Source organism: Eucalyptus grandis, unplaced genomic scaffold (genome assembly GCF_016545825.1).
Source record: "Eucalyptus grandis isolate ANBG69807.140 unplaced genomic scaffold, ASM1654582v1 tig00008252, whole genome shotgun sequence".
Taxonomy (NCBI): Eukaryota; Viridiplantae; Streptophyta; class Magnoliopsida; order Myrtales; family Myrtaceae; genus Eucalyptus; species Eucalyptus grandis.
Genome location: NW_024096445.1, coordinates 7,800 through 79,888, shown reverse-complemented (window position 1 = coordinate 79,888; position 72,089 = coordinate 7,800). Strand labels below are relative to the sequence as shown.

Sequence of the window (72,089 nt, the reverse complement as noted above, 5' to 3'; positions counted from 1 at the left end):
CAGCTCAGAACATTTTGAGAAAGAATGTCCTATGGTTTGGAAACCTGTTAAGAAGGTTTGGGCAAAGACCGTATATTACACTAACTCCATTGGACCCAAGAAAGTATGGGTACCAAAGAAAGCTTGAGTTTCTTTTTTAAATGTAGGTCACTATTAGGAAAAAGGTCAAATGGTACTTGGATAGTTGATGCTCAAGACATATAACAGGAGACTCAAGTTGTTTCATAAAGTTTATGCAAGTTAATAGTGGAAAAGCTTCTTTTGGTGGAAATAGCAAAGGCAGAATTGTCAGATGCGGAACAGTTAGATTGGAAGTCTCACAATCAACAACGTTTCCTTAGTGGAAGGACTCAATTACAACTTGTTGAATATCAGCCAACTGTGCGACACAGGTTTCAAAATCAACTTTCAAGAAGGAATATGTTCAGGAACTAGTAAAGACTCCTCTCAGACTTTCACGGGGCGAAGACATGGGAATATCTATCTCTTGGATATCAAACCAGAAAAATTTCAATGTATAATTTCAATTTAAGAGGAAGCTAATCTCTAGCATAGAAAACTTGGCCACATCAACATGAAGCAAATAGCCAAGATCTTTGCAAAGAAGCTTGTTCGTGGACTACCCAACCTGACATACCAAAAATCTGTATTATGCACACCATGTGTGTTGGGAAAACATGTTAGAAGTTCATTTAAACCAATAAATCAAGTTTTCACTAATCGTGTACTGCAGCTCCTACATATGGATCTTTTTGGACCAACTAGGACTCAGAGCATTGGTGGAAGGAAATATTGTCTAGTAATAGTGGATGATTATTCACGATTTACCTGGGTATATTTTCTGGCAAGTAAGTCTGAAACTTTTTCTTATTTCATAAAGTTTGCTAAGAAAGTACAGAATGAGAAAGGATATGTTATTTCAAGCATACGAACAGACCATGGAGGTGAGTTTGAAAATCAAGACTTTGCTAAATTTTGTGATGAATCTGGTTTTCAGCATGTATTCTCCTCTCCATACACTCCTGAACATAATGGAGTTGTGAAAAGGAAGAATAGATCATTGCAAGAAATGGCTAGAACTCATTTAATTGAAAGCAACATTTCTTCTCGTTTTTGGGGCTGAAGCAGTTTCTACAGCATGTTATATTGTTAATAGAGTCTTCTTAAGGCCTATTCTGGAGAAAACTCCTTATGAGTTGTTCAAAGTAAAGAAGTCAATTGTTTCCTATTTTCATGTGTTTGGTTGCAAATGTTTTATATTGAAAAATGCAAATGATCGAATTGGTAAGTTTGAAGAAAAATCAGACGAAGGCATCTTCCTTGGATATTCAACCACCAGCAAAGCTTATAGAGTTTACAACAAAAAGACTCAATCGGTGGAGGAATCGATGAATGTCAAATTTCAAGACCTCATACAAAATAAATTGATCCGACTCAACTCCGAAGAATCTGAACTCGCTCCGCACTCTACAAAGTCTAAATCCCCGAAGCAGCTCAGAATTCAGAAGATCAACAACGAACGAACGTTGAAGAATCAAATGAAGAAAAAGATCAGTCTATCAGACCAACCAGCAACTGAAAGCACAAGTCAAGTCATCCCAAAGAACTCATTATTGGTGACATTGGTGAAGGGATTCGTACAAGATCCAAAAAGCATGAAGAGTCTACCGTTGTGGCTCTTATTTCTGAAATAGAACCCAAAAGCATAGAGGAAGCTTTATCTGATGAAAGCTGGATTGAAGCTATGCAAGAATAAATCAGGCAGTTCAGTATTAACGATGTTTGGGAATTGACTCCTAAATCAAAAGGTAAATCTATTATTGGAGCTAAATGGGTTTTGAGGAACAGGATGGATGAAAAAGGAAAAATTATAAGGAACAAAACAAGACTCGTGGCCAAAGGATATACGCAAGAAGAAGGGATAGACTATGATGAGACTTACGCACCAATAGCAAGGTTAGAAGTAATTAAATTACTACTTGCTTTTGCTTGTTATAAAAATTTCAGGTTATTCCAAATGGACGTCAAAAGTGCATTCTTAAATGGATTTATTCAAGAGGAAGTCTATGTGGAACAACCTCCCGGTTTTGAAGATCCAAGGAAACCAGACTCTATATTCAGACTAAAAAAGGCGCTATATGGTTTAAAGCAAGCACCTCGAGCTTGGTACGACAGGTTAAGTAAGTTTTTAATCCAAAATGGCTTTGTTAAAGGTAAAGTAGACACTACTTTGTTTATCAAAAGAGAAAGTAAATACTTCTTACTTGTTCAAATCTATGTTGATGACATTATTTTTGGATCACCTAATGAAAATCTGTGCAAGAAATTCTCTAAGTCTATGCAGGATGAATTTGAGAAGAGCATGATGGGTGAACTATCCTTCTTTCTCGGACTACAAGCAAAACAATTGAAGGAAGTGACATTCATTCACCAAGAAAAATATGCTAAATAACTTGTTAAAAAGTTCGGTTTAGAGAATTGCAAAAAGACTGATATACCAATGTCGAGTTCCTCGAAGCTAGACAAAGATGAAGGAGGAAAGAAAGTTGACCAGAAGTTGTACAGGAGTATCATTGGTTCACTTCTTTATCTTACTGCTTCTAGACCTGACATTTTGTTTAGTGTTTGCATTTGTGCCAGATTTTAATCAGATCCCAAGGAATCTCATTTAAGCGTTGCAAAACGCATCATCAAATACGTTGCAACAACCTCTAATTTGGGTCTCTGGTATCCTAAAGAATGAGACTTTACTCTCCTTGGATACTCAGATGGAGATCTAGCAGGATGCAAAGTTGATAGAAAGAGCACCTCGGGCACTTGTCAATTGCTTGGTAACAAGACAGTATCTTGGTTTTCAAGGAAGCAAAGTACCGTAACTCTTTCAACAACAGAAGTAGAGTATGTAACTCTTGGAAGCTGTTGTTATCAAATCTTATGGATAAAACAACAGTTAAGAGACTTTGGAATCGAAGATTCATGCACTGAGATCAAATGTGACAATACCAGCGCGATTAATCTCACCAAGAATCCAATTTTTCATTCAAGAGCAAAGCATATAGAGATTCGACATCACTTATTAGAGACCATGTTCAAAATGGAGAAGTCTTGATTCAATTCATTGACTCAAAGAATCAGCTGGCGGACATATTTACAAAACCTTTGGAGAAAAGTCAATTTGAGTCTATTCGTTCCAGACTTAATATCTTAAAGTCCGAAGAAGTTCATACTCAGGGATAAAAATCTAAAGATACTCAGACTCAGAAGATCAAGAATGACGACTGTAAGTTATTTCGATTATAGAATCTTATCATTTGGATAAAATCTCGAAAAGGTACGAATGCCTATTAATTTGTAATTGATTGATGTTATCTTTCCAAATTTTGTAATTATAGCAATCATTCCTTTTCAAAAAAGAAGTTATCTTTTTTACAGTTATCTATTTTCAAAAAGGCAGTTATTTTTGAAAATGCATTTTTCTATTTTTCCTTTTACGGTGATCCGTATACCCCGTTTCGATTGCTTTATATACTGTTTGTCTTCTTCTGTTTTACTCACAAACCCTAGAAGCACAGAACATCACATTCTTACTTTTACTCCCTAGTTTAATCCTGAAAGTTTTCATCTTTCTCGCAAATCGAGTTTGGAATCTCTCAAAGACTGTGAGAATGTCTTTCCAAAGAAAGTCTTCAAGGATTGCAAGCAAGGGACCACAGCATATGCGTGAGGGTCCTACGCACTTTGACCTTATGGAGGAAGAAGAATCTCCAAGACAGTAACAGAATCCACAACATTCTCAACCGCGTCATTCTCCTCGGGCTAGACCACAGGATGTTCATCAACAAGCGGAGGAAGAAATTATTGAAGATGCAGAACTTGTAAGAACTTAAAAGCCTGCCTTTACCTTTAAACTCTACTTTGCCTTGAAGGAGGGAGGCACTCCCTTGAACTTTATTGATGAATTTTTGAAAAAGAAAGGGTATCGAAATGAAACCCACTTTTTGCGAACGATGGAACGTTTGGGAGTTGCTCCTGTGGGCTCGGCAGAAAGAGTCTTTGCGAATATCCCAAGCGATCCACGTGTTGGAGGACTTAGTCAACCTGATGGAAATGATGATGAGAAGATGTTCACTCATTTTAAGCCTAGAATGGGTGTTGCGGCGAATATTCGAAGCAAAAGGACAGATTTGTTTCGTTCTAGGAACACAAGCGACTTTACTCTAAGTTGCTGAAGCGAGGGGTGATGAACCCAAGAAGTGTGAACTTTGATTTTCTTGATTCTCTGAATGTGAAGTTGCGAGAGAAATTCACATTGCTTCAACTTGAACAATTTTATTCTGAGACAACAGTGGCTCATCCAAAACTTACTGCGTATTTCTATTCTAATGTAAGCTTTTTGAATGCGAATAGATTTTCTTTTAGTGTTAGAGACTAGGACTATGTAGTTGATATGGACACTCTGGCTGATGTGATTGGAGTAGAGAGAGGGGTGTTCCAATCAATTAGTGTGTTTATTGGTCGTGCGACTGTAGAGCTTGTCCGGGATGGAATGGCTGAAGGACGAATTTCGTACTTGAGGATGAATGCCTCAAATGTCTTGCTTCACAAGATTGTGATCAACTGTCTTAGACCCAAATCGAGTTTAAAGACTGACGTCTCAAATTCAGAAGCAAAGCTAATGTATGCTATCAATGCTGGCAAAAAGTTCTCTCTGCCACACACTATCATGTTTCACATGTATAGATCGATGGTGAAGGACAAGGGCCAATTTCCTTATTCAGCTCTTGTTACTTAGTTATTCAGACATTTTCATATTCAGCCTCCCAAAATCTTCTGTGTCTGAATGTATGATCAAATGGTGGTGGGACTGAAGATGGTTTCCAAAATGCGTTTGAAGGAGCTGAACAAGGCTTTGGAGCAATTTAAAGAGAAAACCCCTGTCAAGACTAGACAAGACTCTGTGACAATAAAACTGAAAGGTAAGGAGCCGATGACAGCTCCATCCAAGAAAAGGAGAGCACTCATCTTGGAGGATGAAGAAGATGAGGATGATGTTACCATTTCCGCTCTTGCCTTAAGAAACCTTCAGCATTTTGTTCCAGAGTCAGAGGTGAGAGAAGATCAAGCCAAAGAAGATACAGAGCAGAGAAGTGAAGAAAGGGAAGCGATAATGAAAGCAACAGAGGAAGAAAGAACTGCAAAAGAAGAGGAAAGAGGAGAACATGAGCCTAATGTCACTGAAGACGAAACAGAGCATAAAGAGTACTTCTCTCCACCCGAAGGCACTAAAATAGGGGGAGCTGCTGAGAAAAGAGGTACTTCTTCAATTGCCTTTACTAGTGATGACGTTAGTCGTTCTCCTGCTGATCCGGAAGAAGTATATGCCTCTCAATTTCCTAAAGAAGGTCATGAGGTTTCATCTCCAAATTTGGGTGCTCATACTGAAATGCTATCATTTGCTAATACTCCATAAACTGACCATGCTGAAGCAAGCACTCAAACTTACAACTCAGCAGACTTTCGAAGGTTGCTTGATGTTCTTTTGGAGATGCGAGGCGAGATTTATGCCTTGGGATGCGAAGTTCAAAATATGTGGAATGCTAATCAAGACTCTTCAGTTTCTTTGCACAATCAAATTCAGGCCCTTAATCTTCAAATTCAAGCAACTGCCAAGGGTGAGGAAGTAGACAAACTGAAGGAGGACTTGATAAAGCTGGAGGAGACTGTCAAGTCGATGGGAGATTTCTAGCTTGTTCGCGTTCCAAAGCAATCTTAATTTTATTCAAACCTCTATTTCATCTCTACCTTTTTAATGCCGACAAAAAGGGGGAGAAGTTGTGGTGCAAATTTGCAGATTTGACTTTTATTTGACTTTTGTTTGACTTTACTTTTGTTCGGTTATGACTGGCTTGGACTATGTTTTGATGGTTTAGACTGCTGTGTTTTGATCACTTAATGCTTGCGTATCTTAAGCATCGTTGATATTCTCATGGCAAAGATAGCTGTTTTTACAGGACTAACTCATTTCCTGTGGATGCAGATTCGATGCTATATCTATTCTAATCCATTTATCTTTTATGAGATATCTTTGTTTAAGTATTGTCTTGCAGGTTAAAAGTATTCAAATCTGCAAGAAAGTTTTGTCACCATAAAAAAGGGGGAGATTGTTAGAGAAAACTTCCTTATTTATTTTGAAGCTGACAAAACGTTTCCATCGCCTAGTCTCAAGACTTGCGACTCTTTTGTCAAAGTCCGAAGACGCCACCGCCGGACTCAAGATTTAAAGTCTGCTCTCATTAACAGTTTATAGACCGTTGAAGAAGACTTATCTAGAATCGAGTATTTCTTTAAGGATTTGATTCGAGCGGCCAAAGAAGATCTCATGGCTGGAGATAGCATCTAAAGATCTATTATTCGTATTGGAAATAATTCGAATAATTCGGATCCGTTGATTGGCGAAGTATACTTGGAAGGTTCTACTTATGGAAACCTAAATCCTGATTGTATGGGCGAGTAGGATTGGTGGGCTATCTTTACATTCCTTAAGTAACTCGAGATCTCTCTAATTGACTCTGTCTAACGGGTAGATTGGAAGAACTCCTTTGGAAGGTGCCAACGGTTATGAAGGCATGAAGGAGTATATAAGGAGGATGCTCTAGTTATTCGAGTGTGTGCGAGATAGAGAAATTCCAAAGTCTGAAGCTCCTTGTTCTTTGTTGATTCAATTATTATGCGTAAATTTGTACTCAAAAGAGAGTTTAGATTCTTGTGAGACCTTGAGGAAGTGTAGCAAAGTCTCTACACTGTGGAATCAAGGACGTGATACTGTAACGACTCTTTTGATTTATAGTGAAATCTAGCCGGTGGGCTGTCAGTGCGGGAGAGTGGACGTAGGCTTAGATTAACCGAACCACTGTAAACCTTGTGTTCTTATTCTCTTCCCTAAATTCTTTACTTTGTTCGTAACTCTATTTAATTGTGAAAGTCTTATTTCTTTTGCAAAGTCTATTGTCAACCAGACTCTAGTTAAAAGGAAAAGTTTTATACTATATCTTCCAAAATTTGCCTTTGCACCTATTCACCCCTCTCGAGGTACTCATACTAGCTCTTTCAACATCAACCTCCAAAAGAGGAAAAGATGTTGTAGATGTTGGCGAAACAACACAAGCTGAAATAACCAAAAGACAAGCTCTTGATGCTAAAGCTATCTACTCTTTATACAGTGCTTTATCTCCCACTGAGTATAATCGAATTTCTTCTTGTGAAACAACGAAAGAAGTTTGGGACAAGTTGCATGTTACCTATGAAGGGACTAATCGAGTAAAGGAAATAAAAATCAATATTCTACTCTGACAGTATGAAACCTTCAAAATGAAGCCTGGAGAATCCATCACTAATATGTTCAGTCGTTTCAATGAAATCGTGAATGGATTGACATATCAAGGACATCCAATCTTAGGATCAATAAAGGTCAATAAATTGCTGCGTGGACTTTCCAAAGACTGGAATAACGTAAAGACATCAATTAGAGAAACTTAGAGGATCATGCCTTTTTTAGTAGACAAACTAGTAGGCACACTTCAATTATATGAAGTGGAGCAAAACAATGAGGAAGAAAATCCAAAAGGTAAGAAGTTAATCACTTTAAAATCTAACGATGATTCTGATGATATAGATTATGAAGATGACATGAATGATGAGGAGCTAGCGCTAATGATTAAGAAGTTCAGAAAGCTGAATAGGAAGGGAAGAAGATTCAATTGGAAAAAGCAGAGCACGCAGAATCTTCAAAAGAGATCAACATAAGCAAATGAAACCATTAAGGATGTGATATGCTTCGAATGCAAGAAAAAAGGGGCATATCAGATCTAACTGTTCTCTGTTGAAGAAAAAGAAAGGAAAAACTGAGAAATACAAAAAGGCTCTTAAAGCATAAACTTGGAGCGATACCGAGTGCGAGGAAAATGATGAAGAATATGCCAAAATATATCGATGGCCAATTCGAATCGACTCGAGATCTTGAAATAGATTTTGATTCAAACTCGAGACAAAGAAGTTGAGGTTAGCAATTTAAAAATTCCTGTTAAAGTCTCAAAGTACATAGAAGAACGTTGTCTTAGTCTCAAAACCTCTCTTAAAAGGATTTCCGAACTAAAAATGGAGAATTCTAAACTCAAGCAACATGAAACTTATTGGAAAGAAAAGTTTGAAAGTCTAGATAAAAGTTTTGTTGATTTGAAAGTAAATTCTGATTTTTTTTTCAAAGGAGAATACTTTTTGAAAGAAGACATTTCAAATATCACAAAAAGATTTTCAAAATGATTCGTAAAGTTGGAGAAATTTTTTTCAATACAAAGACCTTATTTTAACAAGTCTGGTTTGGGTATGACTTTAGAAACTGTTCCATTAATTGATTTTCCCAAAGTTAAAGAAATGATCAAACAAAGATCTACAAGGACATTTTACAAAAATCACTTTCAAAGAGTTTTTGTAAAACATGTTGGCTGAAGTGCTCTCAAACATTCAAAGTGTAACAGCTTATAATATTTCGAGAAGGAATGTCCCAAGGTTTGGAGACCTGTTAAGAGGGACTGGGCAAAGACTATTTTTAATACTAACTCTCCTGGACCCAAGAAAATATGGGTACCAAAGAAAGCTTGAGTTCTTCTTTTGATCATAGGTCACTATCAAGAGAAAGATCAAATGGTATTTGGATAGTGGCTGTTCGAGGCACATGATAGGAGACTTGAGTTGCTTTATAAAACTTGTTCAAATAAATGGTGGAAAAGTTTCATTTGGTGGAAACAACAAAGGAAGAATTGTTGAATGTGGAACCGTGAAAATTGGAAATCTGACCATCAACAATGTCTCATTGGTGAAAGGTCTGAATTACAATCTATGCAGCATAAGTCAGCTTTGCGACACTGGATTCAAAATAAACTTCCAAGAAGGCATATATTCTGGAACGAGTAAAGACTCATCTTAATCTTTCACTGGATGAAGGCTTGGGAATATTTACCTTCTGGATGTAAACCTAGAAAGCTCTCAGTGCCTTATATCCATTCAAGACGAAGCAAATCTTTAGCATCGAAAGCTTGGCCATGTTAACATGAAGTAGATTGCCAAGATTTCTTCCAAGAAACTTGTTCGTGGACTTCCCAACCCGACTTATCAAAAGTATGAATTATGCACTACATGTGTTTTGGGAAAACAGGTTAGAAGTTCTTTTAAATCTGTAAATCAAGTTTCTACCAATCGAGCTTTACAGCTTCTGCATATGGACCTCTTTGGACCAACCAGAACTCAAAGTATTGGTGGAAAAAGATACTACCTAGTAATCGTGGATGATTACTCTCGTTTTACTTGGGTTTACTTTCTGGCAAATAAGTTTGAAGCCTTTTCTCACTTCTCAAAATTTGCCAAGAAGGTATAGAATGAAAAAGGATATGCTATTTCAAGCATACGAATAGACCATAGAGGTGAGTCTAAGAACCAGGACTTTGCGAAGTTCTGTGATGAATCTGGTTTCCAGCATGTTTTCTCTTCTCCATACACTCCAGAACAAAATGGAGTAGTGGAAAGGAAGAACAGATCCCTACAAGAGATGGCCAAAACCCTCTTAATTGAGAGCAAAATTTCCTCTCGATTTTGGACTGAAGCAGTTTCCACAGCTTGCTACATCATCAACAGAGTGTTCTTGAGGCCTATCCTAGAGAAAACTCATTATGAAGTGTACAAAGGAAAGAAGCCAATTGTCTCTTATTTCCATGTTTTTGGCTGTAAGTGTTTTATTTTGAAAAATGCAAATGATCGAACCGGGAAGTTTGAAGAAAAATCAGATGAAGGAATTTTCATTGACTACTCAACATCAAGCAAAGCATACAGAGTCTTTAACAAGAAGACTCAATCTATAAAAGAGTCAATGAACGTCAAGTTTCAAGATTATGTGCAAAATCAAGAAGATCAAGCTCAACTTGAAGAGTCTCAACCTGTTCCAAACTTAACAAAGTCTACTTCCCCTAAAGAGACTCAGACTACTGAAGAACAGCAACAAGAAGAATAAGAAGATTCTATCGAAGCAGAGGATCAACAGACTTCTAGACCAATCAGCAATTGGAAGCACAAGTCAAGTCATCCCATATAACTCATCATTGGCAACATTAATGAAGGAGTACATACCAAATCCAAAAGGCGAGAAGAGTCTAGTGCTCTTGCACTTGTTTATGATATTGAACCAAAAAGTGTAGATGAAGCCTTGTTCGATGAAAGCTGGATCAAAGCCATGCAAGAGGAGTTGAGATAGTTCAACATCAATGATGTTTGGGAACTGATCCCTAAACCTAAAGGTAAATCTATAATCGGGACAAAATGGGTTTTTAGGAACAAGATGAACGAGAAAGAAAAAGTCGTTAGGAACAAAGCAAGACTCGTGCCCAAATGATATACACAAGAAGAACGGATAGACTATGACGAGACTTATACACCAATAGCGAGGTTAGAAGCAATTAGATTATTACTTGCTTTTGCTTGCTATAAAAATTTCAGGTTATTCTATATAGATGTCAAAAGTGCATTCCTCAATGGATTCATTCAAGAAGAAGTCTATGTGGAACAACCACCAAGATTTGAAGATCCAAGGAAGCCAGACTCAGTCTACAGACTGAAAAAGGCCTTGTATGGACTAAAGCAAGCACATCAAGCCTTGTATGAAAGGTTAAGTAAATTCCTAACCCAAAATGGTTTTGAAAAGGGAAAGGTAGATATTACTTTGTTCATAAAGAAAGAAGGAAAAGACTTTTTACCCGAACAAATTTATGTTGATGATATTATCTTTAGTTCGCCTAATGAAAATCTCTGCAAGAAGTTTTCTAGATCTATGCAGGATGAATTTGAGATGAGCATAATGGGTGAGTTAACCTTCTTTTGGGGATTGCAAGTCAAACAATCGAAGAAAGACATTTTCATTCACCAAGAGAAGTATGCAAAAGATCTCATCAAGAAGTTTGGATTGGAGAATTGTAAGAAAATAAGGACTCCAATATCAAGTTCTTCGAAGTTGGACAAAGATGAAGGAGGGAATAAAGTAGACTAGAAGCTTCATAGAAGCATGATCTCTTCTCTTCTTTATCTTACTGCATCTAGGCCTGACATTTTGTTTAGTGTTTGTATCTGTGCTAGATTCCAATTCGATCCCAGAGAATCTCATTTAAGTGCTGCAAAACGCATCATCAAGTATATCGCAACCTCTCCAAAGCTGAGTTTGTGGTATCCAAAAGAATGAGACTTTACTCTTCTTGGATATTCAGATGTAGATTTAACAGGTTGTAGAGTCGATAGAAAGAGTACTTTTGGCACCTGTCAACTGCTGGGAAATATGCTAGTATCTTGGTTTTCGAGGAAGCAGAGTATTGTAGCTCTATCAACAGTAGAAGCAGAGTATGTGGTTCTTGGAAGCTGTTGTTCTCAAATCTTATGGATAAGTCAACAGCTAAGAGATTTTGGAATAAAAGAATCGTGCCTCGAGATCAAATGTGACAACACCAGTGCCATTAATCTCACCAAGAATCCAATCCTCCATTCAAGGGTGAAGCATATTGAAATTCGACACAATTTTATAAGAGATCATGTCCAAAATGGAGAGATTAAGATTCAGTTCATTGATTCGAAGAATCAATTGGCAGACATCTTCACAAAGCCTCTGGAGAAAAGCCTATTTGAAACTATTCGCAGCAAGCTAAACATTATTTCTCATATACATTAAAGTTTGGAGTTGGCCAGACTCAACCTCAATATGTGAATATCTCGAATCCGGTATTTTTAATTGTTTTTGGAATAAAAAGGTATGATTATCAAAATCGTTGCTTTCCTAATTTATTTTTAGAAATTATTATTTTGTGATAATTTTCGAAATTATTTTTTCCTTTTCGAAAGAAGATCTAAAAAGACACCTCTTTGACATTTTGTATACCCCGTTTAACTCCTCTTAAAATCGTCGAGTTTTTTCTTTTTGAGCACATTGCTTCAAAACCCTAGAACCAGACTCTCATCTAGACTTTTTCTCTTGAAATTTCTCCACAAGTTTTTGTTTTTCTTCTCTCAAACCCATATGAGAAATCCTTCAAGATTGCAAAAATGTCTCATCAAAGGAAATCATCTCGGATCATAAGCAAAGGACCTCAGAGCATGTCAGAAGGGCCGATTCACTTCGATTTGACCGAAGAAGACTCTCCACATTCGTCTCCACAACACTCTCCACTGTACAGCCCGAAGGACACTTTGAAGAATCCTCCTCGTGGTTCATTGGAAGAGGAAGTCGAGGAGGATGCAGAACCTCTCAAAATCTTGAGACCCCATGTTTTGTATAAGCTTTACACTCATTTGAAGCAGGGTGGCACTCCTATGAGTTTTATTGATGACTTTATGAAAGAAAGAGGGTATAAGAATGAGACTATGTTCTTGCAAGCGATGGAACGTTTAGGAATAGCCAAGAAAGCTGATGAGGCTTTCCTTAACTTTCCTGTCGATCCTAGATTTAGCGCTTTTAATCAACCGGAGAGCAAAGATGATGATGAGAGGATGTTCTCGAATTTTCAGCCGAGAATAGGCATTACTGCTGAAATGCCAGGTGATGGAACGAGTCTCTTTTGTTCTAAAGATCACAAAAGAGTTTTCAACCAGATGATGAAAAGAGGGGTGATGAACCCTTGATCCATCGACTTTGACTTTTTGGATTCGATAAAGGTGAACTCGAGGGAGAAATTGACTCTCCTTCAACTTGAAAGATTTTGCTCTAAAACTACTGTTGCTTACCCTGAGTTGACTGCCTTATTCTACTCTAACCTGTCCTTCCTTGACCAAAATCATTTTAAATTCACTGTAAGTGACAAAGACTACGTGGTGGATGTTGACATGTTGGCTGACATCATTAGTGTGGAAATGAGTGGTTTCCAACCAATAAGTGTCTCGGTTGGACAAGCGATGAGATTTATTTTCAAGAATAGACTTCCTGAAGGAGGCATCACTTATACAAGACTGTTAGCCTCAAACATTTTGCTGCACAAAATCGTGATCAACTGCATCAGATCGAAGGCGACTTTAAAGACAGATGTTTCCTGATCTGAAGCCAAACTGATGTTTGCTATCAACAATGGAATGAAGTTCTCTCTCCCTCACACAATCCTGATGCATATGTACAAGAATGTTGTGAAGGATAAGGGACAGCTCCCTTACGCAGCCCTGGTCACTCAATTGTTCAAACATTTTCAGATTCAGTTTCCAGCCTCTCTTTATGCTAGAACTATTGCTCCTATGGTTATAGGAATGAAGATGATGTCCAAGATGAGGTTGAAAGAACTTAACAAGGCCGTAGAGCACTTGAAGGAAAAGTCCCCTAGCAAAACCAAGCAAGACTCTGCTGCAAAAAGAAGGAAAGGCAAGGAAATCATGCATGAACCTGCGAAGAAAAGAAGATCTCTTATCCTGCAGGACGAAGAGGATGAGGATGATCTTACTATCTCTGCCTTTGCCTTGAAGAACCTTAAGAGTTTTGTTAGTTTTGAGCAGCAACAGGACAAAGGAGAAGGAGAGAAAGGACAAACAAAGCAAGGAGAAGCTGGAAGAAAAGACAGAGATGGAGCAGAGGAAAGAGAGGAAGCAGGAAAAGAAGCCGGAGAAGCAGTGTGAGAAGAAGAAGAGGGTTAGGATGACTCCCATGAACCAACAAATGCAATATCCTTATTAGAGGATTCGGAGAAGACAAGGAGTGGAGCTGTAAGAGCTCGAATTGAAAAAGAACATCACTCTAGCGCTGAATTTGAGAAGGTGCAAGAAGAAGAATTCCTTTATCCACTGTAGCCACTGAAACAAGGGGAGTTCATGAGAATATAGGTACTTCTTCTTCCCCTCATTTTGGAAGTGATGATGTTAGTAGATCTCCTACCGATCCAGAGGATATCTATGCCTCTCATTTTCTTGAACCTGAGGAATCCTCTTTTATTCACGATGTTCAACAAGCTAATGTTTCCTCAATTCTCAACACTCCACAAGTTCAATTCGCTCAAGCTAGTGCACAAATAGAACCTACTGCAGACTTTCAAAGGCTGCTAAGGCTCTTTCTGGAGTTAAAAGCACATCGATACGGTATGGAGTTTGAGATAAATAACCTTCAGTTTGCATTGAAATCTACTTCAAATTCTCTCCATGAGAAGGTACAGACTCTTAACTTTCAAGTTCAAGCTTTACAACAGCAAGTTAAAGAGACTGCCAAGGGTGAAGACGTTGAGAAGCTGAAGGAGATAGTGCGAAAGATGGATGAGACAGTTCAGTCGATGGGGGATTTCCAGCTTATTCAAATTCCAAAACAGACCTGATTTCATATATCTTTTTATTTTTGACTTTCTCCACTTTTTGCTTATGATAAAAAGGGGGAGAACATGTGCAGATTTGACTTTAACTTTTGACTTAAACTTTTGTTGAACTTTTACTTGAACTTTTGTTTTGTTATTTTGCTATTTGACCTTTGCAGGAACTTACTTTTATGGTAATGATTATGGATGGATGGCTGTTTTAGTCCTTGATATTTGTCTTATCTTTTCAAGATTAACATATTTTCTGTGGTTGCAGAATTGATGTTATCCAGATCCTAATCAACTTATTTTTATAAGATATCATGTACTGCTTAAGAGTTGTTTTGTAGGTCGAAGTTCTTCAATCTGCGGAAGTTTTCTCACCATTAAAAAAGGGGAGATCGTTGGAAAAAACTCCTTTAATGTTTTGAAGTTGACAAAATTTATTTAAAGTCCATGCTGAAGTTTTCCAGACTTTAGTGTCAAAGTCTGCCCACACTGACAAAATCCAAACTGAACGCTACTGAAGAATAAAGACTTATCCAGACGCGAGATTGTCTTTATTTCTTCAAGGGTTCGGTTCGTATGGCTTATGAATTGCTTTCTGGATGGATATAGCACCTACATGATTGGCTATCTTTATTGGAACAAATTTCGATACTCCAATCTTTTGGAAGGCGAGTAGACTTGGAAAGAATCTACTTATAGAAACTAAGATCCTGATTGTATGGACGAATAGGAATGACGGGCTTTCATCAGAATTTTCAAACGGCTCGAAATTTCTTTTGATTGATTCTGTCCAATAGGTTGATTGGAAGAATTCATTTGGAAAGTGCCAACGGTCGAGAAGGCATAAAGGAGTATTTAAAGGAGACATCTCTAGTCATTCGATAAGTGCGTGAAAAAAAAATTCCAAAATTTGAAGCTTCCTAGTTGCTTGCTATTTCATTTGCTGAGCTCAAAATTGTACTAAAAAGAAAGAGCAAATTTTTGTGGATTTCGTGAGAGAGTAGTAGAGACTCTTCACCTTGAAGTTGAGATCACAAGACTTTAAAATCTCTTTAATTTCTTAGTGGAATCTAGCCAATAGGCTGTTAATATGGGAGAGTGGATGTAGGCTTGATCTAAGCCGAACCACTATAATTTATGTATTCTTATTCTCTTCCCTAAACTCCTTTATTCGTTCGTAATTTTATTTAACTACCAAAATCTGAACTTGCTCAAGTTTGTGATTTTCAAAAGCATAATACTTCTTTTGAACTTTGCGAAAAAATTTCTTCACACCTATTCACCCCCTCTAGGTATTATGACTAACCCTTTCAATGCCAATCACAACTTGGTTGGGATAATTTATGGAATAGCATACTGTTAGAGAGTCGATATCTTCTTTGATATGGTTATCGCACAAAGTCAATATCTTTCTTAAAATGATCAATACCTGTGGCCCTATTTAGGTGTTAATAGATTCCCACTGCCCACAAAATTTCAGAAAAGAGAGTACAAAGGCAGCCAACAAGACCAAGATTCAACATATGATTAGGTGAAAATTAGTTAATGAATAAAATATGCAAATCTAGTTTGAAGATTTGACTTAGTGGTTTTCCTCAACTCCATAAGTTTAATCTAACTGATTATTTATTTGACTTGTTTTGATTAAGGGCCAGCGTCAATTGGATTCTCCACTTTACCAAACAGACACATTTCCATGGTTGGGTCATCCGTCGAGGTTGAGGCCTAGACTCTCATCTTACTTTGCCTACGAGGTTAGCACTGTTTTCCACAGTGCAAAGGTTTACCTACTTAAGTGAGTCCCTCGTCATCAAAAAAGAAGATTTTTCTCAAACATTTATACATCTCTTTAGCCAAAAAGTTATTTGTAACATCATTAAAATGTATAAATGTAAAATAATGTAATTATCAAATTTTCAGATGTTGCAAAATAATGAATATTTAAGAATGGCATTTCTCTTCCTAGAATTAAAACAAATTAGAACTTAATTCTCTATGCCCTTTAGCGGATGAGACTTTTGCGGAAGCTTGTAAATAATAATCGTTTTTGTAACCATTTCCGATCATTCTTTGACATCTTGCAAAGAATTTATAATATAATTTCAAATACCTAGCTGGATAAGGATGTACCTTGATCTATACTATGAATAAATATGTATGTCCGTTCATACCAATCCACTTGTATGTAGCGCTTAATTTATGGTATTGATTAATATTTATAGAAATCAATGTAATTTTCATTTTTACGAACCAAACAAGTTTCCAAGAGAATGAAAATGGAAATTTGGAAACTGTTTTCAAATAAAAAAATATTTTCAGTACCAAATGCTCGGTCTCCACATAATCTCGAGATTGAGTCAAGGGATCGAGGGATCATATTTGGAACAGTTTCCTTAAACCTCATCAAATTCATGATAAAGTGCCACGCCCGAAATCGAAATTTAATATTTGGAATGGTCACGTTGGATTTGATCAAATCTCCCCTTCTTCTACATAACCGAAGAATTACTCTATCTTTGCGTTAATTTGGCGAGGGTTTCGTGATGGCTCACAAAACTTAAAAGGGGCCTAGTTATGGTCAACATCTCTCCTCAATTTAAGCAAGAATTTTGTCATTTATTTCCTTCAAAGAACCCTTATTTCTCAGGAAAAGTACCAAAAAAGTCATATACCTATTATATTGATACCAATTCAGTCCTAAACTTTTCAATTGGACCAATTTAGTCCTAAACCTTTTAATATTGGCACCAATTCAGTTCATATGGCCAATTTTGGCCGGCCAGAGCCGATGTGGACGTCGGCTGGTGGCGGACGCTAACATGGCAATTTTTATGATTTCTTTTATTATTTTTTCGAACTTTTATTAATTTTTTATTAATTTTTTTTTTTTTTTTCCTTTTTCTTTTCGGTGACCGGTGAGCCTCACTGAGGCTCGCCGGTCACCGCCAGAAAAGAAAAGGAAAAAAATTAATAAGAAATTCGAAAAATTAATAAAAAAATTCGAAAATTAATAAAAATCATAAAAATTGCCACGTCGGCGTCGATTACTAACCGGCCAAAATCGGCCGGATGAATTGAATTTGTATCAATATTAAAAGGTTTAGGACTAAATTGGTCCAATTGAAAAGTTTATGACTGAATTGGTACTAATGCAATAGGTTTATGACTTTTTTGGTACTTTTCCCCTTTTTTCTCTATATAAGAACATCATATATCTTTTATCTTGCATAGGTAATATCACCACACCAAGTAAAAATTTACTCATTAACTTCCTAAACACGAGCATTCGTTGTCATTGTATATTATTAACACGTAATTAGAAGTGACAATTTATGATACAACATGAGAATACAATTCAAACACAACACGGAATTACTGTGAGAAATTGGGGTTCAATGTGAGATGATTTAACTCGAAACTAACACGTTCTCGGTTATGGCATGAAATGACATGTGTAATTGATATTAATATACCACAAAAACAAGTTGCCGACCCGACATCATGGGGTACATTACATATTTTGTTGTTGTTGTTACACTTAGAACCTGTAAAGGTAGAGTGCGTGCAGGAGATCTATAAAATTAAAATTGTTGACATCTAAATTTTCACCTAAAGATTATTCATGCTTTTTATTAAATTTTGGAATGAATTCACCGACAACGATTGAATTTAACCCCCAGTCTAAAACATCATCTTATATAGTCTTGCATTCACATTTCTTACTGCATTTCTCTGCATTAGCAGCTAGAGGTATCTCAGTTAAGACCTTGGACCTGATGTTAAGAATTTAAATTACGAGGACATTACGGAAAAGAAAAATTAACGAGGACATTAGAGCAGCCGAATCTCTCGAATACACAATAAACTCAACCTTTGTTTTCCAGCCGCTTCACACCCTCTAAGCACCCACTTAATCTTCCATTTCGTCATATTAATGAGCTCCATAGACCGGTAAACTTTGCTGATAATTAGACAAGAAATTAAACAAGAAATGGGCTGGAAATGAGAGCTAAAGCCGAGTGGATTGTAGCTAAATTCACCGTGAGTTTCAATAGCAACAAGGACAGTTTTCAGCGGGAAACTTGTCAAAAGTCCTAAATCTATTATACTTTTGCCAATTCAAACTTAAACCTTTCGACATAAACTTTTCAATTTTACTAATTTAGTCCTAACTCTTTTTATCTTTTTCCAATTAAGTCAATCCGGCCAATTTCGGCCGGAAATTACAAATGTGAATGGGCGGCGCTGATGTGACGTTTTTCAAATAATATTTTATTTTATATATATTTTACATTTTTGCTTTTTTAAAAAAAAAAAGGTTTTTGGAGCTTTGGCCAGCAAGGGTTGCCGGTCGATCCTCGCTATGGTTGGCTAGATGATGGCGTTGCGCCTAGCGCACCCCTCACCAGCTCTAGGTGCGAAGCCCTTGCCTAGAGCTAGCAAGAGTTGGCCGGCAACCCTTACTGGCCAAAGCTCCAAAATCCTTTTTAAAAAAGAAAGAAAGAAAAAGCAAGAAAGTAAAGAAAAAGAATCATAACAATCAAAATATTATTTAAAAAGTGCCACGTCGCACCGATCATTCACGTTAGCAATTTTCAGCTAAAATTGGCTAGATACACTTAATTGACAAATGTGAAAATATTTATGATTGAATTAGCAAAATTGACATGTTTAGGACTAAATTGGTAAAATTGCAATAAATTTTTGACTTTTTAGACAATTTTCCCATTTTCAGCCAAAAATTATGAGCTAGAAGCAGGTAGGATGCTGGAGTTCTGCAGCAACACCGTTGACCATCCCAGAGGGAATAAAAGGGCAAAGGTGGGACTTTCCGTGAGACCCTTCTTCACTTCATCCTCTCCCAAAAACCTTCAGTTTCAGCTGAAACCAGATAGCCAAAGAAAAAAAGTATTAAGAGTGACAATGCGAGTTGCAACCGAGAGTGAGGGGGTGACCATGAGATAAGAGAAGGAAAGCCTGAGTAAAGGGTGTGTTGCCGTGAGCTTTAGCGAGCGTGTCCGCCTATCTTTCTCATCATTCGAGGTAGGAGTCCTGTTGTTCTTGTTTCATCCTTGTTTTTGGGGAGAAGTACACTATCAGTACCATAAGTCGTGTACGGCACTCACTTTGGTACCAAAAGTTTCCGTCGGATCACTGAAGTGCTAAAAAGTTTGAAAAACGATCATTTTAGTGCCAACTTCGATCGATTGACCGGAAATCCGACGTTGCACTTTTTTATTAATTTTTGATACTGATGTGGCTCGTCGGAGAGTACAGTTAACATGTAAATCACAAAAAGATGCCGTTTGGTGTCTTTCCCCCAAGTCGAAACCCTAAATCCCCAAATCGAGAGAGAGAGAGAGAGAGAGAGAGAGAGAGAGAAGGCATGGCAGCGTCGTCTTCTTCCTCGAAGAACAACACCAGCACCAGCCACACTTTGAGCAGAGCCCAATCCACCATCTCCATCTGCGCCCTCCTCGTTTCCCTTGCACTCCTCGTCTTCTCTCTCTCTCTCTGCACCTTCGACCCCCCCTTCTTCCTTCTCCTCCTCTACCCTTGCCTCCTATTTTCCCATCACTTCTTGCCCAAGAAACAACCTCAGCCTCTCCTTGCTCACCTAATTGAGCAACTACGACAGAGGCCGACCGACGGTGGCCAAGCACGGTGGTCGAGCGACGGTGGCTGAGCACAGTGGCCAAGCGACGGTGGCCGAGCAAGCTAGGTCGGCAAGGATTGAACAAAAAAAACCCTAATTTCAATCCCAAATGAGCTGTGCGGTGTCATTTTTTTGAGGCCATCCACATCTGATGGCAAAACGTCGTTTTCTTAAGGAGGACTGAAAACGTCGTCATTTAAAAGGCTTCTCGATTTTCTTTTTTAAATATAAAAGCCATGTAATCATTTTGGCTAGAATCTCTCACCGGTGGCACCAAAGTGATCGTTTTTCCTCCGATTTGGCACTTAAGTGATTCAACGGAAATTTTTTGCATCAAAGTGAGTGCCGTACACAACTTATGGCACTGATAGTCTACTTCTCCCTTTGTTTTTGTGTCTCCATCACATTCCTCGAGTACAAACCCGAAGCCTTAAAGCTAATTATGATGGCTTGTCTCGCCCTACTGGCCATCACAAGCCTATTATCTTGGCCTGTGGGTCGATTCGCTCGGTCATGGTGTTTGATTGTGTGTTGTTTCATCCTTGGATCATGCAATTTCTTTGTTTAATGTGGTTTGTCATGCTTTGAAACTTTATCCAAGCTTTGGCCGTCTTTTGCCGTGAGTTTGCCTTGCCGGTTTGCCTGTTGCTCTTTCTGGTCATCTTTGCTTATTTTCCCTGTTAATGCACATTACTATCAGAATGAAGCGTTAGGGTTTGCTTAGATTCTTTGATATGTTTATCTCAGTATAGGAGCAAGTCGTACTTAGATTTGCATTGACTAGATTTGCTCGATTTTAATGGGCTATAAGCCGTTGTCCCAACTATGGCTAGCCAGCTGCTGGTTTTAATGTACTCAATTGATGAGCCTCAAGCCAACCCTCACGGGTCCTCACGGCTTGGGGTGCATTGGCTTGACTTTTGGAACTTTTTTAAACCTGTTTTGGGTACAATAAAGAATTGATGCTTGCTGTTCAGGTTGTTGGCTGGATTCAATCTCTTGTAAGGAAGTTTAATGAATTCCGAGCTCAAAGGCTTGAACCATATGATAATTCATATGAGGGAATAGGGTTTATCTCTATCTTTTATGTGGTAATTGCAAAGAATGATGGTTGAGATGCAATAATAAGGGAAAAAGAGAGCAGAAAATTTAGGTTGAGGGTAGTATTTGATTTTCATCAAGCTGACATCGGAGGCCGATTTGTAATCCGATTGAGCTGAAACTTGTTAGTGTGCTTATGACACATTCTTCTCAAATTTAATCGGTTTGATTTGCACTTGAAGTTTCCTATATCAGTTTTTTCGTGGGTTGAACCAAACCTGCGTTTTTTGTGAGATTTTGTAAGATTTATCCTTGATCTAATGTGAAATTCATGCATATTGTCAAGAATGACGTTCTTAATTTCTTTGCTGCTATGTACCTCTAATATTTACTAGAGAAGAATGTTGTTTATCCAAGTTTGCTAATAGTGAATATTTTTGGGGGACTCCAGTCTCATGGTTTTTTTATCTCCTCATACCGAGGAGGTTTTCCACAAAAAATTCGTCTTGTGTTTGTGTGCTGGGTATTTATATTGCTCTATTATATCATTTCCTATAAGGTTTGCACAAAATGGAAAATTGTTTTGTCCTGCTGCATTACATCGATATTGTTGAGGTTGTTATGCTCTCCCAACACAGGTTGTATACATGCTGGACAGCGGGCATTGCAAAGGTTTTTGGTTCATTAACATTCTCGTGACGTTCTCCGATCCGCCCTCATGAGCCCTAATGGCTCGTAGATGCATTGGGACATTTTGGCCTTCGTTCGGGGTTTGGCATGCGAGATGAGGTCCATAGGCCGCCATCCGGACCCTACATGGGGCTGGACAGCGAACTTTCAGGCTCATTTGGGTCTTGCCAAAGCCCTCAAGCGATCCAGGGCCGTTTATCTATGTATATATGTTATTCTCATGTCATCCCACGGGTTTGCATTATCCTAGCGTCGTAACTCGTTTGTTATCTTCCGACGTGCATTAGTCTGTCTAAGTCGGAGATTACTTCTACCATACATATTAATGAAAAAAAAAAAACAAAGTTATATTTAGATAGAAATTGCATCATGGGAATTGATTCAATTTAAGCTTAGATTCCATTTACTTTGTCAAAAATTTTCTATCAAATAATATTTTTCTCATTTTCTAATGTTTAGATCACTTAGGAAAATGAGATAATGCACAAGCATTTCATAATCAATGATAAACCTATACTTAAATTCAGATGAATGATTTTTTTTTTTTAAAATCAGAAAATATTGGCTTTTCATAAATTTTCATTTTCCTTCTTGGAATTGGCTAGGAGCAAGCGGCATGCACATCTCAGTTTCTTTCCTTGTGGTAGAGGAAAAAATGGAGAAAAAAATACCCCAAGTGCCACAACTTGGCACATGGAAACACGTTAGTACCAAAACTTTTAAAAAGTATACTTAAGTGCTACTTTTTTTTTGAAAATTGGACACTTAAGTGCTAATTCTGGTGAGCTTACTGAAAATCCGACGTAGTGTTATTTTATTATAAAACCGGTCCACATGGCTTACCAAAATGTCCACTCAGCAATTATTGTCTAAAATAATGTCGTCCTCCATGTTTACTTAAGTGCAAGTCGTGATTGAAAAGATCACTTAAGTATCAAGGCATCAAATAAGTGATCACAAGTGCCATTCATAGTTAAAAGTGAACACTTAAGTATCAGGCTTTGTAGAAAGTGATCACTTAAGTGCCAAAATGACGTCGTTTAGCGTCGTTCGCGTAGTCTACGTGGACAGTTACAAAGATTTTTTTTTTTTTTTTTAAAGAAATGCTACATCATTTAAAATTCTTGTAAGAAAAAAATCACGGTAGTTGTTCGATCATAAATTCTTGCTATTGGTACTTTAAGTGTTCTTCTCTTTTCCGATTTTGGCACTTTAAGTGTACTTTTTGGAAGTTTTAACACTTATGTATTCCCCATGCCACGTTGTGGCACTTGAGGGTTCTTTCGAGAGGTAAAAGTAGAGGAACGAAAAACAATAACCTTCCTCATTGCAGTTGAGAGTTCGAAATCAAGAACCAACTGGAAATATCAAGCGCTTCCAACTACAGAAACTTGAATGTCTTTGCTGATTGTGTACTGAAAGCACTTCACTTGGTCCAGGCTGACCTAGAAAATCACAAATGATCGATATCAACGGCTTCATCAAATTGAGCATGGATATTTTCTTGAGCCATCACTCGAGCGATACTGCGTCGAACTTCTCATTGTTGAGTCGGTGCCTGTGGCATGGGTGTATTCGATAGGAAGCTCTTGGACAAAGCATGTGCATGAGAGGAGAGATACATTGGGACTTTGTGTCCCGATCCCAACACAGCAACGAACGTAAGCCCTTTGTGTACCTCGGTCCAACCTCCAAGCTGATCAGAAGCCCAAGTGTCTCGTTTTAGTTTACTGTGAATTACTACGTGAAAGCTTTTCTCCAACTTGATTTGAATGTCGCTTACCAGATTGTTATGGTTCAAAGGTTTATCCTTTCGTTTGAGCTTAAGTGCTTCCATGTTGCGCCAAGTCGTTGACAAAGGAATGGCTATATCTGTAATCCCACTGCCCAAAAGGAAAAATGTTCAATCTGCAAATAATAAATATTCGGTACTGCTAATGTCTACCAAAAAAAAAAAAAAAAAAAAAAAGACATCTTGATGATAAATTAGAATATAACATCCATTTTCGTTGTTTAATTCTACCAATTCAATACAATCATGATTATATCTCAAATTAATAAAATGTTGCAGGCTCCAGATGAAATGCATTGGCATGACTTTCTCTTTTCTTGTTTCTAAAATCTAATACGCCTTACCTGTATATCCAAATGCGCAACTGGGTCTCTATGAGTTCTTTTAGAATCAGCAACATCGCTGATTCTGTGTCACTTTTTACGTAGTTCTGCTGAACCAGGTCGCTGCATAAGCCAAACCACATGTTTTATTATTTTCCAGAAATTTTCCATGGCCTTAGTTTGAGTGAAGTTTTTGTATCATGAACAATACCTGGATAGAGTGTAGTTTAATGGAATATAGGGAGGGTCAATGTGGAAAGCTTCCTGCACCTCTTTCCTTCTCAAGTAATTAATAGTGTCATTATCCGAGTAATGTCCAAACCTATCTCTGTACATCAAATCCTACTTGCAGTAAAGAACTCAGGATCGAGTATCAAAGTGCTGTCAGGCTTTCTTACCGCTCATTTTCTAGCCTCTAAGAATAAATTTAGGAGCTATCTCACCTGTATGGGGCTCGCAGATGGTCTCATGAATAGGTTAAAATTGTTGACGTCTCCAAATTCATTCATATATGCTTCATCCCAGGCTTTATTGGAGACATCGGAATGTCTATCGACAGCACAAAAATTCTGTATGTTTCAGTACGTAGTGTCCAAGATCAACCCCTGATTCCCCAAGTAATCAGCCATTCCTGGTTCTCCGGTTTCGCATCAAGAAGAGGGTTTCCTAGCTAGAAATTTTTACTCAGGACAAAGGCACTAGTTTAGTCCAGTTCCATAGTGAAAATAAATATGCTTCAACATGCAGATTCGACACTAATCATCTCACCAGTATTCCCTTCAGATTGATGATTGGTCGCACCATCCCATTGTTGCAGTTTACTATGAGTCGGGCGAGTTGAGGCACATAATGTCCCGGAATAAGTGTTCATTATTGAACTCATGCGTGACCTAAAATTACGTTATACAATTAAATGGCCACAGAAAAAGCGCACCTGCATAGCTCTCTCCGGCAACATAGAAGTCTCGATATTTGTATTACGGAAAGATTTTGAGCCATTTATTTAAAAATGTGTGACTGTCCATGGCTGAGATAGAAAAAAAGGGGAACAACTTGAGACTTTGTGAAAGAAAGTCATAAGCGGAAGACACGAATTCAAAGCCAGGGTAAGCAGGCAAAGCAAGTCATGAGTCCCAACCAGTGCTATGTCTCCGATTGATTCAGCGACGTTGAGGCTAGAAAATCCAGCTCCAGCAGGGGAATCGAGGAACAGCAAATTGGCCTCCGGGAAAAAAGAAACCCCAAGATGTTATTATTCAATCTTCGTCTTAATTATGGATTTCTTAGTGACAACTGATTGTTTATGAGTTTGAAAAAGATATAACATTCATTTAGGCCGTCATGAAAAACTCGTTACTTTGATCTAAAGATATACGATACTATGAGTTGACAGGATAAAACTAACCAACAAATATAATAAAATTCAGCCTCCGTACTACAACCTACACACTAATTATGTCACTATTTAAACTTAGCACCTTTTTTTTACCCAAAAAAAACTTGGCAGCTTTAATATAGGTCAAATTCAACGCTACTATAAATTCTCAATTGAGTTTCGTCTTAGAGCCTAAATTTTCTTGAGTTTGGCTTTCCCTTATCAATAAAACCAAACAGCAACTCACATGAGGTAATAGCCATTCGAGATATTCAATGGACGAGTCTGAACGAGGATTTAATGCACGAAGCGTTGCCGATACAAAATTACCGGTGTTCCATGCAAATTGTCTTTTAGAAAGCTTCCCGCCAAGCAAAGATCTGGAAGGCTCCGATCTCTTGAAAAGCTCCGTACCTGATCGTCGAGGCGCCGGGTCCTCCATTGAGCCATAGGAGAAGAGGTTTAGACTCCGCATCCGATGACGCTTCAACCAGCCAATAGAACAGCTTCTTCTTTTCATTTATGGTCACACGCCCCGCATACTGAGCAAAAGTCACGTCCATACGTTGTCCAGGTAACGCCGTAATCTTGGCATTTGCTGATTTATCTACTTAAGGTCTTGCAGCGATGGCCGACACCAGTAAGTTCAACAAGAGAAGGCAAACAATATTTGATGGCGCTTGTTTCGCCATCTTTCAATTGCCTTTTGGTGGTGCTTCTTCTTGATGTTCTTGGAATCCTTTTCCTCTTATGTAAATGCATATGTTTTGGTGTTAACCAATTGACTGGAGATAAAGTTGTTTGCATGTTTTTGGGCAAATAGCAGTAATTTGTTGCCTATCGTTGGCAACAATACATACATTCGTCTAGAGGTTTTGAAGGTTATAAGTCAAGATTTTTGTTTTGGCAATGTTGAGATTTCTAAGCTGTAAGCACAAGGGATGGTTGAATTAGGGTTGTGCGAGCTAGGGGCAATAAGGCTTGAGACAGCGATGCAGAGTCTGTTGCCAGTGAAAAAAAGAAGGAAAAGATAAGAAAAAGAAGAATATAATAAATAAATAATAATAAATTTAAAATATTAAAAATAAAAAAATTATCTAGATCATCATTAGCTATGCCATGTAGGATTTTGGGCCAAAACTGGCCGCACTACTTTTATTTTATTATCAAAATATTTAGAACTAAATTGGACACATTGAGATGTTTAAGATTGAATTGACACAAATTCAATATGTTTATAACTTTTTTGGTAGTTTTCTCAATTATTTTGATGTCATTAACTCCTAATAGACAATAGGTCGCTGGTCAAATAAATCTAGCCGATCCACTTAGCTATGACAAATCTATTAGCAGCCTGAGCTTGAGTCTTCGCTGGTTAAATAAATCTAGCCGTTCCACTTAGCTATTGACAAATCTATTAGCAGCCTGAGCTTGAGGCTTCTTCTTCTTCCTCTTCCTCCTCTCTTCTTCTTACTCTTCTACTACTACTGAAATATCTTAAAATATTTTTATGATATCACTAGGATGGACAGAAATATGAAAATTATGGTAGGGGGATTTAGTCGGGCAACAATGTCAATAGTAATAGTACACAAACGATATGCTAGAAGACCGATTTGGTCCTGTTATCCCAAAACAAATCGCCAAATGAATGCCTGCTCCCTTATAAACGTTGTTAAACAAAGTCTGAGTTTGAAATTAGCAAATGTGAAAACATCTGGTCATTGTATAATTGATTTGACGATTACAAGATAAGAATAGCGCAAATGCCATAACTTTCATACTGTGCTTACTTAAGTGCTATAATAATCTTTTTATACCCACTCGAATGCCATAAATTTCAAAAATCGATCACTTCAGTGCCATCGGTGATTTGTCTAGCTAGAAAATTCGACGTAGATACCAGTCGTCCTATATGGTTTTGCCGGTGTTTTATTTTTTTAATTATTTTTTAAGTTTTTTTGTATTTTTATTGTTATTTTTATTTTTCCTTTTTCTCCTTGCCACGAAACCCTCACCGAAGGTTGCCTCGTCCTTAACCGAGAAGGCCCTCGCCAGATCTAGGTGAAGCAGCCCTCACCCAATATGGGCATGGGTTTCATGGCTGGCGAGGTTTACCGGTGACCCTCGTCAACCCTTAAAAAAAAAAAAAAAAAACAAGGATGGGAAAAAAGGAAAAAAATAATTTAAATAATTCAAGTAATTCAAAAAAAGTTAAATCAATGAAAATAATTAAAATAATCCACGTTGGATGGGAAATTAATGAAAAATTCACGTATGATGATTTGTCAGAAATGGCACTCAAATCATCGATTTTTCTTCAATGTGGCACTTAAGTTAGAGAAAAAAAATTATGGTACTCAAGTGAGTGACATATGAAAGTTATGACACTTGCGCTATCCTTCTCCCATAATTACAGTGTGAAAAGGTACACGAACTAGACTTAAGAATGAATCAAAACTAAAATTGGACCGCACAAACTCAAATCAAACTTAAAAGTATGAAAGTCTGACAAAAGAAAAGAAACATAAACTTTGATTAAATAAGCTAAATTTGACAAGTTGCTTGAGTGTGTGCGCTTTTCTTCTTTCGTCCATTTATAGTCATGAGCTTATAGGCTTTCACTTTTCACGTTTTAAGACTTGTTATCTCCGACCTTTTGGACGTGTCCCTAATGTTCTGGACGTGTCTCCTGCATTTTGGAGGTGGCTGGTATCAATTTCTAGTAATAGGTTTGGTATTCATGTCAGTCACTTCTCCACGTATGTCAATGTGCTTTTGTCACATGTTTGGTATAACGCCTTCGCCCTAGCAACCTTTGCCGATTATTGGCAATGTGCCGGCGATTGGCGGAGGGAATATTAAAAAAAAATAAAAAGAAAAGTAAAGGGAAAAAAGAAAAGAAATAAAAAAACTTCACAATATTACAAAACATTGTTTCATCTATGTTAGCCATTGGCCATCCATCGATTGTGCCACTTAAGACAACCACGACCGGCACTAACCAAACCTATACATTTGCGATTTCTGGTTAAATTGGTTGGGTGGACTAAATTAAAAAATCTTCAAAAAGGACTAAATTGGCCAAATTGAAAAGTTGAGGACTAAATTAACGGCCGTACGATAGGTTTATGACTCTTTTTTCTTTTTGTTTTTGACAATTTCCCCCCATATATGATGTTCCTCTCCGTAGGATGCAGTTTTCTAGATTGATATGCATGGTCCAAACCCAATAATATGATACCACATTAATGTCCCAGACCAAGTAAGAACGAGTCTAGTAGATGGTCCATATAGTGGATTGTTATGCGTGAATGGTGTGGAAAAACAAACCTGGAAATGTACGTTAGGTTTTATATATCACATTGACCACATTATTGATCTTAGAGTCTAAAATAGATTTAAAACACATTGATTGCGAGAACAGGCGAAGCAGGAGATAGATAAAGGGAACCCTAGTAACCTTTCCCTTTGGTAACTCAAAATCCATCTCCAAGAGGTGTGTGGTACAAGCATGGTGAAGAGGAATAGCAACAAATTACACAGGAGTCGACATAGTTACAGGAGAGCACTGGTTTAAATATAAGGACACGGTATTCGACGTTAGAGGTGGAACGTGAAGCAGGGTGTTGTATATGAAACTTCAGAGATTAGCATCATACAGAGTAGCTGAAGGAATGGTGAATTGCCTAGTTTGAGGACAACCGACCATTTCAAATCAGACAAATGTAAGCGTTCCATGTCTTCTATCAGAGGAGAGGTGAAGGCCCATAATCTTTTTTTTTGGCAACATAGAGAATGACCCGTTTGGTATCTCGAAAAGATCACTCTTAGAAGGTTTTATTATCAATTGCCAAATATAATTCGCTGCAAAGGCATGATACCAGGACATGTTAAAGTTAAAGGTGTTAAATTATATCTCGAGCTTGAGCATTCGCAAAACGCAATTCGCTTGAACAAGTAGAAGTCCGTGGGACTCCATGAAGATTTACAAAAGAAAAATAAATAAATAAAATTAGAAGATGGGAATTTCAAATTTCCTGCAGGAGGAGCCGAATTCATTTTTAGGCCATGGTCTGGCCCAAACTTTGGGGCACACAAATTCTACGTCTGGTTTTGGGGCTTCTTTTAGCCGATGAAATAAAAGAGGAAAGAAGTCCTCTGCACCTTTGGCGTAAGATGAAGTCCACGCGCAGCGGAATCGTGGTGGGCCCAGGTCAAAGTTTGACCTGGGCACACGTATAAAACAGGAATATTTTTACAGGACTTCTTTTCTTTGCCAGATAGAAGCCGCCGAAGCAAGAGGCTGCTGCACCCCTTCGAAGCCGCATGTCCACGCCATTCTTTGAAGCCGCAAGCTACGCGAAGCTTTGAAGACACACACAAGTTAAACTTTGAGCTTGAACGCGGTAATTTTGTGCCGTGAGTTTATGTTCAATTGAGTTATTTATTTATAAACACTTTGGATTTGTAGTTAAATTTAGATGTGGGAAACACTTGAGCATATGAGTGATTGTAAACTCTGATTCTCCGATTATAGTGAATTATTTGCTATCGGCTCTCCTTGTGGACGTAGGTATTAATACTCGGACTGAACCACGTAAATTTCTGGTGTCCTTATTTTTCTTCGTTTATTTCTCTGGTGATTTTACGTTGATGTAAATTGCAAGATCATGTCGTTTCCGCGTACTATATCCCAACAATTGGTATTAGAGCTTGGGGTTGGATTTCTTGATTGTGATTTGGAGTTTTTGCTTGTCTGATTATTATTTGGAAATTCTATTATTGCAATTATGTCTGAGAGGAAATCTGAAATTGAGATGTTTAACAGGAGCAACAACTTTGTGTTATAGAGCATCAAAATGCGGGCTTTATTGACAATCCAAGGTTTGGCCAAGGCATTGGATGGTGAAGATGAGTTGCCAATCATAATGAAAGCCTCTGAAAGGGTAGAGCTAATGGAAAAGGTAAAGAGCATAATCCTGTTAAATTTGTCGGATAAGGTTTTAATAGAGGTTGCTGAGGAGAAGGATGCCGCAGCATTATGAGCAAAACTTTAAGCACTCTATGTGAAGAAATGTTTAAACAATCTCTTGTACATGTTGAAGAAGATGTTTCAATTTAGATATACTGAAGGTACGTCTATCAGAACCCACTTAGATGAATTTAATAAACCCATGATGGATCTGAAGAACGCCGGTAAAATACTTGATGATGAAAAACAGGACATGATGTTGTTAGCTTCTTTACCAGAGTCATGGGAGCACTTTACTAATTCACTGTTGCAGGGGTGTACTACAATTACCTCAGAAAAGGTAAAGTTCGCCTTATTCTCTAAGGAGTGGCAAAGAAAGTTGCGGAATGACGGTCTGGCGCAAGGAGCAACGCAAGCACTGGCGATTCAAGATAGAGAACAACATCGAGGGCCTAGTAGCAGCAAAGGTAAAAGCAGATCGAAATCAGGCCATAGAAAGTACAAGGGACGCGTGAAGTGCTTTGAGTGTCACGAGAAGGGACACATCAGGAGAGATTGTCCAAAGCGGGGGAATAAAGCTGATAGGCAAAATGCCACAAGTAATGTAATAAACATTACCGAGGGGAGCAATAGTAATGCAGAAGTTGTCTTATGTGTGACTGTTACTTCGTTAAGAGACGAATGGGTGTTAGATTCGGGGTGTTCTTATCATATAACGCCTCATAAGAACTAGTTTACTACTTACTAGGCTGCAGATGATGGTAGAGTTCTTTTGAAGAATAATGCAGTCTGTAAGGCTATGGGGATAAGGACAATTCAGATCTAGATGCATGATGGGGTGGTGCGCACATTGACAGATGTGAGGCATGTACCCGAGCTCAAGAAGAACCTTATTTCTCTAGGGACACTTGATGACATCGGGTGTAGGTACACCGCTAAAGGTGGAGTACTAAAGATCTCTCGAGGTGCCATGACAGTGATGAAGGGGAAAAAAGTGAATACTCTTTATCATCTACTGGGAGAGACCGTAACCGGAACCACTGCAGTTTCATCAGGTGAGTCAAACTCTAATTTGACTCAATTAAGGCATATGCGTTTAGAGCACATGAGTGAGGCATGTATGACGATGGTAAGTGAAAGGGGGTTGTTGAAGGGTCAAAAGATAGAAGAGCTGGGCTTATGTGAGCACTACATCTATGGGAAGCAATATCGAGTTAAGTTTACTACAACTATTCATTCGACCAAATGACCAGTTGAATATATTCATTTAGATGTCTAGGGCCCGTCTTCAGTTCATTCGAAAGGAGTCGCCTGATATACGCTGACATTTATCGACCACTATTTGAGGAAGGTATGGGTATACTTTCTGAAGCACAAATATGATGTGTTTGATCGGTTCAAGAAATTTAAGGTATTGATTGAGAAGCAGTCAGATAAACAAATCAAGTGCCTGAGAACCGAAAATGGCATGGAATTCTATGGTAAAGATTTTACTGAGTTCTGCGAGAAAGAATGTATTGTGAGACACCGCACAGTACCTGGGACACCACATCTAAATGGCGTGGAAAAACGAAAGAACAGAACTTTGCTTGAGCGAGCTCGATGTATGCTTTCGCATGCAGGACTTGGTAAGGAATTTTAGGCCGAAGCAGTGAACATGTCATGTTACCTGTTTAGTTGATCTCCATCATCTGCTATCGAGTGGAAAACTCCTAAGGAAGTGTGGTCGAGGAAACCTGTTAATTATTCCGGATTACGTATATTCGGATATCCTCGTGTTAACACCTAATTTTGGCAAATCTAGGAAAATAAAAGAAAAAAATGAAAAAAAAAAACAGGGGAAAATTGATTTGATTGATTATGCATGGAAGTTTGAAATTCTTATGAATATTCAGATTTTGATAAATGCATAAGCAATTAAAAATTAGGTAAATAAAGGGCAAGGATTTTGACAAAATGGAATGAATCAAAGCAAAATCGAGCTGATTGCGAAATCACGCTCAATATGCAGCCATAAATCAGTGCAAAAGAAGATGGAAGCTCGGAAATTGCCATGGAAAGTGGTCGTATGAAACCACTATAAAAGGAGACCAAAATTTTCGAGCAAAGGGAGGTTCGAAGAAAAAATTGAGAGAAAAGAATTCGTGCAAAAAAAAAAAAAAAAGTAAAAGAGAGAGAAAAAAACAAAGAGCCTCCACTCCCTATGAAGTCAAATTCAAAAAGTGAGCAGAGGAAGCAATGTGAGTGACGTGAGACAGGTGAGAAAAAAAAAAAAGAAGCTGCAGTGTCGTCTTCCCCGAAGGCCCTCCCCGATCATGCCAGGCATGCCAACGCTGTCCACCGCGCCGTCGTCGCCTCCATCAACTGCCTCCGCACCAGCGCTACCTCCGTCAACCGCCTCCGCGCCTCCATCCGCCCCTCGCCCTTGCCGTTCGCTGCCCCACTAGATTCACCCTCGACGCGTAGCACCGCTGCTGACGCTCGTGCTCCTTGCCGCTCCATCCGCGCCTCACCAGCAACGCCACTGCTCGCCGCCACTGCTTTCTAGTGCTCGACCCCCCACTGCTCAACACACCACCGCCGCTTGCAGGACCTCCACCAAATCTGAACCCGATCTCGCCGCTCGAGTGCCGACACCTGCAGATCTAAGCTCGCCTCCACCTGACGCCGCGCCTCGACGACTCACGACTCAGCGCACCGCTACTTGTCACTGCACCCAAGCCTTGTTCCGCCTCACGCCCAAGCGACCCACCTGCAAATCTCGAGTCTCCGGTTGCTACCGCCGTACAAGCATCGCTATGCCCCGCCTGTGAGCCCCTGTGACATTGTTGCTACCACCGGATTTGCCTCGCCTGCAACCAAAAGCCCAAGCACCGCCTTGCCGTCGTGGCCCAGCAGCCAGCGGCCCGTGACCTAGCGCTATCGCCGCGTCTACTAGCCTTCGTCCGAAACCCCTCTCCGGTGACCTCCACCCACGACGACCCGACGCCGCCGTGCCTCTACAGCTCACGCCTAGCAAATCGGTGGTCCGCCTCCACTCGGCCAACGCCACTGCACCAACACCTCGCTCGCTCGCCGTTGCTCCTTCGCCCTTGTCCACCGTCCCTTCGTCCGAAGCTCGACGCCGCTAGCAACCGCCCGGCGCCGCCACCGTCGCTATCTCCCCTTTAGGTAGTTTAGCTTATTTTTATTTTATTTTATTTTATTTTATTTTATTTCATTTTTTAGTTTATTTATTTAAATTGTAATATTTGATGTCAATATTCATAAATTATGTAGGCATTATCCGCAGGGATTTTGTCCAAAATTATTGTAATTATTAATTTGATCCGTAAGATATCGATCATTTTTTTAATTATATTAATTTTTGAGCATTTTGGTAGTATTTTAATTGTTAAATCATTATAATTATTAATTTGATCTGTAAGACTTCGGATCTGATTTTTAATTATTTTCAAGCTTTTATATGTCGTGATGCTCGAGTTAGAGTAATCGTTAATTTGACCTGTGAGACAACATGTTATTTTTTCGATTACTTTAATCCTTTATTTGTTGAATATCTTGATTGTTTAGATTTAATGTTTATTTGATAATTACTTGTCTTGGAAAAACACTAAAAATAAAAAAAAAAATCAAAATCAAAATCAAAATCTTGCATTAGAGCTTGTAGGTTTAGTAAATTAGACATATAGGTTTTTTTTTTTTTTTTTTTTATCAAAATTAGACATATAGGTTTAGTAAATTAGAATTTTTTAGGATTGCATTTTTACATAATTTTTCGAAATAGGTTAGGGTTCGACCCAAATAACCTTTATATATATAGGGTTTTAGATCATGTTTACACATTTTAATTATCTCATTTTTCTAAAAATAGTTTTCTAAGATAGGATAGGGTTTAAGTCAAATTAATCCCTAAAATAAATTAGAAAATTATTCCCTTTTTAGATAGTTTAATTAGGATTTTTATTAATTTTGAATTTCAATAAAAAATACAAAAAAATATTAGTTGCATTTAATTAGTTTGCATAATAGGTTCATTTACTTAGAATTTGCTCATTAGTAAGATTAGGTCATGTAGTTAAAATGCATGTTTTATAAAAAATTCTAATTCCAAGAAAACCCAAAAAATATAATTGCTTGCTTTGTGTGTTTATTTCTTTTGATGCAATTTATTTATTTATTTATTATTTTTTGAATGTTTGATAGTGGATGAGCATCTGTGTGGTCACCTTATTGCATGATAGTAAATTAGGATAAAATAAGTCCAAACCGCCTGCAAAAATATTTTTGAAAATAAAAAGAAATGGTATCGAAAGGGTATTAGAAAAGTCTAGTGTAACCAAGTCCCCGTACCCAAAATCTCCGGTTCGTAGGAGTAAAATAATTCTCCCATTATTTTACTTAGGTGTCTAATCGACCTATCGTAAATCGATTAGTGGCGACTCCTAGCTAATAACCTTTTGTATGCTAAATATTTGAACATTAAGTCGCGAATTGGTATGGGCTTGGGAGAGCCCGAACTAAGTTTAAAGACTTAGAAATCCATTAACCTAATTTTAGGTGGTGCACCTGAAATTTTAGGTCGCGACAGCTTGGCGACTCCGCTGGGGACTTGTGTTAAAACACTTAGTGGACTTAGGCTAATTTTTCTTTTTCTTTTAAAAATGTTTTTGTTTGGCAGCAAGGACACCAGGTACGTCCCTAATATTTTTAAGGTGTTAAATATTCTTGCAGATGGGAGGTATAAGGGGAGTAGTTTTTGCTAATTGTTGTCTTGCAAGAAAGTGTAGGATGAATGATTTATTTTTCCTTGATTAGAAGTGTTGTTTGCATTTAAACTGTTGTGCATGTTTTATTGCTTTTAGCACTACACTATTGCACACACAACCTGTGGCAGAACCTGGGCTGCGATAGGATTTTTAGGATGGTATTGATAAGGATACTTCCTCCAAAGCGAGACTGCTATATAGAGGTTGATCTTCTCTTCCCCGAAATTTCTTTCATGGTGTCGAATGTGTTTGTCCATATCCGCGAGACTGCGTGATTATTGGGCATTCCATTCGTTTGAGCCGGGGTTAGGAGGACCTGATACGTTAATGCAAGACTGCAACAATCAAAACATCCTCTTAGCTCCACTTTGTTAAGCCATCTAGATAGAAATCGAGCCTCACATTTCATGCGTGTGTCTATGTAATTGTCATCCCTTTCCGGTGAAAGTAAGTTGTCTAAATTCTTCGCAATTTACTTACTTTATTGCAATTTTTTCGATCCATGACAATAGGTTTCGTCGTCAGTCGTGTTTTATATGCGATGGGGGAAAACCGACGTACAATTCATTTCCACTCCCAAAAAAGAGCTCAAAATGTGGTTGGACCAGTTAGATCAAGATGGCCAGAGGTAAGTGAAAGCCAGGATCGCTTGACTTCTCCCATTGTTAGAGATCAACATCCACTTCGGTGTTATACAGGCGCTGCCTCACTTCTGGTGTCCACAAACTTCCACCTTCATATTTGGTGAGTACGAGCTAACTCCGACATTAAAGGAATATATTGTTGCTAATGGAATGCCCTTGGAAAAGGAACTTATTAGGTAGCCTATCGGTATAGATTCTATTTCTAATTATCACAGTTTTTAGAAATCGAAGCCGAAATGGTAAGGAAGGTTGTCAAAGCCAATTGTTTTGCATGCCTATTTTCATTTTTGGAAGAATGTTTCACAAACCAATCAATGATTTCAAAAGCTAGGATTTTCATGTTAGCATTTTTTGGCCTAATCGTTTTTCCTTATCCAAAAAATGCCATTAATCCTTCAATTTCATGGGTGGTTAATCGTGTTTGTGTCGGGTTAAATTATGTCAATATGGTTTTAGCTGAAACATTTTTGTCATTAAACCGTTTCAAACAAAATGAAGAAAAGACCATGCGTGCCCCCCTTGAACTTTTACAAATATGGTTTTTCTCACACATAAAAAGTTTTGGGCACCTTATGAAACAATTTAATTGATGACTTAAGGCACCCCATACAAAAATTTTGCGGTCCTGGAACGTATTTCCCCAAATAAACAGTATGCCCATTGGATTAATTTTTTGAAAAATCCTAATCCTAAGGCATTCTTATGGCATTCTAAATGGCTATATGTTGAGGAGGCTTGTTTCTCTTACAAGTATGATGAGCCAATCCCGTTGTTGGGCCTTTCTGGTGCTACTTCCTATTACCCATATAGGGTGGCTCGTCAGTACAGAGCTCTTCAAGAAGTTCCTCCGCCCCTCAAGACGGAATTGTTCCAAGTTCGTTTTGTTCATATGGACTATGACTACTTCAACGAGATCCAGATGATCATTGCTGCTGTAGCACCCCGAACCCTTCGGCGATCGCCAGAAGCTCTGATGTTACACTTTATTACCTTTCATTCTTACGAACAAGCGTCCTGATTTGCAGACACACATTTTTTTTTTTTTTTTTTTAAAACGATCGGTCCCAATGCGACTCATAGCGGAAGCAAATTAAACATCACCATCTATCCCCCTACCAATCCATGATACAAATACACACCAGCTAAACATCGGGATTTTTATAAACAAACATCGACACATTATTTACATATTCTTTTAGGATGGGGCTTCCTTTTTCTCGGGTCGATACAAAACAAGAAAAGCTAGGACTCTGCCATGTCCTGCCTAAAATATCAAAAAGAAACCCTCGACCCTCAACATCATACGAGCACAAACCCCATCGAAAGTGTCGACTATCTACATCAAAAAGAGATCCAGCTCCTACTCATCGCGCGCAGTCTCACACCCAACCCGGTGCATCGGCGGTGGCGGCGGCAACATCCCTCGCATAGCTCCATCCCGACGAACGTGCACAGAATTGAACTCCTGAATGACAGGGCCCCCAGCCAGGCCTATGTCGTACATCACTAGACATCGTACTAAAATAAAAGTCAATCCGGGAACAGAGGGACAATCTATCTCCGCACACTCGACCTCTACATCGGACGGTAGACCATAAAACACACCACGCGTGACGGCAGGAAGCGGCATATTGGCTAATCTGAAATGTTATCCCCAAAAGGGGTGAGTACAACCACTCAGCAGATAGGGAAATCCAATAACAACTCAATGCATCATGCATATCATCATACATTGCAGGCATTCCTTACCTTGAAGCCATGCGCATGCTATCATGCATCATCATATCAATTTATAACACATACATGTATATCATCATCATATCATACATGTCATCATCATCATGGCATCATTACATCATACATGTCATCATCATCATGACATCATCACAATACCCATACCATATCATATATCATTATCATTATCATCACCATTGCATATCATCATGCATATCATATCATAGGTGATCATCATATCACATATCATCATCATCGTCATCATCATGCATATCATATCATGGGTGATCATCATATCACATCGCATATCATCATCATCATCATCATCATCATGCATATCATCATGCATATCATATCATAGGTGATCATCATATCACATATCATCATCATCGTCATCATCATGCATATCATCATGCATATCATATCATGGGTGATCATCATATCACATCGCATATCATCATCATTGTCATCATCATGCATATCATCATGCATATCATATCATGGGTGATCATCATATCACATATCATCATCATCGTCATCATCATGCATATCATCATGCATATCATATCATGGGTGATCATCATATCACATATCATCATCATCATCATCATCATGCATATCATCATGCATATCATATCATATCATGGTTTAATTTTCATCTTTATCTTTCAATTTTGATCACCACATCACCCATTCATCAATCTCATCATCAATTTCATCATCCCTTCGGGCAAAGACCTCCGACAGGGTTCCCAGCATTCCAGCCATCCCATGGCCACCGGCTTCCGGCCCCAACATTCCGGGCATCTCGCATCTCAACTAGCATCACGAGGCATTCCCTTCGGGCGAAACCTCCGACAGGCTTCCGGCCTTTACCCTTCTAGCCAGGCATCTCGCACCCCAATCCTGGCATCGCGAGGCATTCCTTTCGGGCAAAGACCTCCGACAAGGCTTCCGGCCCCCCACATTCCGGGCATCCTGAATCTCCCAGGGAATTCCAGCAATGTATCTATACATTCCGGCCATCATCCTCCACCACAACCTCTTACTCACATATAACTTTCCACATTCATCATCCATTTAATCTCATTATTACATGGCATATGATTCACACATGCATCACAATTCATGATCATACATACACCAATGTCATATAACAATGCATAATAAATTCAATAGAATTCATGGCCAATAAAATAATCCACCTTTATTTTTATTATTATTTTATTATTTTTATTATTTTTATTTATTTATTTCCATAAATAAATATTACATTTAATATTTATGATTTTTCCTAAAATCATAATATTCAAACAATCATTAAACAAACCAATAAGATGACAATTCCATACAAAATTCATGGCTAAATTGAATTTCACATAATTTCACAATTTTCACAAAATAGCACATGATATTCGGATAATGGCCAGATTGCACAGTTTCCAAATAAATTCGATTTAAATACTCATATGGCCTCCAAAAATTACGAAATTTTACAGGGTGATAGCCAAGACATTTTCGTGCATCTTTCATGAAGAACTCTAAGTAAGATTATTTTTATATTAATTTATACATCCTCACGAAACTTCTGGAACCACTACCGCATCGTCCAGAATGCACATCTCCGAAATATTAAGGTTTCACCCATCTATTCTCTTTCTTTTCCTCTGAAATTTTAGTATGTTATGTATCAAGGTGTCATTTACAAGTTTCATGAAGGGATCTAGGTCAAATAACCATATTATGGTCACCATTTAAGTCCATCAAGTCTCGGGTGTCTCGGAACACATCACCAGAATCATCATCTCCAAGATCTAGCCGATTCACTAGGCTATAATCGTTCATTTCTCTTCAAATTTGAGTATGTTGTATTTTAAGATGTTACCTACAACTTTCATGAAGACATCGAAGTGAGATCTCCAACAGAAATCAACATGCAATCAAGAAATCAACAAGAGGTCAGTGAAGATTTCGCAGATCTAGGGTCTCCGTATGATAGAACTTTTGACCCCTCAAATCTCCATATTTTTCTACGAAATTTCAGTATGTAATACTGCAAGATGTTAGCTTCAACTTTCATGAAGACACCGAAGCCAAAATATGACTCCAAACACACATGCAAGCTCGAACAAGCTACTGACTTCCACAAACCGAGCAAGAACAGTCACACGGCTTGAAAACAACCAACCCTTACCTCTGTTTCTCTCACAAACACACTCAAAACCGAACATGCAAAACCATATACACACATGCAAGAGAAGTTAAAGGACTCCACTTGCCTCTAAACCGAACTAGCGACGAGCACACGGCGGCGAATCGGGCGGCACACGGGCGGATGGACGGCGAGCAAACGGCGACTCCTTCCTCTCGGCTCCTCCTCCCTTTCTCTCGAACTCTCTCTCTCGCACACCTCTCTCTCTCTCACCCTCTCTCTCGGCCAAATGAAGAAAACCGGCCACTCTCCCTTCTCTCTCTCTTTTTATATCCCCATCTTCTCATGATTAGCAATCATGAGATTGCCTACAAACCACCCAATGCATGCTCTTGCCCCTTGCCACTTGTCATTTCTATTTTTAAACTTGATTGGGCTTGGGCTTTGGAGTTGGGCCATCCGGCCACTCCTCCTTGGGCTGGTCGACAGCCTTCTTGGGCTCTAATGGGCCGACTAGCTTGGCCCACCAAGCTTTAGGCTAATGGGCCCAAGGCCCATTTCAAAATTAACTCCTTTTCTCTTCTTTTTTTTTTTTTTTTTTGAAATTCTTTTTATAAATATTCTTGAATTCCAATTTTCATCTTGGCCAAAGTCTTGGGATATTTTTAGTTATTGAAATTTAATTTATGAATCATATGGCCAAGCACAAATTATTAATCTATTAAATTTAAATGCTGGACATTCCTACCGCATTCAATTTCCTGCTAGGTCGTCCTGGATACACACTACTGGAGCAGTGCCTTCAAGTCTACATCAAGCTGTGAAGTTCGTGATCAAAAGGAAGCTGGTCACTGTGTATGGCGAAGAAGGCCATCGGATTTATCAGGAGACAGCTATCCCCTATGTAGAGCCAAACTTCAAGTTCAGGTCAAGTTACCACTCATTTGAGTTGGTGTCCACCATACATGCTTCTCGAGGTTCATCGCTGCCCATTCTTGAAGTTTCAGATGCTGCCCTCATAGTGGGAAGAGTGATGGTCGGAAATGGCTTTGTTCCTAGCAATGGTCTTAGGAGAAATGGTTAAGGCATTCGAAACCCTATTGAAGCCCCTCAGAGTCCCGTTCTACTAGTTTAGGGTATCATGGAAGAGGTGGAGAAAGTTATGGAGAACAAAGATAGGGAAGGCGGAACCCGCCACCTGACAAGGGCGAGGGAGGCAAAACTCACTACCCCCAAACATTCGCGAGACATTCCCTGGTCCTCCCATAATGATGTAAGATGAAGCGGAAGTGATAGACACTCTGGGCAGCCTAACGGCAAGTTTGATTACCTGGTGAAGTATTCGGCTCCTCCCAGCTTTTATATTGATCCAGGCAACATAGTCCCAGATGGATGGGGTGGTGTAGATGACCCAACACCCTTGCAGACAAAGAACCCTGATGATGAACTAGAAGGAGTTACAAGCTTGTTCAATGACCTCATCATAGGAGCCATTGATGAAGGACTCCCAGAAGAGATGGGCTTTGGCCCACAAGAGTAACTCTTTTACTGCTTTTGCACATTCCCCTGCGTGGGAATTTTTATTGTTTCCTAAGAGATGTTTTCAATTTCTTTTTCCTTAATGATTGAGTGTTGCATTTTTCCATTCAATAAATGTAATTGATTGATGAATTTCAATAAAATTACAAATTTTATTTTGAGGGCATGATGAGGTATACCAAACCAGCCTGGTGATGATATCCAGCTGATAAAAGAAAAGAAAAATCCAAGGAGAATTCTGAGGCCTGGGCTTCATCATGCTTCCTCGTGTCAAAATGTTTCAAAAAAGGTTTTTGCCAAAGAATTTCAAAAAAAAAAAAAAAAACAAAAACAAAGATGTGGATTACTCTATTTGTCTTTCTGATTTATCTACTTCATGTTTCAAGAACAGTCTTACGGCATACAAAGGTGTGGAAATGGTCCAATCCAATGCAACAAATGTTGATATTGATGATCTTGAAGACTCGACCGAAGATTCCATTGAGATGCAGCGAAGCTGGGAACAACATGAAAAAGCCAAGGCTCTCACATCTGAGCAGACCGTCATTATTAATTTAAGTGACACTGAAGAAGCCAAGGAGGTGAAAATTGTGGCGAATCTCCCCAAAGACGAGGCTGAGCGCCTAATTCAGTTACTGAAGGAATATCAAGACATCTTTGCATGGACCTACGCTAACATGCCTGGTTAAACCTATCAATCGTGGAGCACTGTTTGCCTACTAACCCGAACGTGCTACCTAAGAAGCAGAGGCTGCGAAGAACGAAGCCCGAACTCTCGAAAAAGATAGAGGAATAGGTGATGAAGCTTTTGAAGGTGGGATTCATTGAAGTCTCGCAATACCTTGAATGGGTGCCTAATATCGTGCCGGTAATGAAGAAGGACGGTCGAGTTTGAGTTTGTGTTGACTATCGGGACTTGAACAAGGCTAGCTTGAAGGATGATTTCCCGTTACCACATATAGATGTCCTTATGGATAGTACCACTGGTTTTGAACTATTCTCATTTATGGATGGTTTTTCCAAATACAATTAGATAAGGATGAAGGAGGAAGACAAGCAGAAGACTACATTTATCACCCCGTGGGGAACTTTTCATTATAAGGTCATACTCTTCGGACTCAAGAATGCAGGGGCAACCTACCAGCGAGCCATGGTCGCATTATTTCATGACATGATGCACTAGGAGATTGAGGTCTATGTTGATGATATGATTGCAAAGACCCGACCAGGAAGAAGCCATGTCGAAATCTTGAAGAAGTTGTTCAATCGACTCCGTGAGTTCAAGCTTCGTCTAAATCCCACTAAATGCGTGTTCGAATCAACATCCGGTAAATTACTCGGATTTATTGTGAGCGGTAAAGGGATTGAGATCGACCCATCCAAGGCTAAGGCCATATGTGAGTTGCAACCTCCGTCAACGGTGAAAGAAGTCCGGAGCCTTTTGGGTAAACTGAATTACATAACTCGATTCATTTCCCAACTCTCTGAAACTGCCAAGCCGTTCTTCAAGCTCCTAAAGAAGAATGCACAAGTCAACTGGGATAATGAGTGTCAAGAAGCATTCGACAAACTGAAGCAATACTTGATGAATCCACCAGTTCTTGTCCCACCCTCGCCGGGGAATCCTTTGATTCTCTACCTCATTATTCATAGTGAGTCATTGGGTGCAATGTTGGCTCAAGAAAGTCCTATTGACAGAAGAGAACGAGCCATTTATTACCTGAGCAAAAAGTTCACTATATCATAACTGAAATATTCTGATACTAAAAAGACCTGTGCTACGCTAGTGTGGGTATTGCATAGATTGCGATAGTACACGCTACATTACCAGACGTTCCTCGTGACTGAGAACAACCCTATCAAGTACTTACTTGATAAGCCAGCTTTGGTGGGTAAGTTGGCTAAATGGAAAATTTTGATCTCGGAATTTGATGTGCAATTTATTGCACAAAAGTTGGTTAAAGGTCGAGTGATTGCTGATCTATTGACCGAGAATTCAGAAGTCTCAAATAATGATGACAGTTTCATAGATAACCGTGTCTTGAATGTAAGTGAAGCTTCATGGATAATGTTCTTCGATGGAGCTGTAAACCTATATGGTTATGGTACTAAGGCAATTCTGATATCCCCAGATGGACAACACTATCCGATAGCTACAAAATTGATATTCCCATGCACTAACAATGTGCCCAAGTATGAAGCTTGTATTCTCGGGCTTCAGGCCACAATTAAGATGGGCGTGGCTAAGTTAAAAGTGTTCGGAGATTCCACACTAATCATACTGTCGACCGTAGGTGAATGGAAGACCAATGATGCCAAGTTTCTCCCGTACCACGAGTATTTAGAAGATCTGGTAAAAGAGTTCGAGGAAATTTTGTTTGAATACTTGCCAAGGTCTCATAATCAATTTGTAGATGCACTCGTGACATTATCTTCTATGCTGCAAGTCACTGATGGGTTAAAGGTCGAGCCTCTGAAAATAGAGGTTTTGTTGAAGCCGACTTATTGTATGATTGTGACTGAAGAACCTGATGGAAAATCATGGTATTACGATATCATGAATTACATTCAAAAACAGGAATTTCCCGAAGGAAGCACTCAGGCTTATAGGAAGTACATCACGAAGATGGCCTCGAAATTCTTCGTAAGTGGCAAGAATTTGTACAAGAGATCTTACGATTTGGTCTTGTTGTGGTGTGTAGATGCAGCAGAAGCCACTCAAATCATGCAAAAAGTGCATGAAGGAGTATGTGGCCATCATATGAATGGACCCATGTTAGCCAAGAAGATTATGAGATTAGGCTACTACTGGCTCACACTGGAAAGTGACTGCATCCAGCATGTTCGAAGTTGTCATTGTTGTCAAATTCATGGAAATAAGATCAATGTTCCTCCAACTGAGCTACACTAGTTTTTCGAGCCATGGCCTTTCTCGATGTGGGGCATTGATATTGGCCTAATCAATCCTAAGGCTTCAAATGGGCATCGATTTATTTTGGTGGTGATAGGTTATTTCTCCAAATGGATCGAAGCTACATCCTTTGTAAGTGTCACTGCTTGCAATGTTGCAAAGTTTGTCAAACGTGACATAATTGCTCGCTATAGCGTCCCTGAAGCAATCATCACTGATAATGGGACAAATTTGAACAACAAACTTGTTGATGGGTTGTTCAGCGAGTTCAAGGTCAAGCATCTGAATTCGTCTCCTTACCGCCCTCAAATGAACGGGGCTATTGAAATAGCCAATAAGAACATTAAGAAAATCTTAGCTACGACAGCCGATAATTATTAAGATTGGCATGACATGTTACCCTTCGCACTGATGACGTATCGAACATCGATCCGCACTTATACTGGGGTAACCCCTTTTGCTTTGGTGTACAGCATGGAGGCAATTTTGCCTATGGAAGTGGAGATTCTTTCTCTGAGATTTTTATCCCAAGTGGAGTTGTCTGAGGCAGAATGGTTGCAACAAAGATTTGAATAGTTGAACTTGATTGATGAGAAAAGACTGAAGGCTCTCTACCATGGCCAAACATATCAACAGAGAGTAGTCAGATCTTTCAACAGGAAGGTGCGGTCGAGACATTTCGAGGTAAATGACCTAGTCCTAAATAAGTTGTTGCCGATTTTTCCGGATCTTGGGGGCAAGTTCACTCCAAATTACAACGGCCCATATGTGGTGAAGAAGGTACTTCCTGGGGGCGCCTTAATCTTGGCAGAAATGGATAGTCGTGAGTTTTCCACTCCTGTTAATTTTGATGCTGTCAAGAAGTATTATCCATGATAGAATTTGCTATGTCATGTTTTGAACTTCAAACATTTCTATGATGAAAAAATTGCTTCAATGAATTGAATTGTTCAAATTTGTTGCAAATCTTGCATTTTTCTTGACGAATTGTGTGAGATAAATTGAACGTGTCAAATGGGATGCCTTGGAATTATGAAAGGCCAGCCTTATTCCATACACTATTTCATACACTAATCCCCAGTGAGTTGTGTGAAAATTCCATGCTCGCAAGGAAAAGGTGATCTCGCAAGGGGTACGTCAACCGAAGTGATGAGAGGCATTCTTTTTCTCTATCCCAAACACTACAGGTGATCCATTGCTTAACCCCTTTGAGCCTCATACACTTATGAAGATTCTTTTTTAAATTATCCCTGTCAAGGATCATTCCACATTAGGACAAATTTGAAATGAAATGTAGGAATCTTCTTGTTCGCACTCGCATCAATCTTCGAGTATTACTTTCGCAGTGTAACTTGTACGGTAATTTGAAGTGCCTTAGGATGACGAAGATCGATTCTTTCTTTATCCTATACACTTTCATCCATTGCATAGCCCACTTGAGCCAATGAATTCATTTCATGTTAAACCCAGTTGGTGATCATCCTCCACATTGGGGCAAGGCAAAAAAGAACCATTCAAGTTGTTGGAGAAAACTTCCTTATCTGTTTTGAAGTTGACAAAACGTTTCCTTTCATCAAAGTCTAAAAACCACCAGACTCAAGATTTAAAGTCTGCCATCATTGACAGTTTTTAGACCGACAATGAAGTCTTATCCAAATGCGAGTATATCCTTAAGGATTTGATTCAATTGGTTGAAGATTATCTCACGGCTGGAGATAGCATCGTGAGGATCTATTATTCACATTACAAATAATTTGAGTAATATAGATCTGTTGATTGGCAAAGTATACTTTGGAAACCTAGAACTTGATTGTATGAACAAACATGATTGGTGGGCTATCTTCATTTTCCTTAAGTGACTCGAGATCTTCCTAATTAATTTTGTCCAGCAGGTAGATTGGAAGAACTCCTTTAGAATGTGCCAACGGTTATGAAGGCATGGAGGAGTATATAAGGAAGACGCTCTAGTTATTCGAGTGAGTGCGAGATAGAAAAATTCCAAAGTCTGAAGCTCTGTGTTCTTTGCTAGTTCATTTATTGAGCGTAAACTTACATTCAAAAGAGTGTCTAGATACTTGTGAGACCTTGAGGAAGTGTAGTAGAGACTCTACACTGTGGAATCAAGGACGTGTGACTATAACATCTCTTTTGATTCTTAAGTGAAATCCAGTCGGTGGGCTGTCAGTGCGGGAGAATGGACGTAGGCTTGGTTTAAGCCGAACCACTATAAATTTCATGTTCCAATTCTCTTTCCCTTATCTCTTTACTTAATTCGCAGTCCTATATATTATTGCAAGTCTTTTATATCTTAAGTCTTCGGTTTTCATTAAATTGAATTAAGTTGCTAAGTCTCGTAAATTTTATTTTTACACCTATTCACCCCCCTCTAGGTGTTTATACTAACACTATCAATTGGTATCAGAGCCTGTGTACTCATTTAATTGAAGTGTTTTTACTTCAGAGTTAAAGATCCATGGCTAATATGTTGGCTCCACGTTTGGTTGAAGGGCAAAGCAACACAAGGCCGCCTTATTTTGATGGAAGAATACAACATATGGAAAAACAAGATGAAAGCATTCCTAAGATCGAAAGATCCTCTGGAATGGGATGTAGTAGACAGAGGAATTATTCCTAGAGTTATAACAGTCTCAAAAAGAGGAAAAAAAGTTGTAGAGGCTAGCGACATGACTCAAGAAGAGATAACCAAGAGACAAGCTCTTGATGCAAAAGCAATTTATTCCCTATATTGTGCATTATCTCCTACTAACAAAATATCTTCTTGTGAAACAGCTAAAGAAGTCTGGGATAGACTGCACATCACTATGAAGGAACAGATCGAGTGAAAGAAACCATAATCAATATTCTGCTCAGTCAATATTAAGCCTTCAAGATGAAGTCAGGAGAATCTATTACCGACATGTTTAGCCGTTTTACAGAGGTTGTAAATGGTCTTGAGTATCAGGGTCAACCAATCTCAGAACCCATGAAGGTTAACAAATTGCTGCGTGGGCTTTCCAAAGAGTGGAATCACGTAAAGACTCAATAAGGGAAACACAAAGGATCAAGCCACTCTCTGTTGACGAATTGGTTGGAACACTTCAGTCCTATGAAGTGGAGCAAATCAATGAAGAAGAAGATCTCAAAGGTAAGAAGTCTATTGCCTTAAAATCTAATGAAGATTCTGATGTTACAGACTCTGAAGACGACATGGACGATGAAGAACTCGCCCTCATGATAAGAAAGTTCAGGAAACTGAACAAAAAAGGAAGAAGATTCAATTGGAAGAAACAAAGCTCGCAAAGATTTCAAAACAAATCAGCTGAGTATGATGAATCCAATAAAGATGTGACTTGCTTTGAATGCAAGAAAAAGGGACACATCGGACCCAATTTGTGGCATCCGGGAATTTCAACCCAAAATATTGATTTTGAGGGAAACAATATTTGACTTTGAATGGCCATAGGGACAATTACATCATCGGCCATGATATTTTATATCTTGGACCAAACCCCTTATGAAAATGTTAATTGACTATGAGAATGTTAATTGATTTTTATAAATAAAAATCAAAATCAAATGCCCTAAAGTGGTGTAGAAATTATGGGCTATTTAAATTGGACATAGGACAATTTGATAAAGAAGACTTTGTTCTTGACTATGCACTTTATAGATTTGATTTTATGGAGTAATGTCACAAAGTCTTTTGGTCATTTTATTATGCAATTAGGTATTTATTTAAATGAGGATTAAGATGTATTATTAAAAATAAACTTGGGCCATTTAAGTTTGGGCTTTAGGCCCAAGTGAGATGGGCCTAAAGTGGGCCAAGAGGCCCGGCCCATAGAACCCATTGGGCTGTCGGCGCATGGAGGGGGAGGAGGAGGAGGAGCCACATGGCCTCCAAGTGTCTTCAACAAAGGAGACACTTGTCTCCTTCTTAGGGACAAGTGTCCCCCATGCAAAATAAGATTGCATGCATATATATATATACAACCAAAAAGAGAGAGAGAGAGAGGGAGTGGTCGGTCTAGGTGCCGAGAGAGAGGAGAGAAAGAGAGAAAGAGAGGAAGAGAGGAAGAGAGAAAGGAAGGAGCTCGCCCGTCACCGCCCGCACGCCGTCCGTCCGTCGCCGGTGTGCCGTCCGTTTGCTGTCGTCCGCTTGATCTTAGAGGCAAGTTGGGACTGATTTCCACTCTTGCATGTGTGCCTTGCATGTATGATTTGTTAGTGGTGAGTTTCGGATGTTAGGGTAGGCGAAACCGAAGCAAAAATGTGCCTTGTTCTTGAATATGCTTGCTGTTTTAGTATGGACCGCCTGAGCCAGAATCTTGTGAGAGCTTGCATGCATGTTTTGAGTTCGATTTTGACTTTGATTTCTTCATGAAAGTTTTAGCCAACATCTTAAACTACAACATAATAAAATTTGGTGCAAAATGGTGGAGATTTAAAGGGGTCAAACCCTCATTCTACGAAGACACTAGATCTGGAACGTTTTTGCTGACCTTTTGGTAGATCTGTGGTTGCATATCGATTTTTATCAAGAATATCTCTTCGACTTCTTCATCAAACTTGTATATAACATCTTAAAGACTAACATAATCAAATTTGAACTAAAATGAACAAGTGTAGCCTAGTGAATCGACTTACTCTTGAAGACGGTAAATCTGGAGACGCGGTACTGGACACCCGAGACATCATGGACCCATATGGTGACTGTTCTTTAAAAATTTGACTTAGATCCATTAATTAAAGTTGTAGGGGACCTCTTTAAGTAAAACATATCCAAATTTCAGAGGAAATGAAGAATTATAAGTGGGTAAAAACTCGGTATTTCGGAGATGACTACACTGGACGTTTCGGTGTGAGAACCAGAAGCTTCGGACGACTATAGGAAATTATCTAAAACTAATATGTCCTAGAAGTCTTCATGAAAAATCTACTTTATTGTCTTATCTATAACCTGGTAAAATTTCATAATTTTCGGAGGTCGTTCGGGTATTTTAATCGAATTATTTCAAAGACTGCGCAATCTGTTTCTATCTGAAATTGCATGCTGTACTTGTGTGAGTTATATCTTCTTGTGTGAAACTCTTTTGGGCATGTGTTCTTCATGAAATTGTTATCTTATTATCTTGTCTATCACATGTCTTGATTTCATGATTTTTGAGAGGCATATGGATATTTAATTTAAGTGTTTTCTAAAATGGTACAAGCTGGAATTTTGTAAACTTCGAGAAGGCATGAAATATAGACTATTTTAAATTGCATGGACTCCATGAATTGTATTGTTATGAGTGATTGTGTCTTGCTGCATGTATGATGATGATTGGAGATGCATATAAGGATTAAAAGGATGAAAGTGATCTTGTTTGCCATTACATCATATGCCATGCTAATTTTGAGACATAAATTGATGAACATGAACAATGATAAATGAGGAAACTGTTGGAGGCGGTTGATAATGCCCCGGGAGTGTCGGGATGCCCGGTGGCCTAGTGGCGTAATTTTGGAGGGTCCTCGGGAGTTTCGAGATGCCCGGTGGTATACGGTACGTAATTCTAGAGGAGGAGGGAATCCTGGTGGTATGTCGGTACGTAATTCCGGAAGCCCTGGAGGTTTGTGCCTGGGGGGATGCCTCGCGATGCTAGTTGGGATGCGAGATGCCCGACCAGGGAGTGTAAATGCCGGATGCCCGGTTGTATCTTGGATACATGCCTGGAGGTTCCTCGTGATGCCAGTTGGGATACGAGATGCCCGAAATGTGGGGGTGCCGGATGCCCGGTTGTATCTTGGAGACATGCCCGGAGGTTACTTGCGATGACTGGTTGGATGCGAGCGATGAATTGTGGGATGCAAACATTGGTCCCTGGAAAGAAAAACTGATGAGATCCTTGTGAACGATAAGAATTGAAAATGAATCATGTGCATGGTGTATGCATATGGCATGATGCATGATCGGCTTATGAAAATAAATTGATGCTATTTGATATTGAAAATGCGATCATGAATGCATGAATGGATCTCATGGTGGTGTATGCTTGATAGCATGGATGATATGAATCATGGTTGTATGTGCACCTATGGCATGGTGATATATGCATGGTAATGATGATGGTACATGTGATATGATGATGATGATGAATGCATGGATGCATGGTAATGATGATGGTACATGTGATATGATGATGATGAATGCATGGATGCACGGTAATGATGATGGTACATGTGATATGATGATGATGAGTGCATGGATGCATGGTCATGATGATGGTACATGTGACATGATGATTGTAAGTGTATGACATGATGGTGATGACTATATGATGATGTATGTACATGAGATATGATGACATGTGCATGATATCAAGGTAAATTGTGCATGGATACTTCAATGACATGTAATGCTATGATTGTGATGATTGTGTGGCATGATGCATTGAGTGGTTTATTGGTCCTTTACCTGCTGAGTGGTTGTGCTCACCCCTTCGGGGACCAACTTTTCAGACTAGATAAGACACCTCTGCTGCCACTACTACCAAGAGATGGATCAAGTGATTGGATATGACTGTGAGGGGGAGGATAGCAAGGGAAGGAACTTTTGGACGCCGACACTGATTGATGGACTTTAAGTGTATGACTATTGGAGGAGATGACGATCATCTTTTGAAGTGTAGCCGAATATAGAAGACTACGGCATTTTGATGTACCAATGAATAATGTCCATCTGGTTTAAGTAAATAAAAGTGTACGGCTTTTACTTATAAATGTTTAGTTGGTGTGCATTGTTTTACGAATATAGGGAAGGGAATTGTTGGATGTGCTTCCGTATATAAATTGCATGGGACCGATCTAAAAGATGTAAACCCCAGGGTTGTATGGACCCACCGCAATTGAAATGGTATCGAGTGAGATGTTATTAGGAAAAGTGAATGGTAAGCGAACTGTGGCGACCCTAATCGGATCGGGGGCCGTCGAGGGGTGCCACAGCCCTTTTTGGTATCAAAGCTATGGTCTATTTGGAGTGATAATGTGCCTCAGATGGAAATAAGGATAGAATGATGCACACCATAGGATACTAACTTGAATGGTTGACTAACTTTGAACAACGGGTGATGGATATTCACTCGTAGATCCCTGGTAACTAGTGTGATGTTGCTTTTGTGTGTCAGTAACATTTTATGTTACTTATGTGACTTTAGTAATAACCTTAATTAATTATCTGACTAGTGACACCGAGTTGCAAATTATTCTTAAGGAAAATGCTTGGAAAACTGCAGGAAAGTCATGGTGCGAGCTGGAAGTGCTCATCCATCGAGGGCTGAACCCCGAATGGAAGATATCCTGCATGCATTGGCTAATATTGGAAATCTGATGGATAGACAAGCGCAGCAACAACCCGGAGTGGAACGTCGCCCTCAAGGACTGGTGGAACAATTTCTGAAGTTGAAGCCACTTAAGTTTAGTGGAACAGGAAGTCCTGAGGAGGTGGAACAATGGATTGATGGAATGGAACGGATTTTCCGGTTGTTGGACTGCAATGATGTTGAAAAGATAACCTTGGCAGAGTACCAACTAGAGGGAAATGCAAAGTTTTGGTGGAGAGCTTCGAAGGATACAATCTTTCCACCAGGTACTGATGTGAACTGGGAAGAGTTTGTTAGAGCTTTTAATAGGAAGCATTTCTCTGATTGTGCTAAGGATAGGAAGATTTTTGAATTTGTTCAGTTAGAACAAAGGGAGCTGACAGTAGACCAGTATGAGGCAAAATTTTCTGAATTATCTAGGTATGCTCCTAGGTTGGTTGAGGATCGAGAGGAAAAGGCTAAGAGATTTCTGAAAGGGTTGAGGACTGCTATTAGGAAACAACTGGTGCCTTTAAATATAAGGGATTATAATGAGATTTATGAGAGGGCACAGTTGGTGGAGCAAGAGTTAGTGAGGGAGCAATCAGAATCTAAGTGGTAAATGACCTTTAATGATGTTCGAAGAGGTAAGAGACCCTATCTTGGTCAAGGTCAGACTTGGGATGTTAAGAAAAAGAGTTACTTTGGAAATTTTAGAAGAGCTTGGAATGGCCCGATTTTAGGAAGAGCACCCTACCGGGGGTAATTTTTGCCGAGATGTGGTAGACAACATGGGCCAGGACCTTGTAATAGCCAACTGAGATGTAATGGATGTGGGCAAATAGGACACTTTAAGAGAAATTGTCCACAAAAGAGGTCGCAGCCGAATGTCAACTCGATGCGACAGGTACAACAAAGTACTGGTGGACCAAACCTACCAAGGAATCTGCAGAGGCCACCAGCACAAGGAAGGGTATATGCGGTCACTCAAGAGGAAGCAAGAGCTTGCGGAAGTGTTATCTCAGGTACGATTTCGATAGATGGATAAGAAGGCATATGCGTTATTTGATATGAGTGACATGCTTTCATTTGTGTTTGAGAAATATAGATGATTGTGAGAAGTAGGAACCAAATCTTTAGATATGCCTCTTCGTATTTCTACATCACTGAAAGACATGTAGTTATCTACGTTAGCTTGTGAGATGTGTGAGATAACCCTAAGGGAATGAGATCTGGAAATGGACTTGATAGTGATAGTTATGTATAACTTTGACGTCATCGTAGAAATGGACTAGCTCCGTAAGCAATGGACTAGGATGAATGATCTCCTAAGATAATGCTTGCCTATGCACCAAGGATAAAACCGTGAGGCTTAGTATGGGATAGGCCAAAATGGATAATAACTCTGTAAGTTAGTCCCTATCGAAACGAGACCCTCCAATGGATGTGTAGTTTGGGTTCGAACCAGGCGAAAGCTGGTGTACCTGTAATGACGCGATCCGATGAGAGCGAGGAGTGGACGCCGAGGTCAGAGGACCTGAACAAGGAGCGGCTCCTGGCAGGCTTCTAGGATGGCAAAAGGGGGCAGGAATGAACCAGACTATGAATTGAACTAGGAGGGTAGTGTTTCTGGGATAAGTCTATCAGAGTGACGTAGCGGAAGCATGGTTAAGCTTATAGAATTCTTGTTTGTGAAAAAGAAGGACAAGTCGATGCGTTTGTGCATTAATAATAGGCAATTGAATCATGTAATTGTTAAGAGTAAATACTCATTATCTAGAATTGATGATATATTCGACCAACTGCAAGGAAGTTTGGTCTTTTCTAAAATTGACTTGAGATCGGGATATCGAGTTAAGGTTAAGAAAAAGAAGACATTCCTAAGACCATATTTAGAGCTCGCTATGGACACTATGAGTTCCTAGTTATGCCATTTGGATTGACGAATGCCTTAGCTGCATTCATGGATTTAATGAATAGGATATTTAAGCCTTATTTGGATCAAATTGTGATTGTCTTCATTTGATGATATCCTGATATATTCTAAAGGACCTAAAGAACATGTGCAGCATCTAAGCGTAGTGTTGCAAGCAAGGCTTAAGAAGTGAATTATGGAGAGTGAATTATGAATTTGAGGATTAGGTTATGATCATTTGAGCTAAATAGTGACTTCCTATTAGAGGATTTCATTGGAAGTCTTGATGCATTACATGGAAGCATTTAGTATGAATAGAATGATCATGGAAGTCATGAGTTTGAGTGGTCATATGAGACATGAAATTATTTGAGGTTTATATGTTGGAATAATAGGTTTAATCGATGATGGTCAACTTTTAATTTTAGGTGATGATCTTAGTTTGAAAAGGTTTTGTGGAATTAGTGAACATGATCATTTGTGGTTATAATCTTTCCAAGGTGAAATGGTGGAAGTTCAAATTGTGGATTTGATGAATGATTAGTCTAAGTGATGATCCTTTAGGATGAGACATGAGATATATTCGATGGAAACTAGACAAGTTTTATTTTGGTGGATTGTCGATCTTTGAATTGAATGAGTCTTGGTGGACTATCGATATTTGAATTGAAGGAATGATGCTATATTTTTGGCTTGAATTTATGTTGCAGTGAAAGCGTAGTGAATGTCTTGTTGGACTGAACCAAATGAGTTGTTAATGGTGTCGATTTTGATGGTTCTAGGCTTGAATTGATGGTGACAAAGGTATAGGGATAATTCAGCTAAATGGTGTGTTCGATTGAGATCGTTAGATATACCAAGAATGGAAATGAGATCATGTGACGATGGATTTTGTGCAAGGATTTCCAAGGACATCAAGTAGCCACGACTCCATCTAGGTGATAGTAGATCACTTGACTAAGTTTGCCCATTCCCTAGTAGTTCGCGTAGATTATCCGATGGATAAAATTGCTGATATACATGTAAGCCAAGTGGTACGATTACATGGTGTTCCTGTAACTATCACGTCTGATCGAGACTCAAGATTTACTTCCAACCTTTGGTGAAGTCTTCAAACCGCCTTAGGGACGAAGTTCCCATTTAGTATCGTTTTTCATCCATAGATGGATGGACAAACGAAAAGAGTGATCCAAGCATCAGAGGACATGTTAAGAGCTTGCATCCTTGACTTTAAAGGAAGTTGGGATGAAAAGTTATACTTGGTAGAATTTGTGTATGACAATAGCTTTCAGAAAAGTAGAGGCATGGCTGAGGAATTGTCGGCGGACCACTGGTCACATACTCGACCATGAAGCCATCAAAGTGGATGAGGAAGTAAGGTACATTGAGGAGCCTGTGCAAGTATTGGATCGAAAGGAACAAATTCTCAGGACCAAGAGAACTCCATTGGTTAAGATATTATGGCGATATCATGATGTGGAGGAAGCCACGTGGGAAAGTAAAAATGAGATGAGGGAAAGGTAGCCTCACTTGTTTAAGGAGACATAGGGAATGTCTAATTTCGAGGACGAAATTCTCTAAGGAGGGGAGAATTGTGGCATCCGGGAATTTCAACCCGAAATATTGATTTTGAGGGAAACGATATTTGACTTTGAATGGCCATAGGGACAATTACATCATTGGCCACGATATTTTATCTCTTGGACCAAACCCCTTATGAAAATGTTAATTGACTATGAGAATGTTAATTGATTTTTATAAATAAAAATAAAAATCAAATGCCCTAAAGTGGTGTAGAAATTATGGGCTATTTAAATTGGACATAGGACAATTTGATAAAGAAGACTTTGTTCATGACTATGCACTTTATAGATTTGATTTTATGGATTAATGTCACAAAGTCTTTTGGTCATTTTATTATGCAATTAGGTATTTATTTAAATGAGGATTAAGATGTATTATTAAAAATAAACTTGGGCCATTTAAGTTTGGGCTTTAGGCCCAAGTGAGATGGGCCTAAAGTGGGCCAAGAGGCCCGGCCCATAGAGCCCATTGGGCTGTCGGTGCATGGAGGGGGAGGAGGAAAAGAGCCACATGGCCTCCAAGTGTCTTCAACAAAGGAGACACTTGTCTCCTTCTTAGGGACAAGTGTCCCTAATGCAAAATAAGATTGCATGCATATATATATATACAACCAAAAAGAGAGAGAGAGAGAGGGAGTGGTCGGTCTAGGTGTCACGCCCCGATCCTCGGCTGCGCGCCCATCCCTTAACTGGTCGATTTACTTGCGACGTCCCAGGAAGGTCGCCGACCCATTCATTTATATACGCATGCGGAAGCTTAATAAAATCCCCAGACAATCAAACAATGGGATAGAAAAGTAGGATCATATTTTTCAAACCAAGACAAGTCTTTATAGACAAACTGGTTAATTACAAACTTAGGCTGTTTACAAAATTAATGGCTTATCAAAAAGGGGACTGTCTTAACATCCACTAGTCAGACCCATTTGCCGAATCTTCAGCCTCCACCTTCCGAACTTCAGGACTTTCGGTCCTCCACGATCGTCATCTAGGAACCTGAAATATTTTCCCCAAACCGGGATGAGACTATGTCTCAGCGAGTTCTACCCCACTAAGACCCAATTAGGAAGCCAATACGCCATAAGGGCTGCCTAAACACAACACAGGTCAAAGGGCTTACCTTGGCATCAGTTCCTTTCCTGCACATTAGTTTACTCAATAATATTGATAACTACAGCAATCAATCACATTCCACCAATCAGATCGACTCAGCGATCAATCAACTTAATCGATTACATGTCACCACGACCTTTCCCTGGTCGGTACATTCAATACTATCTATAAAGTTCGACCATAGTCTAGGACTGCTCACCCAAAGCTGATAATAGATAGCATAGCTCGCGCAAAGCTGATAGATTAGGGCCCCCAGGCCAATTTAGTATACTATATATGCTCACCCAAAGCTGATAATAAGGTATACTGCTCACCCAAAGCTAACATATCGCCCGTAGGTCAATATAGTATACCGGTATACTGCTCACCCAAAGCTGACATATCGCCCGAAGGTCGATATAGTAGACCACTCCAACCATATAGTCAATTCCTCATTTTTATCATTCACGATAAATAGCCGTGTGTGGGTACACGGTTGGCCTTAGCCAAAATATAATAATTTTACTTAAAAATATTTCACAATTTCATCAGCCCATTACATATTTTTGGCGCATTAAACCGACGCCCGGTTATTTCTCCATTAATAACCAAAATCATATAATTTAGGAATAAATCCTAAATTCACAATTAATTCGATTCAGCACAAATTAACGCTCAAATAAATAAACGGACTGCACCGCGATAATCAGCACGGAATTTCGGTCGTCGGCCATCTAAATCTTAATTTCCGAAATTTAACTAATTAATTAATTAATTTCGAAAATTAATAATTAATTACAATAAATTCAATTTAGCTCAAATCGAGCTCAATTAAATAAACGGACTTCACCACGATCATCAGCATAAAATTCCGATCACCGGCCATCCCGGTCAAAATTTCCGGAAAATAATAAATAATTAAATTTATTCCGAAAATTAAATTAAATAATATTATATTATATTAAGATAATATTCGAAATAATTATTTAATCCAAAATAATTAATTAAGGCTTAAACAAGATTACTTTAATCCAAACATTTACTTAGCCTTAATTGATTATCCACTCAACTAATCGCATCTCTTAATCCACTTAACATTTAAATAAACTAATCTAATCACCTAAACCTACTTAGTTTAATCTAAACACCCCTTAAACGTGATTAACCTACTAAGCGGGGATTAGTGAGTTAAACTCACCCGATTAGCGATCCGAGCGGCTCAAATCGACGGGGACGCCGAGGGGATCGATTCACTCCAAGGCGGGCCTAGCTTCCGGGGTCGGGAAGCCGGCCAAAACGGGCCACAAAGCCGCTGCCATACCCATTTTTCTAGGTGCTGTCCGCTGCTGGTTGAGGACGAGAAAGGGGCTGATCCAAGTTCGGTTGGGGCATGCAAGGGCCAAGAGGGGTTGAGGGAGTCTCGGCGGGCTGAGGCGGGGGTGTACGGTGGCCGGAGGGGCTGAACCGTGGCCTGCGCTGGCCTGCGAAGCTGCTGGAGGCGAGGACGAGCAGGGACAACACGGCTGGAGAAGGACGACGGGCAGGGCAGCTCGCGCGAGGAGAGGCGGCAAACGGTGGTCTGGCGCGACGGCGAGGGAGTGCGACGGTGTGAGGGGCTGATTAGGTTTCTCCTCTGCAGTTTTCTGGTTTGCAAAGACACAAACGGGAGGAAGAAAGGAGCTGGTCGGCCGGCGCGGGAGGGAAGAGAGGGAGGCGGAGGCGCGGCTGGACGTGCAACGGCCTCCGGTGGGCTTACGGCGGCGTTCCGGCGGCTGCTGGTTGCTGCTTTGCGGCTTCTTCGGCTGGCTGGGTTTTCGAAGAAGAAGAAGATGAAGAAGATGGAGAGGGGCCGAAGGAGTCGCACGATTGGGAGAGGGAGGAGAGAGAAGGAAAAAGGGGGGGCATTCCTTTTCTTTTTCTCTTTCTTTAATCTCCCAAAAATTGGCCCACCACATCATCACTTGATGATGTCATGTTCCACTATCTCCAATTTCTCACAATCTTAGTCCAATGGGTCAAATTTCTTTTCCGCCGTGGCATAAAATCTCATACACTTAATTCAATCAATTCTCAATCAATTCCATCCAATTGAAGCTCTATTAAATTAACCCATGTGTCCTCAACCTCGCTTATGACTTTTCCCGTCAAATGATCCAACTTGCTTCCCAAAGATTCAATCAAAAACGGCCCTTTGACAATCTCGAACAAAAATGGCCTTACTTTGCTTTTCCGCCAAAATCTCTGTTTGAAGAAAAATCTTCTGAGGATGAGTCGACGTTCCTAAAAAGAATTGTGACTTGACAGAGCTCTCAATTTCTGAATTTGGGTTCGATTTCACAGTTAATTTCAATTCGACGCGAATTTAGTGCGTCCTTATCTACCGGGTAGCTTTTAGGAAATTTTCTTGCATTTGACCCGTGGTTGATTATTCTCAAGCCACAAAGTACATCTTCGATACATTGGCGACTCTCGATTGTCGTAAAATCTCAAGGTTTCAAATACGGACACGGGGTATCGAACGACGAGAATAATCGGTCTAGTGCCGATCGACAAGAATTGTGAAATTAGGTGGAATCACCCACACTTAATCACATACCTTTGTCGAGTCAACCTATCTCCGATTTCTAATCGATCTTACTATGTCGTAATGATCTCTTGCAGATTTGCATGGTCGAGCAGTCTTTTCCTGGTCGAATTCTCAAGTCTAATGCGTTAAAATTCCTTAACGGCTTCACCTGATAGACTAGTCATCCCATGAGTGATCGATTCAGGGAAAAGAACTGTAAATGCGTCAATGAAATGCCCAACTATTTCGATCGAAATCAGAACCTGGATTTCAGGATGTCACAAATCTTCCCCTCTTATAAAAATTTCGTCCTCGAAATTTAAGCCTTACAATACTTAAGCAAAAAGGTGGGGGTACAATTCTCTCATCGACTCTTCAGTCTCCCATGTCGCTCCTTCAATACCGTGGTGCTGCCAGACCACTTTGACCAACGGGATGGTCTTTGTACGCAGGACTTGCTCTTTTCGATCCACAATCTGAATCGGGCTTTCAACGTATGACACATGATCATCCACGTCCAATTCTTCAAAATTGAGCACGTGGGTCGGGTCAGGCTCATACTTCCTCAACATCGACACGTGAAAGACGTCATGCAGTTGCGCCAATTTCGGCGGCAATGCAAGACGATACGCTAGGTTCCCGATTCTTTCAAGAATCTCAAATGGACCTATGTACCTCGGACTCAGTTTTCCCTTCTTGCCAAAGCGCGAAATTCTCCTCATTGGTGACACCTTCAGAAAAACGTGATCACCAACTTGGAATTCTAACAATCTCTGGCGCTTGTCTGCGTAACTTTTCTGACGACTCTGAGCGGTCTTTAATCTGCCTCTGATCACTGCCACGGCATCTACCGACCGCTGAACCAACTGGGCCTGTGATTTTCCTTTCCCGACTTCGTCCCAACACACCGGTGTTCCGCATGCTCGCCATACAATGCTTCGAATGGAGCCATCTGGAGGCTCTGTTGATAACTATTGTTGTAGGCAAACTCCACCAGGTGTAGCTGATCTTCCCAACTTCCTTTGAAGTGTATTACACAAGCTCTCAGCATATCCTCGAGGGTCTGAATTGTCCTTTCAGACTGGCCATCCGTCTGAGGATGATAGGCCGTACTATACTGAAGCTTTGTACCTATAGCACTCTGCAAGCTCTTCCAAAAAGCAGCAATAAATCTCGGGTCTCTATCTGAAGTTATCGTAACCGGCACTCCATGCAGACGAACTATCTGTCATACATACAGATCTGCGTGTCTATCCAAACTGAGGTCCTTTCGAACTGTAATGAAGTGAGCTGACTTCGTCAATCTGTCGACTACTACCTAAATCGAATCATTACCTCTCTGACTCCTCGGTAGTCCGGTCACGAAATCCATTGTGATATGCTCCCATTTCCATTTTGGGATCTCTAGAGGTTGCAGAAGTCCTCCCGGCTTGCAATGTTGAGCTTTTACCTGCTGACACGTCAAACACTTGGCGACATGCTTGGCGATATCCGCCTTCATACCCGACCACCAATAGTGTTGACGCAGATTCTGATACATCTTCGTACTGCCAGGATGATGCTGTAATTGTGTACGATGAGCCTCTGATAAAATCTCTTCTCTAAGCTCTACATCGTTAGGTACACACAATCGTCCTTGGAACCTCAGCGTTCTATCCTCAGAAATCTGAAAGTCAACATTCCTCTTTTCTGTATTCTCTTGCAGAATCTTTTGAATCTCGAGATCTGTCCATTGAAGCGTCTTGATTCTGATCTGCATTTCCGGCTCAATTCTGAGGGTGGCCATAAGGTTCGAAAGGTGGCCTACTTCAAATTTGAAAACCGAATCTCGAGCATTCTCAAGTAAGCTCCATTCCTTGAGCACCATTTGAGCGACTGAAGACTTCCGACTCAGTGCATCAGCGACCTTATTTGCTTTTCCAAGGTGATACGAAATATCACAAGTCATAGTCTTTTAGTAATTCCATCCATCGGCGTTGCCTCATGTTCAACTCATTTCGAGAGAACAGATACTTGAGACTCTGATGGTCAGTGAAGATCCGGAATCTTTCTCCGCACAAATAGTGTCTCCAAATCTTCAGGGCAAAGATGATCGCCGTGAGTTCTAAGTCATGCGTTGGATAGTTCTGCTCATGAGGTCTCAACTGACGAGAGGCGTATGCAACGACTCTACCATGTTGCATCAGCACGCAACCTAATCCTCTGAATGACGCATCACTGTAGATCTCGAATCCTCCAGGGCCAGATGGAATTGTCAGCACAGGTGTGGTAGTCAGCTTTTCTTTAAGCTCCTGAAAACTATTCTCGCACTTGTCTGTCCAGATGAATTTTTCTTCTTTCTTCAAGAGCTTTGTCAGGGGTGACGCTAACGATGAGAAACCTTCCACAAACCGTCTGTAATAACCTGCCAATCCCAGAAAACTTTTGATCTCTCACATCGTCGGTCTCGGCCAATTGATCATGCCTTCTATTTTACTCGGGTCCACTGAAATTCCTTCGCTTGAAATAACATGACCTAGGAACGCCACACGAGTTAACCAAAACTCACACTTACTAAACTTGGCATACAGCTCATGGTCCCTCAGAGTCTGTAGCACTATCCTCAACTGTCTTTCGTGTTCCTCTGGACTTTTTGAATACACCAGGATATCGTCGATGAACACGATCACAAACCGATCTATATACTCCTTGAACACACGGTTCATCAGATCCATAAAAGCAGCTGGGGCGTTCGTCAAGCCAAACGGCATCACAGTAAACTCATAACGGCCGTATCGGGTACGAAAAGCCGACTTCGGTATGTCCTCCTTCTTGATTCTCAACTGATGATACCCTGTCCTCAAGTCGATCTTAGAAAATATCGATGCTCCTTGTAACTGACCAAACAAATCATCGATCCTCAGCAATGGATACTTGTTCTTGATCGTCACTTGATTGAGTTGACGGTAGTCGATGCACAAGCGCAATGAACCATCCTTCTTCTTCACAAACAGAACTGGTGCTCCCCAAGGCGATGTACTCGGGCGTATGAATCCTTTATCCATTAACTCTTGCATCTCGCACCTTGCTTCTTTCAACTCGAATAACGCCATCCGGTAGGGAGCCTTAGAGATCGGCTCCGTTCCGGGTACTAACTCAATCACAAACTCAATCTCTCTCTCAGGCGACAAACTTGGCAACTCCTTAGGAAACACATCTGGAAACTCTTGAACCACTGAGATGTCCTCGATCTTTAGCTCCTCAACAGTCGTGTCTACGACAGTCGCCAAGTAACTTTGACAACCCCCGTCTAACAAACGGGTTGCCTCAAGCGACGAGATTAAAGCAATCGAGGATCCTCCTCGACTCCTAGTAAACTCGAAACTTTCACCCCCTAACGGGTTAAACTGAATCGATTTACGATAGCAGTCCATCTTAGCTCGTTGCTTGGTGAGCCAGTCCATGCCAATTATCACATCGAAATCATACATGGCTAGGACTATTAGATCTATTTTCCCCTCTCGCTCACCAATCACTAACTTGCAACCTAACAACCCAATGCAACTATCACCTTATCCTTTAATGGTGTAGTTATACTAACCGCTGACTCCAACAATTCAGGACTTAATCCTATCAACTTAACAAATTGCTCAGCTATAAAGGAATGAGTGGCGCCAGGGTCAAACAAAGCATAGGCAGCATGGTCGTTCAACAAAACCGTACCTGCAATCACATTAGGCACATCCTCAGCCTGTCCTCTCGTGATGGCATACGTCCTTCCCTGAGCTGGAGGCCTGTTCAGTCCACCCTGCGATGCCATCTGCGGCGCGAATCCCCTATTTTGACCCAACGGTGGCGGTGGCGGCAACTGTGGTTGTCCTCTTGGTCGGTTAGGACAATCTCTGATCATGTGGCCCTGTTGGCCACATCCAAAACAAACACCCGGCCTTCGAGGACACGGCGATGTACCATGCCGTCTTCCACAAAGGCGACACTGGCCATTCTAACTCGGCCCTGATTTTCCGATTCCACCCTTCCTGTTGGGCGGGATCTGAAATTTACCTCCAGTCATGGGTCTCTTTCCCTGACGGATTGCATCTCTACTTGGAACAAACCTCGATCCAGACGAGGCGGACCTTTCATTCTGATCCTTCTCAATCTTCTGAGCTCTCCGGTATATGTCGTTGTAAGTCTTCAGGTCTAGGGAGACCAGTATACTCCTCTAGTTTGGCCTGAACCCATCCCTAAATCTTCTCGCTCGGTTTCTTTGGGTTCTCAATCGCTACGGGCGTATCGTGAAAGTTCAGCAAACTTCGCCTCATACTCATCGAAAGTTTGGGAACCCTGACGAAGACGTTGGAATTCGGCCATCTTCACCTCTCTAGCAGTCTCAGAGAAGTACTTGTCATTGAAGGCTTCAAGGAAAGTATTCCAATCCTGGACAACGCCTTGTGGGAAGATAGTTTCACGAGTAGTCATCCACCAAGTGTTCGCAACTCCCTCCAGCTAGTAAGTTGCTAAGATTACCTTCTCAGTCTCGTTGCACATCAGCAGTGCAAACGCTTTCTCGAGCTTCTGAACCCATGCAGATGCAGTTTCGGGATCTCCTGTCCCAGTGAACAACGGTGGGTTTAATTTCAAGAATTGCTCCACCAGCTTATGGATTGGTCTTGCAGCGACCACAATCTCCGGTGGACCTTCAACATTCCCAGCGGCGGGAACAACTACAGGTGCTGCAGCAGGGGCAGCTCCAGTGGCGGCGGCAACAGCGGCGATTGCGGCGGCTTCAACAGTAGCGGCTTACTGATCTAACCTTAAATTCATTGCTTCTAATACACGCATAATCCCATCGAACCTGGGATCACCAGGGGTTTCTACCCCAGCACCAACAGGAGGTGGTGCTTCACCACTAGCGCCAGCCACAGCTGGCGCTTTACCACGACCGCCTCGGGCTCTACCTCTTGCCGGCGTTCTAGCCCGAGTCACCGAGGATAAGGTCCTTTGCCTAGGAACTCTCGGCTCCTGATCGCTCATGGTGTAGCTTTACTCAACTAGCACCTGTTTCCAATTCAACACCGAATTAGAAACAGAGCGATCCAAACAACAAGCAATTCTAGCATCCAGCTAACACAGACATGCACCAGCATGAATTTAAAGGCCTTTCCTATCAACTATCCCATGACTCATCGCACCTTATCACTCCATACACAGACCATGCTCTGATACCACTTGAACTGGGGATGTCACGCCCCGATCCTCGGCCGCGCGCCCATCCCTTAACTGGTCGATTTATTTGCGACGTCCCAGGAAGGTCGCCGACCCATTCATTTATATACGCATGCGGAAGCTTAATAAAATCCCCAGACAATCAAACAATGGGATAGAAAAGTAGGATCATATTTTTCAAACTAAGACGAGTCTTTATAGAAAAACTGGTTAATTACAAACTTAGGATGTTTACAAAATTAACGGCTTATCAAAAAGGGGACTGTCTTAACATCCACTAGTCAGACCCATTTGCCGAATCTTCAGCCTCCACCTTCCGAACTTCAGGACTTCCGGTCCTCCATGATCGTCATCTAGGAACCTGAAATATTTTCCCCAAACCTGGATGAGACTATGTCTCAGCGAGTTCTACCCCACTAAGACCCAATTAGGAAGCCAATACGCCATAAGGGCTGCCTAAACACAACACAGGTCAAAGGGCTTACCTTGGCATCAGTTCCTTTCCCGCACATTAGTTTACTCAATAATATTGATAACTACAGCAATCAATCATATTCCACCAATCAGATCGACTCAGCGATCAATCGACTTAATCGATTACATGTCACCACGACCTTTCCCTGGTCGGTACATTCAATACTATCTATAAAGTCCGACCATAGTCTAGGACTGCTCACCCAAAGCTGATAATAGATAGCATAGCTCGCCCAAAGCTGATAGATATAGTATACTATGTATATGCTCGCCCAAAGCTGATAGATTAGGGCCCTCAGGCCAATTTAGTATACTATATATGCTCGCCCAAAGCTGATAATAAGGTATACTGCTCACCCAAAGCTGACATATTGCCCGTAGGTCAATATAGTATACTGGTATACTGCTCACCCAAAGCTGACATATCACCCGAAAGCCGATATAGTATACCACTCCAACCATATAGTCAATTCCTCATTTTTATCATTCACGATAAATAGCTGTGTATGGGTACACGGTTGGCCTTAGCCAAAATATAATAATTTTACTTAAAAATATCCCACAATTTCATCAACCCATTACATATTTTTGGCGCATTAAACCGACGCCCGGTTATTTCTCCATTAATAACCAAAATCATATAATTTAGGAACAAATCCTAAATTCACAATTAATTCGATTCAACACAAATTAACGCTCAAATAAATAAACGGACTGCACCACAATAATCAGCACGGAATTTCGGTCGTCGGCCATCTAAATCTTAATTTCCGAAATTTAACTAATTAATTAATTAATTTCGAAAATTAATAATTAATTACAATAAATTCAATTTAGCTCAAATCGGAGCTCAATTAAATAAACGGACTTCACCACAATCATCAGCATAAAATTCCGGTCACCTAAACCATCCGGTCAAAATTCCGAAAAATAATAAATAATTAAATTTATTCCGAAAATTAAATTAAATAATATAATATTATATTAATATAATATTCGAAATAATTATTTAATCCAAAATAATTAATTAAGGCTTAAACAAGATTACTTTAATCCAAACATTTACTTAGCCTTAATTGATTATCCACTAAACTAATCGCATCTCTTAATCCACTTAACATTTAAATAAACTAATATAATCACTTAAACCTACTTAGTTTAATCTAAACACCCCTTAAACGTGATCAACCTACTAGCGGGATTAGTGAGTTAAACTCACCCGATTAGCGATCCGAGCGGCTCAAATCAACGGGGACGCCGAGGGGATCGATTCACTCCAAGGCGGGCCTAGCTTCCGGGGTCGGGAAGCCGGCCAAAACGGGCCACGGCCGCTGCCATACCCATTTTTCCAGGTGCTGTCCGCTGCTGGTTGAGGCCGAGAAAGGGGCTGATCCAAGTTCTGTTGGGGCATGCAAGGGCCGAGAGGGGTTGAGGGAGTCTCGGCGGGCTGAGGCGGGGGTGTACGGTGGCCGGAGGGGCTGAACCGTGGCCTGCGCTGGCCTGCGAAGCTGCTGGAGGCGAGGACGAGCAGGGACGACACGGCTGCAGAAGGAAGACGAGCGGGGCAGCTCGCGCAAGGAGAGGCGGCAAACGGTGGTCCGGCGCGACGGCGAGGGAGTGCGACGGTGTGAGGGGCTGATTAGGTTTCTCCTCTGCAGTTTTCTGGGTTTGCAAAGACACAAACAGGAGGAAGAAAGGAGCTGGTCAACCGGCAGCAGGAGGGAAGAGAGGGAGGCGGAGGCGCGGCTGGGCGTGCGACGGCCTCCGGTGGGCTTACGGCGGCTGCTGGTTGCTGCTTTGCGGCTTCTTCGGCTGGCTGGGTTTTCAAAGAAGAAGAAGATGAAGAAGATGGAGAGGGGCCGAAGGAGTTGCACGATTGGGAGAGGGAGGAGAGAGAAGGAAAAAGAGGGGGGCATTCCTTTTCTTTTTCTCTTTATTTAATCTCCCAAAAATTGGCCCACCATGACATCACCATGTTCCACTATCTCCAATTTCTCACAATCTTAGTCCAATGGGTCCAATTTCTTTTCCGCCGTGGCATAAAATCTCGTACACTTAATTCAATCAATTCTCAATCAATTCCATCCAATTGAAGCTCACTTAAATTAACCCATGTGTCCTCAACCTTCTTATGAATTTTTCCCATAAAATGATCCAACTTGCTTCCCAAAGATTCGATCAAAAACGGCCCTTTGACAATCTCGAACAAAAATGGCCTTACTTTGCTTTTCTGCCAAAATCTCGGTTTGAAGAAAAATCTTCTGAGGATGAGTCGACGTTCCTAAAAAGAATTGTGACTTGACAGAGCTCTCAATTTCTGAATTCGGGTTCGATTTCACGGTTAATTTCAATTCGACGCGAATTTAGTGCGTCCTAATCTACGGGGCAGCTTTTAGGAAATTTTCTTGCATTTGACCCGTGGTTGATTATTCTCAAGCCACAAAGTACATCTTCGATACATTGGCAACTCTCAATTGTCGTAAAAATCTCAAGGTTTCAAATACAGACACGGGGTATCGAAACGACAGAATAATCGGTCTAGTGCCAATCGACAAGAATTGTGAAATTAGGTGGAATCACCCACACTTAATCACATACCTTTGTCGAGTAAACCTATCTCCGATTTCTAATCGATCTTACTGTGTCGTAATGATCTCTTGCAGATTTTCACGGTCGAGCAGTCGTTTCCTAGTCGAATTCTCAAGTCTAATGCGTTAAAATTCCTTAACGGCTTCACCTGATAGACTAGTCATCCCATGAGTGATCAATTCAGGGAAAAGAACTATAAATGCGTCGATGAAATGCCCAACTATTTCGATCGAAATCAGAACTTGGATTTCAGGATGTCACACTAGGTGCCGAGAGAGAGGAGAGAAAGAGAGAAAGAGAGGAAGAGAGGAAGAGAGAAAGGAAGGAGCTCGCCCGTCGCCATCCGCACGCCGTCCGTCCGTCGCCGGTGTGCTGTCCGTTTGCTGTCGTCCGCTTGATCTTAGAGGCAAGTTGGGACTGATTTCCACTCTTGCATGTGTGCCTTGCATGTATGATTTCTTAGTGGTGAGTTTCGGATGTTAGGTAGGCGAAACCGAAGCAAAAATGTGCCTTGTTCTTGAATATGCTTGCTGTTTTCGTATGGACCGCCTGAGCCAGAATCTTGTGAGAGCTTGCATGCATGTTTTGAGTTCGATTTTGACTTTTATTTCTTCATGAAAGTTTTAGCCAACATCTTAAAATACAACATACTAAAATTTGGTGCAAAATGGTGGAGATTTAAGGGGTCAAACCCTCATCCTACGAAGACACTAGATCTGGAACGTTTTTGCTGACCTTTTGGTAGATCTGTGGTTGCATGTGGATTTTTATCAAGAGTCTCTCTTCGAATTCTTCATGAAACTTGTAGAGAACATCTTAAATACTAACATACTCAAATTTGAAGTAAAATTAACAAGTGTAGCCTAGTGAATCGACTCCTCTTGAAGGCGGTAAATCTGGAGACACGGTACTGGACACCCGAGACATCATGGACCCATATGGTGACTGTTCTTTAAACATTTTACTTAGATCCCTTAATGAAAGTTGTAGGGGACCTCTTGAAGTAAAACGTATCCAAATTTCAGAGGAAATGAAGAAGAATAAGTGGGTAAAAACTCGGTATTTCTGAGATGACTACACTGGACGTTTCGGTGTGAGAACCAGAAGCTTCGGACGACTATAGGAAATTATCTAAAACGAATCTGGCCTATAATTATGCATGAAAAATCTACTTTAGTGTCTTAACTATAACCTGGTAAAATTTCATAATTTTCGGAGGTCGTTCGAGTATTTTAATCGAATTATTTCAAAGACTGCGCAATCTGTTTCTATCCGAAATTGCATGCTGTAATTGTGTGAGTTATATCTTCTTGTGTGAAACTCTTTTGGGCATGTGTTCTTCATGAAATTGTTATCTTATTGTCTTGTCTATCACATGTCTTGATTTCATGATTTTTGAGAGGCATATGGATATTTAATTTAAGTGTTTTCTAAAATGGTACAAGCTGGAATTTTGTAAACTTCGAGAAGGCATGAAATATAGACTATTTTAAATTGCATGGACTCCATGAATTGTATTGTTATGAGTGATTGTGTCTTGCTGCATGTATGATGATGATTGGAGATGCATATAAGGATTAAAAAGGATGAAAGTGATCTTGTTTGCCATTACATCATATGCCATGCTAATTTTGAGACATAAATTGGTGAACATGAACAATGATAAATGAGGAAACTGTTGGAGGCGGTTGATAATGCCCCGGGAGTGTCGGGATGCCCGGTGGCCTAGTGGCGTAATTCCGGAGGGTCCTCGGGAGTTTCGAGATGCCCGGTGGTATACGGTACGTAATTCCAGAGGAGGGGGGAATCCTGGTGGTATGTCGGTACGTAATTCCGGAAGCCCTAGAGGTTTGTGCCCGGGGGGATGCCTCACGATGCTAGTTGGGATGCGAGATGCCCGGCTAGGGAGTGTAAATGCCGGATGCCCGGTTGTATCTTGGATACATGCCCGGAGGTTACTCGCGATTACTGGTTGGATGCGAGCGATGAATTGTGGGATGCAAACATTGGTCCCTGGAAAGAAAAACTTATGAGATCCTTGTGAACGATAAGAATTGAAAATGAATCATGTGCATGGGTGTATGCATATGGCATGATGCATGATCGGCTTATGAAAATAAATTGATACTATTTTATATTGAAAATGCGATCATGAAGGCATGAATGGATCTCATGGTGGTGTATGCTTGATAGCATGGATGATATGAATCATGGTTGTATGTGCACCTATGGCATGGTGATATATGCATGGTAATGATGATGGTACATGTAATATGATGATGATGAATGCATGGATGCATGGTAATGATGATGGTACATGTGATATGATGATGATGATGAATGCATGGATGCATGGTAATGATGATGGTACATGTGATATGATGATGATGAATGCATGGATGCATGGTAATGATGATGGTACATGTGATATGATGATGATGAGTGCATGGATGCATGGTAATGATGATGGTACATGTGACATGATGATTGTAAGTGTATGACATGATGGTGATGACTATATGATGATGTATGTACATGAGATATGATGACATGTGCATGATATCAAGGTAAATTGTGCATGGATACTTCAATGACATGTAATGCTATGATTGTGATGATTGTGTGGCATGATGCATTGAGTGGTTTATTGGTCCTTTACCTGCTGAGTGGTTGTACACCCTTCGGGGACCAACATTTCGACTAGATAAGACACTTCTGCTGCCACTACTACCGGTAGATGGATCAAGTGATTGGATATGACTGCGAGGAGGAGGATAGCAAGGGAATGAACTTTTGGACGCCGACACTGATTGATGGACTTTAAGTGTATGACTATTAGAGGAGATGACGGTCATCTTTTGAAGTGTAGCCGAATATAGAAGACTACGGCATTTTGATGTACCAATGAATGATGTCCATCTGGTTTAAGTAAATAAAAGTGTACGGCTTTTACTTATAAATGTTTAGTTGGTGTGCATTGTTTTCTGAATATAGGGAAGGGAGTTGTTGGATGTGCTTCCGTATATAAATTGCGCAAGGGACTAATCTAAAAGATGTAAACCCCCAGGTTGTATGGACCCATTGCAATTGAAATGGTATCAGAGTGACATGTTATTCGGAAAAGTGAATGGTAAGCGAACTGTGGCGACCCTAATCGAATTGGGGGCCATCGAGGGGTGCCACACAATTGTCCATTGCTGAAGAAAAAGAAAGGAAAAACTGAAAAATACAAAAAGGCACTCAAAGCAGAAACTTGGAGTGATACAGAATGCGAAGAGAGTCATGATGATTATGCTGATATTTGTTTGATGGCAAAATCAGATTCAGACTCTGAAATTGATACAGACTCAGATTTAGATAGTGAAGTCGAGGTAAGTAATTTAAGAATTCCTATTAAAGTCTCAAAATACATTGATGAACTGTGTCTTAATCTCAAAATCTCTCTTAAGAGGATTTTTGAACTGAAAAGGGAGAATACTACACTGAAGCAACATGAAATTTTATGGAAAGAAAGGTTTGAAAATCTAGATAAAAGTTTCATTACTTTGAAAGAAAATGCAGATTCCCTTTCAAAAGAAAACACACTCTTGAAAAATGACATTTCAAGCATTTCAAAAAGGTTTTCTATGGGATTTGAAAAATTGGAAAAGATTCTTTTAGTACAAAGACCTTACTTTAACAAATCAAGATTGGGAATGACTTCTGAAACCATTCCTTTAATTAATTTTCCAAAAGTAAAGGAAAGAATCAAACAAAGACCTACAAAAGCCTTTTACAGAAATCATTTTTAAAAAGCCTTTGTAAAACCTGTTGGCCGAAGTGCTCTTAGATGTTCTAAGTGTAACAGCTCAGACCACTTTGAGAAAGAATGTTCCATGGTTTGAAGGCCTGTTAAGAAGGATTGGGCAAAGACCGTATATTGCACTAACTCTACTGGACCCAAGAAAGTCTGGGTACCAAAGAAAGTTTGAGTCTTCTTTTTAATTGCAGGTCACTATCAAGAAAAAGGTCAAATGGTATTTGGATAGTGGCTGTTCAAGACATATGACTGGAGATTCAAATTATTTTATTAAACTAAAACAAGTAACAAAGTGAAAAGTCTCCTTTGGCGGAAATAGCAAGGGAAAAATTGTTGGATGTGGAACTGTAAAGATTGGAAGTTTCACAATCAACAACGTCTCCTTAATGGAAGGACTCAACTACAACCTGCTCAACATTAGTCAATTGTGTGACACTGGATTCAACATTAATTTTCAGGAAGGAATATATTCGAGAACTAGTAAAGATCTTTCACAATCCTTTATTGGGCGAAGACATGGAAATATTTATCTTTTGGATATCAATCCAGAAAGATTTCAATGTCTAATTTCAATACAAGATGAAGCAAATCTCTGGCATCGAAAGCTTGGCCATATCAACATGAAGCAAATTGCCAAGATCTCTTCAAAGAAGCTTGTTCGTGGACTACCCAACCTGAAATACCAAAAATCTGAATTATGCACACCATGTGTATCGAGAAAACAGGTTAGAAATTCTTTCAAACCAATAAATCATGTTTCCACTAATCGTGTATTGCAGCTCTTGCATATGGATCTCTGTAGACCAACTAGAACTCAAAGCATTGATGGAAAGAGATATTACCTAGTAATAGTGGATGATTATTCACGATTTACTTGGGTCTACTTTTTTGCAAGTAAGTCTGAGACCTTCTCTTATTTCACTAAGTTTGCCAAGAAACTGCAGAATGAGAAAGGGTATGTTATTTCAAGCATATGGACTAATCATGGAGGTGAGTTTGAAAATCAAGACTTTGCTAAATTTTGTGATGAATCAGGTTTTCAGCATATGTTCTCCTCTCCATACACTCCCGAACAGAATGAAGTTATGGAAAGGAAGAATTGATCTTTGCAAGAAATGGCTAGAACTCTTTTAATTGAAAGCAATATTTCTTCTCGTTTTTGGGCTGAAGCAATTTCTACAGCATGTTATATTATTAACAGAGTTTTCTTAAGGCCTATTATGGAGAAAACTCCTTATGAGTTATTCAAAGGAAAAAAGCCAATTGTTTCTTACTTTCATGTATTTGGTTGCAAATATTTTATCTTGAAAAATGCAAATGATTGAATTGGTAAGTTTGAAGAAAAATCAGACGAATGAATCTTCCTTGGATATTCAATATCTAGCAAAGCTTACAGAGTATACAACAAGAAGACTCAGTTTGTAGAAGAATCGATGGACTCTATACAAAATCAATCAATCCAGATTCAACCTGAAGAATCTGAACTTGTTCCAGACTCTACAAAGTCTACCTCCCCTGAAGCAGCTCAGACTATAGAAGGACAACAATGAACGAATATTGAAGAATCAACT

General features: G+C 39.9%; 1 protein-coding gene and 1 long non-coding RNA gene across 2 annotated transcripts; one reads left to right on the top strand and one right to left on the bottom strand.

Annotated features, from left to right (window-relative positions):
- Positions 1 to 41,840: 41,840 nt before the first annotated feature.
- On the top strand, positions 41,841 to 44,333 carry LOC108954357. The gene is made up of 5 exons (XM_039305806.1): positions 41,841 to 41,909; positions 42,075 to 42,143; positions 42,225 to 42,693; positions 43,006 to 43,890; positions 44,050 to 44,333. Exons 1-5 carry the CDS (start codon positions 41,841 to 41,843, stop codon positions 44,331 to 44,333), a joined length of 1,776 nt encoding a protein of 591 aa, XP_039161740.1.
- An 11,289-nt stretch (positions 44,334 to 55,622) lies between these two features.
- Positions 55,623 to 57,246, bottom strand: LOC120290124. The gene is made up of 2 exons (XR_005547976.1): positions 57,084 to 57,246; positions 55,623 to 55,789 (listed from the first exon to the last, which is right to left on the bottom strand). It is a non-coding gene; the product is annotated as an uncharacterized LOC120290124 (long non-coding RNA).
- Between the last annotated feature and the right edge of the window lie 14,843 nt (positions 57,247 to 72,089).

Excerpts from the sequence above, each read along its gene's own strand:
- LOC108954357 (XM_039305806.1), top strand. The coding sequence starts at position 41,841 with ATGAAGCTTTTGAAGGTGGGATTCATTGAAGTCTCGCAATACCTTGAA. Across the intron at positions 41,910-42,074 it reads GGGTGCCTAATATCGTGCCG|ATAAGGATGAAGGAGGAAGA; the intron begins GTAATGAAGAAG and ends AAATACAATTAG. Across the intron at positions 43,891-44,049 it reads CTGCATCCAGCATGTTCGAA|GTTATTTCTCCAAATGGATC; the intron begins GTTGTCATTGTT and ends TGGTGGTGATAG.